At 38.5% G+C, this 60,948-nt stretch overlaps 4 protein-coding genes across 5 annotated transcripts in view; 1 reads left to right on the plus strand and 3 right to left on the minus strand.

Moving 5' to 3' along the window:
- Nucleotides 1-15,298, minus strand: part of LOC128734798 (protein transport protein Sec24A) — a 20,268-nt gene extending 4,970 nt beyond the window's left edge. The window contains exons 1-6 of one of the 2 annotated variants that reach the window (XM_053829150.1): nt 15,048-15,298; nt 826-2,186; nt 660-762; nt 471-597; nt 300-409; nt 1-228 (exon numbers count right to left, since the gene is read on the minus strand). The exon at nt 1-228 is cut by the window's left edge and continues 4 nt beyond it. In XM_053829150.1, coding sequence (XP_053685125.1) covers nt 1-228; nt 300-409; nt 471-597; nt 660-762; nt 826-2,174 — 1,917 coding nt within the window. In that variant the 5' untranslated portion in view covers nt 2,175-2,186; nt 15,048-15,298. Of the gene's footprint in view, nt 229-299; nt 410-470; nt 598-659; nt 763-825; nt 2,191-15,047 lie in introns of both variants that reach the window. The other variant, XM_053829149.1, reaches the window with a different exon arrangement.
- An 8,899-nt stretch (nt 15,299-24,197) lies between these two features.
- Nucleotides 24,198-31,741, plus strand: LOC128736343 (SET and MYND domain-containing protein 4-like). Its single transcript, XM_053830820.1, has 4 exons — nt 24,198-24,520; nt 24,710-24,897; nt 30,240-31,267; nt 31,592-31,741. The coding sequence occupies exons 1-4, from the start codon at nt 24,198-24,200 to the stop codon at nt 31,739-31,741; spliced, it is 1,689 nt and encodes a 562-aa protein (XP_053686795.1).
- A 1,418-nt stretch (nt 31,742-33,159) lies between these two features.
- Nucleotides 33,160-42,291, minus strand: LOC128733632 (GTPase-GDP dissociation stimulator vimar). The gene is made up of 5 exons (XM_053827358.1): nt 42,015-42,291; nt 39,704-40,612; nt 36,394-36,567; nt 36,111-36,323; nt 33,160-36,040 (listed from the first exon to the last, which is right to left on the minus strand). The coding sequence occupies exons 1-5, from the start codon at nt 42,019-42,021 to the stop codon at nt 35,508-35,510; spliced, it is 1,836 nt and encodes a 611-aa protein (XP_053683333.1). The 5' UTR covers nt 42,022-42,291; the 3' UTR covers nt 33,160-35,507.
- Nucleotides 42,292-56,708: 14,417 nt separating this feature from the next.
- LOC128736962 (G protein pathway suppressor 2) lies at nt 56,709-60,699 on the minus strand. Its single transcript, XM_053831483.1, has 7 exons — nt 60,503-60,699; nt 60,224-60,437; nt 60,070-60,169; nt 59,904-60,009; nt 59,543-59,599; nt 57,507-58,018; nt 56,709-57,123 (listed from the first exon to the last, which is right to left on the minus strand). The coding sequence occupies exons 1-7, from the start codon at nt 60,636-60,638 to the stop codon at nt 57,010-57,012; spliced, it is 1,239 nt and encodes a 412-aa protein (XP_053687458.1). The 5' UTR covers nt 60,639-60,699; the 3' UTR covers nt 56,709-57,009.
- Nucleotides 60,700-60,948: the final 249 nt, after the last annotated feature.

The following is a 60,948-nucleotide window of genomic DNA, read 5'->3' on the forward strand; positions in this document are numbered from 1 at the left end:
AACTTCCAGCACTGTAACCTCATGAGGTTGATTGTATCCCTCGGCGATGTTGTAAAAGTGAATCGCACTGTTGTATGCTATAAAGCCGACTTGGGTCCGCGCATCACCAGGTAAATTTTCAAGCTGCTCCGTGAGGACGCTACAAACAGTGTGCAAATAACCAGTCTGTTGCGCCAAAGAAGATACGTCCAACAGGAATAGATAGATCGCAGGTTGTGGCGGTCGAAGCTGAATATAAAAAGCATAGCATTGTTAGCATGTTAGCAATAGTGGCAGTTCTCAACTGCAAACAACCATACCATATACTCCGAGGGAGCGATGAATTCTATTGTGCTGGATTTAATCTCAGGTCGTCTGGTTGGATCGCCGCATGTTTTCGTTACTGGATCGTACTGAAACTCTTCGGGCACTGGAGAAGATAGAGGATTACGTAAATGTGTTTGTTTACTTGCAAACCTCAAAATACCTACATTCATTAACTCGATAACACAAGTTACACTTCCACTTTTTACTATCGACAAAGAAAACGAACGGGTTGATGTACGTTCGGCAGGCACGACAGCGCACGATTGTGTTGCACGAAATAACGGGCAGGTTCTTGGAATTACAAACAAAACATTAATTAGTTTAGTACGGATCAGCATAAAATGGACACTTACATTCAGGTCCCGAAATGGATGAATAAGCACACCCAGTGGTAGACGTGACTTTTGCAGCAGTTGATTAGACTCCGGTATTTTTGTTAACGTGCATCTAAATATACTGAAATTTGAAAGAAGGTTTATTCGTCGTTCAATACTAACAAACAAAAAACTTTATACTCACTCTGAATGGCAATTGACTGCTTCCTGGAAAGGATGATTCAGGTGAATGGGGGGTGGTCGAACTTTCTCCGTTGGCAAAATGTGCCGATTCTGCAGCAGATCTACCGTATTGTTACCCCATAGACGATTGAAACCGGACTTCACAACATTATTATATTGTGGATCTTGGTATGGTTGCTGCTGCTGTTGCTGTTGTTGAAAGTTGGCACCGTAGGGTTGTTGCTGCTGGTGCTGATGATAATGCTGGTGTTGATGTGGAAGATGGCTGTGCTGATGCGGTTGCTGTTGTTGGTAATGCTGAGCGGGGTGAGCATTGGGTGGCTGATATTGTTGCGGTTGGTTTTGGTAGTAGGTTGGAGTCTGTGTTGCAGGCATAGTGGGTATGGTCTGTGATGGGTACATGGGCCTTTTAGCAGGTGCTGACGTTACCGATGGCGTAGCAGCAGCTGATGACATTGGAGGCATTACCTGGTATGGTTGTCCCACGGGAGGCCCGTTAGGATGTTGTGGCTGAGGGGGCATCTGTGTTGCGGGTACATAATTACCGTTATAATTTTTTTGCGGTTGATTTGAATGCTGCCCAGCGAGTGGCGGCAATTGTTGGTTCGGGTATTTGTTAACAGAAATCGGCGGTTGTGGGGTACCCGTGCCGTTTGAATGACCCATCTGTTGCTGTGCCGATGGTGGCCGATTGATATTTAAGTTTTGCATACTACCAACTAAGTTGTTTGCTGGGCCATTCACTGGCACCTGACCTAGATTGGGTGTAGATGCATTTAGTGGAGTTGAAAGGCCAGATGCAGTTCTGGGTGGGGTGTTTATCGACGCAGTATTCATCCCACTAGTCCAGTTACTATTGGAGTTGAAATTGTAATTGCCAGGTACCGGTGCATTGACCGGTTGATTTTGACTAGAGGGTGGCTGGGTAGTATCCGGTCGAGTTCCAGCTACCGGAGGCAACTGTGACGCAGGTATGGTTCTACCGGCAAACGCAGGGGACGACGTCCTTGACGAATTAGCGCTATTTCCATTAGAGATTAGATTCGCCATTCGATTGCTTTGCGGCGGCAATTGGTTGTGGGCTAGCGGCGTTTGATAGGACGGTGGTCCATTCTGCACAGGAGCCACTGCAGAAGAAATTGGTAATCCATGTTGTTGCATTCCACCCGCCATAGGCGGTGGTTGCGACGGACCATTCATCGCAACATTCTTTACGAGATTTTGTTGTTCCACATGTGACGCCGGATGGGGCTGCGAAGAAGGCGGATAATGTTGTTGCTGTTGCTGCGGTCCATTGGTCGTCGTGGGGTATCCGTTCATCATTCCATAATATTGTGATGTACTGGACATTATATGTCCGTCCTTGCTGAAAAATTCAACATAAAACATATAATTATTGCATTCTATTTTCTTAAGACGGCCGTTGTGCTCTCAAAAGTACAAGTTCTTACAATGTTGGAAAAGTAGCATTGATATTTGTTCGAGTTTTCGAGCTCAGTTAAGCGACCAAGTCGTACCTCTAACCTGCTAGAAAAAGAAGTTGCCTATGCCATTATTCCCGTTTGTAATAATAACACCACGGTGTAGGGATTATTGCTTATCTTATCTTATCTTATTAATACCATCACAGCCACAATTAAGGATTCCTGGAAATAATTTCAATTATTTCTAATCATAGAAATATTTCAAATTATTTTCTTGTCTGTATTAGCATTTGCATGATTTGATATCAGAAATATAATGCAAATGTTTAATCGTCCAGGCCAACTGTGAAGTATTACCGCGAATACGATGACTCGAAATAAATCTTATGTGAATAAGTTATTCATACATAGATACATTTCAAAATCAACAAGGGAAGAAGAAACGGGGACGTCTTGTACCAACCGTTTCTGATTAACTGTAACTTTGTTTCGTTGGGAGTATCTTTGCTAATAAAGGTTAATGATACTCCGGGCCCACGGGAATGAACTTATGGTGTAGGGACTATTGCCGCTTGAAACACTTATTATCCAGATCCTGCAGCAGCAGCAGCAGCAGCAGCAGCAAATGACAAATAAACCAGCTTCTTCAAAAGCAGTAGCAGCAGCACACATTCATCAGTCAGCACCAAATGCCATCCGAAACATTCAAGTCCAAATACCAAGAAACCTCGAAGCGAACCTAAATTGTTTCACCAGTAAAGTCAAAGTTTCCGCGCTACTCCCGAAGATGCTTCCCGTCTGGATAATCCGGCCAAAGTGCGATTGCTAATGCGCAATCTCGGCATGGCGTAAGCCGAGTTTTATTTTGCCGAAAGGATAGCCAAACTTAAAGGTTAAACTTAAGCCGACGGATGATTTTAATTAGGTTAATTTGGTTACAATAACAACATATTCAGTAGGTTGAACATGTAACATTATGTACTGAACCAAAAAAATACGACTCCAAACTCTAAATAGTTATATAGCTTAAACTGGCATTATAGAACAAGATGCAAACGATGTTTCTGGGAGTGACGAAAACTGGAGTCTGAGGGTGGCGAAAATAAATCTTGGGGGTCGAAAACTGGTGACTGAACATGCATTACAACCTTGTCACGTGGCTTAACAATGAAACTTTTCGTTTGACTATATGTTTCAAGATTTCATAATCATAATCATTCAATCATTTCATAATCATTTCATAACGTTGATGCTCGTTGAAAACCAAGGTCGAATCTTTTGTTTTATCCAATACTAGCCAACCCGACAAACTTTGTATTGCCACAAATTAACCTGTGTTGTACATAAATCATGAATCTCGGATGATCTTTGTCACAATCTCGAGTTTTGCAAGTTTCTGAGGAGTTCAACCTTAGATGATTCATTTTGGCAGCTACGTATACGTAACTATGAAAGCATCCCAGGTAACCAATAAGCATCACCAATGCTGTTCAAATGTAGGCCAATAAGCATTTAAGTCGCCTTAAATGCTACTTAAATTCTTTTTTTACAAAATATACAGCTACTTTACTGATAACCTTCTGACAATGCTAATTTACAGCTAATTACCGACACGAAGAATTTGAATACAATTTTGGATGCCAATTTACAGCACCTTGACAGCAAAAGCTAATATACAACAACCTGCAGTATAAAATGCCAGATACGCTGATTTGCAGCTTATGTTAATGCTTATTAGTTACCAGCTTATTAGTCTCGAATTTCTCGAGCTCGATTAGTTTTTGAGTTTCGCAAAAATTTCTGTTTTGTTTGTATGAGAGTCCATATCCCCCTACTACAGGGGTGAGAGGTCTCTAACTATCATAAAATAAATTCATGACTCCAAAATCTCCCAAATGCCAAATTTGGTTCCATTTGCTTGATTAGTTCTCAAGTAATAAAGAAATTTGAATTTCATTTGTATGGGAGCCCCCCTCTTAAAAGGGGAAGGGGTCGCAATTCACCATAGAAAAAATTTCTGCCATCTAAAACTCCCACATGCCAAATTTGGTTCCATTTTCTTGATTACTTCTCGAGATAAGAGGAAATTTGCATTTCATTTGTATGGAAGCCCACCCTCTTAAAGGGGAGATGGGTCATAACTCGCTTTCTAAAGAGGAGAGGGGTCTCATTGTCTCAATTCACCATAGAAAAAAAATCTTGCCTCCAAAACAACTTACATGTCAAATTTGGTTCCATTTGCTTGATTAGTTCTCGAGTTATGAGGAAATTTGTTTTTCATTTGTATAGGAGCCCCCCTCCTAAAGTGGGGAGCGGTCCTAATTCACCATAGAAAATATTCTTGCCTACAAAAACACCCACATGCTATATTTGGTTCCATTTGCTTGATCAGTTCTAGAGTTATGGGGAAATTTGGATTTCGTTTGTATGGGAGCCCCCTCCTAAAAAGGTAAGGGGTCCTAATTCATCACAGAAAAAATTGTTGCCTCCAAAAATACCCACATGCCAAATATGGTTCCATTTGCTTGATTAGTTCTCGAATTATGAGGAAATTTGTATTTCATTTGTGTAGAAGCCCCTTCTCTTAAAGTGGGGAGGGGTCCTAATTCACCATAGAAAATATTTTTGCCCTCAAAAACTTTCATATGCCAAATTTTGTTCCATTTGCTTGATTTGTTCTCGAGTTATGAAGAAATTTGTATTTCATTTGTATAGGAGCCCCCCTCCTAAAGTGGGAAGGGGTCCTAATGCATCATAGAAAAAAATTTTGTCTCCAAAAACACCCACATGCCAAATTTGGTTCCATTTGCTTGATTAGTTCTCGAGTTATGAGGAAATTTGTATTTCGTTTGTACAGGAGCCCCCCCTCTTAAAGTGGGAAGGGGTCCTAATTCACCACAGAAAATATTCTTGCCCTCGAAAACCTTCACATGCCAAATTTGGTTCCATTTGCTTGATTAGTTCTCGAGTTATGAGGAAATTTGTATTTCATTTGTATGGAAGCCCCCCTCTTAAAGGGGAGAGGAGTCATAATTCCCCTTCTAAAGAGGGGAGGGGTCCCAATTTACCATAGAATAAATTCTTGTCACCAAAAACACCGACATGCTAAATTTTGTTCTATTTGCTTGATTAGTTCTCGAGTTATGCAGAATTTTGTGTTTCATTTGTATGGGAGCCCCTCCTCTTAGTGGGGGGAGGGGTCTCTAACCATCACTAAAACCTTTCCTGGCCTCAAAAACCTCTACATGCAAATTTTCACGCCGATTGGTTCAGTAGTTTTTGATTCTATAAGGAACATCCCGACAGACAGACAGACAGAAATCCATTTTTTTTTTTTTTTTTTTTTTGAGTGGTTTTAACCCAAAGGGTCATTCACCACAAATCCATTTTTATATATAAGAAGTCGCAACTGGTAATTCCATTTCTGGGTCTAAAACTGACTGTCCCAGATTTTTTTTATATTACTAGTCTTCGAAATTTCGTACAGACAGTTCTTAGTAATTACTTATTCTAAGTTTGAAAGTAGTCCGAGTAACATTAAAATCATAATCGTCAGAAACAGTATTGAATACACGACAACATACGTCAAATGGATTGTTTTGAACGAACTGAGTACGGTGCAATGGAAGCCTAAAGAAATCAGCTCGTGGAGTATGCCGGATTCGACTTAGGAGCTCCGGGCTGTTGATATTACCTCCTAGCAGATCAAAGATGAATAGTCGTTGCAGCAAAGCCCTCCTATTCGCTAACGTTGGCAGGCGTATTAAAACGCATCGATGTTCTTAAGGAGGCAGTCGAATTGGATCAATCCCAGGGCAGCAACCGCAGAGCGTACCGAACGAAGTGACGCTGGATTCGTTCGATCCGGTTGATATGGACAGCGTGGTAGGGCGCCCATACAAGCGCCTCGTACTCAAGGATACTGCGTACAACCGCACAGTAGAGAGACTTCAAGCAATAAGAGTCGGTAAACTGCTGCGTATTCCTTTTTATGAGGCCCAGAATAACGTACGCTTTAGCAGTAGTAGCTGTAATGTGCTGAGTGAAACACAATTTGTTGTCTAGAAGAATGTCCAGATCTTACCCAGAATCGACTCGGGTGATTTTCCTAGTTCATAAGGCCCTTCATTTCCAGTTATGTCAGAATTGTCCGTTCAGTTAGCTCCGAGGTATGATGCTGGCCTAACAAGCCAGTCGTCGTATGTTCGAAACTCCACTGAACGATGCCGCTACAGAGTTAATAGGATCTTTGCACTAGTCCCGTAATTTTCCTGTACTCTAATAACCGGCTGCGAAGTCTGTCGATAAAGAAGGGTTAAGTCAAGATCTTTATACCGATGGCTTTGCTTTGCTTTCGGATGGCCAAGAACCCAAACCAGATAGACGGTCAGAATGCTTAATTCTTCTAGTTGAGTGTGGCAGGTGATGACTGTTTTAGATTTTGTCACAATTAGCCACATAATTGCAAAGATTTCAGCTTTAAAAACGGTGCAGTAACTAACCAATTAATAGGATTCCTCCAATTCCAGCTCACGGCAGTAAACACCAGCACCAGCGCGACTTTCGTACAAGGAACTGTGGGTATAACAGACCACATAGACGGAAATTTTCCTTTCCATGTAGGCTTACAACCACTCCCCTATCCAGGTCGAAAAAGTTACACGCTTTGGAGCGCCAGAAAACATCATTTCGATCTAGACGCCTCGATAGCCGCGCATGCCCCAAAAATCGTGCGACAAAAGAATAAACGGCTTGTTGAGAAGCAGCTCGTTGGAGGATTCCAAGAAAAGTACCTCTGCTTACATCTCAGCATCTCTCTCAGCAGCTCCAACCTCGACTGAAACTCGCTAAGGAACATCCAAGACTGGATTGGACCCGAAAATGGTAAGAAATGGCGGAAAATTCTATGGTCTGATGAAACAAAAGTGAATTTGACTGGATCCTATGGAAACTCCTGGGTTCGTCGTCCAATTAACTCTGCTTTTAAGCGTCAATACACACAAATAAAATAATTTAAACATGGAAAAGGAAATATCATGATCTGGGGATGTTTCTCTTGGTGCGGAGCTGGTCCAATTTTTGTGATAAAATCAATAATGGCTTGGACGTGTAGGCTGAGATCTTAGAAACTGCAATGCAGCGCAATGCGGAATAAGCAATACCGTTAAAATGGAAGCTTATGCAAGATAATGACCCTAAATATACTGCTCGATCGATCAAGAAATGGTTTGAAGATAACAAAATTAATCTTCTGCAAAGGCCGGTACAATCACCTGATCTGAATCCAATAGGGAACCTATGGCAGATCGTTAAAAATCCAGTAAGTCAAAGAACAATTGTTGAGTCCAGGCCGCGAAGAGTAGGTGAAGTTATTCAAAACAACGGTTATACTACCAAATATTCTTGATTGGGGCTAAGAGAAACAGTTTGCCAAAGAAAGTAATTTTTGGTCTTATTTTTTTTTGCTTATTTTTTGACAGCTTTATTTGTTTAAAAGGTAAATTCTTTTTTACAACGGTCAGATCACTTCTAAGATGTGCTTATTCTTTTATAGCGATAATAAACGAGTTTCCTATAGGAAATCCAATTCAATCCACTGGTTTTATTAAATCTTTTGTTACCAGGCTTGGGATAATTTGATAAGCGTTGATCTTATTGTTTTGTCCGTCTACTGTTTAATTATTATTCTAACACATACACATTTCTCCTCCGATTTGCCGGTTCCATGAGTTTCTGTTTCTATCCACTTATTAGAAATACCAGTTTTTCCTACCTCACTATTATAAAAACTGTGTAATTAATTGCTATGGGTTGCTTTAAGCCGAAACAGACACTGTTGAAACCTGCGGTTCAAAGTTGACATACGTCTCTTTCAGAATAATAAATAAAAGACGGAATTTATCCTTTTTCTAAATTCTTTATGGCAATCCATAATAACGAATTGATCTCGCTTGCGCTTGCGCTAATCAAATCGAATAGAGCATGGTTTGTTTCAGAGCATGCGCTCATAAAGCAGCAAAATGCTTAAACAGCGATTCGCTCGCGTTCCTTAGTATACGATGTAGTAGTTTCTAAGCGTAAAAGTTGACGACAGTTGGCGTCCTGACCTTTAAAATCAACGGTTTTGCTTACTCATATGAAGATAAGATAAAAGTCTACGAACAGTAGGTATACACAACGGCTGGCGAAACCGAGAAAAGATTTTAAAATGCTTGAAATCGACAATGTTTGCAATCGATAATGCAATAGCAGCTAGCACTCTAATACCACAGAGAACAGACTACCAGGTAATCGACAAAAAGTGTGTAAAAGGTTTTTATGTAATCTACGAGTAATCCTTCAATAGAGCACCCCTCGAACAGTAAGTGGCAAACTAAATCTTGATGTCGCTGCCATCGCTGCTATGTAACTCCAGCACAAAGAAATATAGATAAAGGTACATGGATATATTTTTATGTGTTTGGCAAACTATTTCTGGAGGGCGCTACCGACAGATTTTACACACAAAAAATCGATTACTTCCTTCGAGTCTGTTAATCTGTTCTCTGTGCTAATACTAGCTTGCGTGGTCTAAAACATTGAATAGGAAACAAGTTGCTAAACTATCGGAGGCACACCACCTTCGCGGTGAAGTTTCAATTCACTATAAATTACGGAATGTGTGGAGAGCATCATACTGTTTGATTGAGTTAGTATAGCGTAAATACTATAAACCTAGCTGAAGAGTCAAGTGATGACGACAAACTCTAATCATTCGCTATTGAATGAATGAAGCAACTTAGCGCAAAGCACTGCGGAAAGAGATTGGCCAAAGCATGTTCAGGCTGTATGGTGTAAAGGATTGTGAATCAGTTATAGACATAAACCATTTACAGAATTACTGAAATTCTTTATTAGGTATATTTTGGGACTGTAATCTTGAATAGATCAGTGTTCAAATCAGGGTCCCTAATTTTAGCTACTAGTACCATTGTTTAAGAATGACGAAGTAAGCTTCAACGGCTTTTAGTATAGGTTTATTTCCCACATACACAAATGGCATCGTAAAAACGTATACAGCCATCTATTCCGCATTCACGTGCTTGCTACAGCAATTTCGTTCCTACCGTCCCACGAACTTGACCGTGCGTTGAGGCCGGCAATGCGTTCAAATGCTGTGCCTGGCTGGCATGCAACTAGACACTTTATTGTGAGTGAGCGCATTCTAGGCTTTTTTACTCGTGCTCCACACAACACATCGAGCCACCAGCGATGACGCAAATTAAGTTTTTTTACGCTGCAAAATGACCAGCAGCAATTCACAAAATTTCAACGCGAAAGGCCTCCATTTTTGCAGTAGAATGTGGACAACGACAAGCGACGTGGCAATCGCTGTTGAAAGTGCGAGTGATAATGATTTGTACTTTATTCGCGGAACGCGCCTGAACTAAGTAAGACGCATATTAAAAAGCAATGCACCGTGTCGTATCAAACGAGAAGCAGTGAAGAACAAATAATCAAGCACTACAAGTGGCTTAAACCACCAACAGTTGAATAGCCACTCTCCGCGATGATTTAACGAAAAATATATCATTAGGAATCACCTCGAAACCACCTGTGGATTTTCGAATACGTCATCATGACGAACATTGCGTATGAATAGACTCTGTACACTGAATGTGCCAAGCAATTTGACGAAACGCTTCGAAAAAAAACTGTATCTGCCAGTGAACTTAACCCCATTTTCACAGTATGCGTAGACTTTTATTTATACAATAAAACGTAACATGCGTAAACAGAACACTAACAGGATACCGACGAGAAGGTGAAATGCTAACGAACGCTCTTGAAAAGTAACAACCAACACAATTACAAATACCTACAGAATACCAAATGGGTTCTTAAATCTAAAATTAATTTTAGGTATTTAGAAATTTTTCTCGAAATATTACGTGTGAATGAACTGTGAAGAAACAGGCGGCTCCACTTAAACCCACAACTGAACCAGGATTCAAGGTCAATAATCATGAAATAAAGGCCACAGTTTAGTCTGAATGTTATGTTTCAAAAATAACTGCAGACGTGTCAGCAACCTTTCCTATAAATATGGCATGTGAGTCCCTTCAGCCAATCGGCAGGAAAATCTTCATCGGCTCGTACCCTTGGGATAATCCTATGGATTGAGCAGTCCAACTGTTCGCTTCAGACTTTCGAAATTCGGGCGTAGTCAGCTGTTTGATCGCTTTTTCTTTAAAACCCATCCAAAGTTGGTCGCACCACAATTGGTCATTCCTTTTGACGTATGCTGTGCTGATATTTCTGGCGGCGACGAAGCCTCTTTACGGGGAGCTTCAACATTTCAATGACTCTAGCTGCTCCAATGAGTCATCTTTACAGTTTATCCGTCAATGCAGGTGTGTTATTTTCAGCATGGAAATGAATATACATTTTTTCTGTATAAGAAAAACGTAAATAACTATTGAGGGATCTTTGCTTTAAGTTCGATATCGAAACTGTTTGAGCTTCTCTTGTTTGAACCAGTATTTGCATTTTTCAAGCAATACATCACTGATAATCAACATGGCTTTATACCTAAGGGCCCTAAGACTACCAATCTCTTGAATCTAACATCTTACATGATAAACCCCTTCTTCGATACCCGGTTGCAGACAGATGTTATTTACACTGATCTTTCCGCAGCTTTCGACAAATTGAATCATCGAATTGCCATTGTCAAACTGGAAAAGCTTAACATAGGTAGCCCGTTGTTGGAATGGTTCTGCTCATACCATCCGATCGCCACCTAAAGATCGTACTGCTCATTCAGGAATCCCACTAGGCAGCCATCTCTATTCTTTAATTTTCCTTATCTACTTCAATGACCTCAACTTCCTGCTTAAAGATTCGCGTTTTCAATTTACAGACGACCTTAAGTTGTACTAAAAAATTAAGAATCTTTCCGATGCCGCCGTTCTTAGAGTAGAGTACCAACGGGAGAATTAGCGTCTTTAAAAGCACGACGGAGTTGCAGGCTATAGGACCTCAGCTGGCTATGTAATCCGTATAAGACCCTGTTGGCAACCGCTATCCACCTTTTAACATCACGCCTCACATCGTTGTCACATGCCACTAACGTCGACTAAACAAATTCGTCGACCACTTCAAAAGTATCTCCACCTATCATCACCACAGCTCCAATACCCGAACGACTACCACGTTCTCTGCCAGCCACCATGTACTTTGTTTTGCGTGTACGCTTCTTCCACAGCTCTACGGTTAACACCGATGATATCGATGTCGTCCACGAATTCTAGGAGAATATGAGATTTCGTGATGATGGTACCGCTTCTCTGCACGCCTGCCTTTCGAATAGCATCTTCCAATGCAATGTTGAACAGCAAATTCGATAGTCCGTCACTTTGCTTCAAACCATCTAACGTCACAAACGATCCTCGCCCGCTATCCTGACGCTTGATTTTGAACCACCAAGGGTAGCACGTATCAGCCTAATCAGTTTTGCTGGAAAACTATGTCCAAGCACAGTTGTCTGCCATAAAGGCGCGCCACCTGGAAGTCTATAAACAAATAGTGAGTTTGCAAGTTGAATTCCCGGAATTTATCGAGGATTTGTCGCAAGGTAAACATTTGGTACGTCGTGAAGCGTCGCTCTCGAAAACCGCACTCATATTCGCCGAAAAAGGTTTCCTGTAACGGCCTCAGTCCGAGAAACAGGATGCGGAAGAGAATTTTGTATGCAGCATTGTGGAGAGTAATGCCTCGATAATTGCTGCATTCGAGTCGATAGCCGGTTTTGTAAACCCCAATATTGTCTAACTATACAGAGAAATGCTTGAAAACGTGACAGTAATTATGGATCTTGGTGTATTACGTGACTCACAACATTCCTTTAAACTTCATTATTCTCATATCATAGCGCGCGCTAATAGAAACCTTGGTTTTATTATGAGAATTGCCAGAGGGTTTACCGACCCGTATTGCTTGCGGTCATTGTACTCCTTACTTGTTCGCTCCATTCTGAAGACATCGGCCGTAATATAAAGTCCCTGAACCGAAATTTAAAGCAACCGGACTAAAGCAGTACAGGCCAGATTCCTACATTTCGCTTTTAGGTTTTTACCGTGGTAAAATCCAAACCATTTGCCACCTTTTGCTGACCGCCAACGATTGCTCGAAATCGACACACTGGCAGGCAAGGAGGCGTAATATTTTCCAAGCAGTTTTCGTGGGAAAGGTATTAACTGGAGAAATAGAAGCTCCAAACATACTATGTACCCGAAATCGATTTAAATGTACCCTCCAGAAACCTAAGATCTTGTGATTCACTGCGCATTGCATTCCACTACACTGCACAGGCTAAAACGAACCGCTTAGGTGAGTCCACAGCTTGTCCATTAACCTCAATCGTTATCGTATTTCTGTTAACCGCTTCATCTTCGGTAATCAGGTTCTCCTCCTTATCGTTGCACATAACAGTAGTTGACACGGCCCGGTTTCTGATTCCGTTGATTGTATTAAAGAAGCTTCTCGTATCGTGCCTCTCGGAGCAATTCTCTGCCTTCGCAAGAACGCAATCCCAGTGCTGGCGTTTCTTACGACGGCAAAGTCTCTTTTCGGCAGCTCTAGAATCTCGGTATCGCTCTCTACTCTAGCGTGTCACAATTGCAGCTAATATGTGAAATGTGACTTCTGGCTCGATTCTTCTCATCAGTCACTCGTTGGCACTCTGCGTCAAACCACTCACTGGAAGTGGCTGCAGCAGTTGTACCCAACACTTCTCGCGCTGCCTTGACTGTTCGTTCAGGTTCTCTCCAAGGTGTTCACCGATCCGCTCATCAGTCTTTCGAGAGTACTCTGCAGCAACTCCTTCTGCCGATAACCGCCGAATGTTTAGACGTATCTTTCTCGTTGGTTTCGATTTGAATACGTTGAACAACCGGGTGCGGATCTTGCTTACTGCGAGATAGTAGCCCGAGTCGACGTTTGGTCCCCGGAAGGCTCGCAAGTCTTCGACATCACAAAGGTACCGGCCATCACCCAGAACGTGGTCAATCTAAAAGCAGGCCTCACCATTAGAGTCTTTCCAGGTGTGCTTCCGAATGTGCCATTGTGCAAAATACGTACTACAGATTTAGTAAAGCGTAGGTAGTCTCCAATGATCATTGGGTAGCCTCCGCCATCCAAAACGCGTGTGAGCATTTGATTATGCTTTTCCTGAGGGAGTCTGCCCACCTCATCAAAAGGAGGATCCGACCGCTGATCGGTGATAGTCTTTTCTGGGAAGCAAACGGCTTTGATATATAAACTTGCTGTTGCAAGTGTGCCTTTCTTGAAGTTTTCCGGGCTTGATGAGAAGAGTCCGGAAGCCGTTATGATGACCTGATTGCAAATGGTTGCTAACTTACCGATGACGGAGTCTTAATGCCTTACAGGAGACAACCGTCTATGACTGCTTCAGCTATATATAGCAAGATACGAAGTGGAAAAATCAACCAACCAAGAAATGGACCAACCACCCAAGTGACGAGAGCAGATATCGTTGCCTGGAGCTTTGATGACTTAAGATATTGTTGGTTCTCCTAACCCCAACCAAAACGTACATACACGCAAAAATATCGTTTACCGTTATCGTAAATCAAGTTACCGATTTTCATAAACATCGATGAGGCACAGGTGATCTATGAATTACGATAATAAAGTCAGCAGATCAAATTTCTATTTCTAAACATAGTAGAAGCATTGTTCTAAACTTATTCAACTGTGCGTACCGAATTGTGCATGTTAATATCATTTTTACTTCCCTGAGACAGAGATGGTTAATTATTGTCTGGTGTGCAGATTTCCGGAAATGTCACAAATTGCATTACGCTTTACTTCCGTTCCAGTTAACTCTCTTCTGATTTAAAAAAAACGCAAGCTAATGCATGTATCTCATAGTCAATGGTGACCGAAGCGAAAGTAGCATCAATGATTACAGTATGATTAAAAAACAAGTTTGAGATTTTTTTCAATACGAACCTTCGTTCCTCTGGTTTAGTTGATTCCATAAAATAAAAATTTTCAGTTGAATTTTGGCAATTAGTATGTGAAAACATAAAAAAAGATTCAAAATATGAATATTGAATTTTACTGTGACGGAGCGGTAATCTCCGCGACTTTTAAACTATGACCGCAGCAGATTTTTTCACTTTTTTCTCAATTTTATAGCACAATGAACTCTGATACAACTCTTGATACATTAAATGCATTAGTAAGTAACATAGCCTGAAAGTTACGCCGTAAAATTTACAGTATTTTAGTAAATTTTGCATATTTTTCACCCCGATTCAAACTGTTACTACCCTCGCACGTGCCAATCAAATGGGCATTGGATGCTCGGCCTTGCACCTTCACGATACATGATGATGATACGATATTGACCTACTTCTAGAATCCGTGCCACTGCCGAACTCGAGGACGCGTCTATTAGAAGGCCAACAAGAAGCAGTCCAAATCAGAATATCGACAATCGTTGCGGTCACTTCACCACTTCACCGAGAATGTCAGACTGCAATCATTTCAAACGAATAGCCTCCGTCAAGGTAATATATTGCCCCCATCCAGCACAGGGCACGAACTCATGGAGTGGTTTGCGGAAGCAAAGAGAGATCCTATGCTCAATGACGTTTGCTTCGATAATTATTCACTTTACATTTTAGAGCTACATTTGCACAACCAAATAGTGATTTTCAAGCTACTTTTCCGACACTTTTCACTAATATATGCAATTTTCATCGCTTTTAAAGTAATCTATTCTGCTCACCTTTCTTTCTGACCAAAAGTAAAAAAAAACTACAAGAACTGAAAATTCACACTCCGAGGTAAAGATTGTACGAGCTGTTGAGCTGAGTTTCGACAGTTCGATTTCTTTAATCAACTGCAAAACATTTTCCTCTGAAACAGTCACAATTTAAACAGAATTTTCTTCGCTTTTTAGCCTATTTTCTAGGAGCGATGGAACAAAAATTACTCGCGAAAACGACAACGGATTAAGATGACGACCAAAACGCGACCAGGAAAACTCAAAACTGACAGCGAACATTACGTGGCCGCAGCTAGCACCGTTCTATCGCACTGACAGCTGGTTGATGCTGCCGGGCATAGTTTGCTTAAGAAAAGAGGAGTGTGGGCCATAGCGGGCCACTGACTAACTGAAATAATGGCACTGCTGATGGTACTTCAATTCTCGATAAAATTAAAAGAACGTGCAGAAAGAAAACGTGCGATGTATTACAGAAATGTCAAAAATGCTGTTCAAATATTACGAATACGGGTTATACCGCCCGCCATTATGACTCGTAAAAAGCTGGATAGATGAAAATCCTTCTAAAACCATTGTCATTTACTAACTTACTTACTAACCGAACTTTCAAGCTGTCTTGGGTTGACTGCATAGAACGCTAAGCTGCTTCGTAATAAACCTTCAAAAACTAAGAAAAAACAAATTTAGCAGCACTTCTATGTTCTATTTTTATACTTCTACCTAACTTCTATATTCGTTGCATTTGCCTGTTGTTGGGCTTGAACCCGGGTGTTCCGCGTTGTAAACCTATACCGATCCACTGCGTCACCTTTGTCGTATACAAGCGATGTGAATTTTGCCAATGAGTTGTTTTTAAGTAAAAGTTCATTTTAGAACTTGCAGCAGCTTTATGCAGCGCGAGTTAATTATAGAACATAAAGTTTGGAGTTAGGCAATTAACTATAGTAGTGAGAGACCGACAGCATATGCTACACAACACAACACAATAATGAAGAGCATTACATTCTAATTTATATTTGTAATTAGAAATGTGCGAGGATTAAATTTATTCAAGTGAAATAAAAATAATCAATCTCCAATAGTTTCAGGTTCTGCTGGTTTGATCACCAGAAATATAAACAAAAAAGCAGCACGCAGAACTTGTTAGAAACTAAAGTTACTTCAGAACTTCATGTAGCATCCTAATAGCTTTGAAGTATCTATGAAGTACTCGCAGCACTTCTTAAAGCATTAAGTTCCACGTATACTTGATATACACTACCAAGCAGCAAGAAAGTTCCACGGTACTGAATCTGAACTAATTATGAACTTTCGAGTTCGCGTGTCAAGTAATATTTGAACTTTTGGTTGCTTGGGCAGAGAACAGACTACCAGGTAATTGACAAAAAGTGTGGAAAAGGTTTTTATGTAATCTACGGGTATTCCTTCAATAGAGCACCCCTCGAGCAGTAAGTGGCAAACTAAATCTTGATGTCGCTGCCATCGCTGCTATGTAACTCCAGCACAAAGAAATATTGATAAAGGTACATGGATATTTTTTATGCGTTTAGCAAACTATTTCTGGAGGGCGCTACCGACAAATTTTACACACAAAAAATCGATTACTTCCTTCGAGTCTGTTAATCTGTTCTCTGTGTGTGAGGTACGATAATTTTTGTTGATTTTTCTTCCAAGAGTTATGTCTGTTTGTCTGTGATGAGATGTTAGCTACACGAAAAATGTATCCAGCTTTTTTACGCGCTACAATGGCGGACGCTATCCAGCTTTTTACGCGCTGTAATGGTGGATGCTACACTGAGAAAACTTGTCGTATAGTTTCTATGTGTCCCATGCATAGATTTTTGCAATGTGCCCATTAAATGAACGTTATGTGCCAAACAGTTATGATTTATGTGTGCGCGAAAAATTTGCACATATTGTTCATATGCGTATAATTTTAATGTGTTTTTCTGGGCGAATTGGGTTGTTTAACGGTATATGGGTTTTAATGGCATATGATGCAGATTGGCATAAAAAATAAGAAAACATAAACCACTTGGTTTTTTTTATTGTATAAACGTCAAAAAAAATTTTTTTTAATGTTTAATATGTTAGGTCACTATTTAAGACTACATGCCATCGAAAAACCATTCGCGACATTCACTGCTTGATTGCCTGATAGTTTGTGACAACCTTACATTCAACATCAACTATAGTCCGCCGCGTTTGCGAAAGCTTTTGACATTTCTTGATGTCACAGTGATGAAATATTGTCCCTGTTGAAATCATCTTACGTGTCTTATGCATGTTTTTCAACGTAACTCACGAACGTCATTATATAAACGCAAGTGTCTTTTAATAAAAATTTAAAATAATGTTTTTTATAATATCGAAGCTGTAGACAATTTAAATGCAAAAATAATTTTTGTTACATGTTCCTGGGAGTGTTCTTCGTGCATAAATGTGTCTAAATGAGACATTTCTCATGCACTAAACAACCCAATTGTGTTTATATGTGGCACATGATAATCATATAGATTTCCATATGGAAATTTACTATTAGTTATGTGCAGAAAATTTTGAGTGTATAAATTGTGTTCGTCATATGCGAACAATCTTTTTGACAACTCTGCATCCATCAAAACTGGGCACTCTTTTCCTGCACGGCAGCGGAGCAACACAAAACACAAAAGAAGGAAAGCAATAGTTTTGTTTACATTTCGCACATTTTTGCTCTCCTTCTTTGGCGTAAACGAAAGAAAGAGCACGGGTGTTACAAGAGAAGAGTGCCAGATTTGATGTATGCAGAGTTGTCAAAAAGATTGCTCGCATATTACGAACACAATTTATAACGCCCGCCATTATAGCGCGTAAAAAGCTGGATAGCGTCCGCCATTATAGCGCGTTAAAAGCTGGACAGCTACATTTAAAGAAACTGACTAAAGAAATGACATTGGAGCTCATTTTTGGTTCGTCGAAACCAAGTGCGCATGAATCTCGATGAAACCTTCTGAATCTTTTGCTCGAAAACTTGCGGAGTAGGTATCAGTCGATCAACGCGGGAGAAAATATTGACTGCAAGCAAACAGCAACAAATATTATCGTATCATCACGAAATCGATCTGTGCTGCCTAACGAAGACACTAGGCAATTAAGTTTGTAGCGTACGCCCAGGTAACCAGTAAGCATTTCCAATGCAATTTAAATGCAAGCCAATAAGCGTTTAAGTTGCCTTAAATGCTACTTAAATGCTATTTTGGCAAAATATGCGGCTACTTTACTGCTAGCCCTCTTATAATGCTGACAATGCTTACTTGCAGCTAGTTACCGACAAGAATTTAAATAGAATTATGGATGCCAATTTACAACAGTTCTGCAGTCAAAAGGCTGATAAACAGCTAGCAGCAACCTGCAGTATAAAACGCCAGGGATGCTAATAAACGATTGATTTACTGCTTACCCAGGTAACCAATAAGCATTTCCAATGCAATTTAAAAGCAAGCCAATAAGCATTTAAGTTGCCTTAAATGCTACTTAAATGCTATTTTGGCAAAATATGCGGCTACTTTACTGCTAGGCCTCTTATAGTGCTGACAATGCTTATTTGCAGCTAGTTACCAACAAGAAGAATTTAAATAGAATTGTGGATGCCAATTTACAACAGTTATGCAGTCATAAAGCTGATAAACAACAACCTGCAGTATAAAACGCCAAGGATGCTAATAAACGACTGATTTACTGCTTATTTTGATACTTATTGGTTACCTGGGTATACTATTGGTTACCTGGGCAGTTCATAAAATCACCTAAATGTTGAGCTCGAAAAAAATATTGTTAGAACTTTTTCGAGCAACATTGAACAGAGTCACGCACAACAATCATCGTTGAGCAAATCAGATTTGATGATGACAGGAGGCCGCGAGTGACTGAGCTCCAGTGTCATTTCTAGATAGAATTAACAAAAGGGCGAATGTCGCAAATGTAAACAAAACGAGTGAGAGTTATTTTTTGCTGGACCAGCATAGGAAAATCAACCCTCACTCGGTTTGTTTACGCTTGTGACATTCGCCCTTTTGTTAATTCTATCTTCATTTCTTTAGTCAGTTTCTTTAGCTACATTCATAAACCTTTGCACGATGCATAACCTCAACCCTGGTTTGACGTTTTTGTGTGCTTTGTTTTGATTCCCTTTGTAACCTAATTTTATTGCTACTGTGTTACCTGACTCACTGCGAAATGCGTTGTATTCGCGGGATCGTGTTGGTTCGAAAGGTTTCGAAAAATATCGCCCTTGTATCGAAAATATCGTTAATTTTGATCACTAAAAATAACGTACTTAAACGTTATATTTCATGTGCCAGTAGTACGCATTAATTGTATTGTGAAACTGAATTGTTATTTATGCAACTTTTTACAAATTAAATGCAATAACAAAAGCACAACCACTGACGAACTGACATGACACTTAGAAGAAAATGGTTTATCGTCCTGCACATTTTGCTTGCACACTAGCACTCTCTGTTATGCATATTGCGGAGTAGCTTGCATTTGCAGGGTTTTATACTGTAGGGTTTTGTACATTTGAATGGTTTTATACTGAAAACTCAAAGCAACACTTGTGCGCCGCGGTGTGGCTATGTTGCGAAACATCCTTTTTAGAAAAATGAGTGGTTTTTGATTGGACGATGGAATTATCGCGAGTGTCTCGTCTGTTTGTCTGTGGCACAACTTACAAAAAATCGTTTGTTATCGATATTAACTACATATGCGTTATAAACGAATAAAGTGTATGGTTACGTTTTATTTCAATAATACGCATATTCGCAGTGAGTCAGGTAAAACAGTAGTGGGTTTATTACTTGTAATTCGTACCACTTGTTTGCGGAAACCGGAAATACAGTAGAATCAATATATATAGAATCCAGTGTCGCTGTTTTACTACGGGACTCATTGTGGTAAACATGATGCTAACAATCTGTATCAAGTCTGTGAATCGGGAACTTCATTGTCAAAGTTGCTCATTGTTATTTATCTGTTCTTTATCTGTGCGCTCGTTGGTGCTGTCATCAGTGCGCTCATCGCTGTGTTTTCATGCCAGTGAAATGTTTTTAAACGTTCTTTTTCTTTTCGTCCGGATGAATTGAATCCCACAACTGCGCCCTTTTGCACCGATTTTTTCAGAAATTTGCAGCAAGCGAAGTTTCCAATCACATTACTTGGCAGCCATATTTGAAATTTTAAGCTGGTTGTCAAAGTTTGACAATGAGATTCCTTTTTGATGAATCTCAGGCACACACACATATGCATATATACTGTAAATACATTATCTGAACAAGTGTGATGTTTACCACGCGCACTGCAGCGACACTGGCATTCTATATATATTGATTATACTGGAAATACCCGACTTTTCCGAGGTAGGAAAATGGTAACAGTTCTGTATAACATATATATTTGTCCTTTTTGCAGTTTTTTGCTTCTGGGTCTTGCGAATAAGTAATCAAAACAAACCCCACAACACTGTCAAACCTGGGGCGAAAAAAACGCACTGACATCTGCGTGCAATGCTTTATTGATCCATCGAGCTTGCTGACGTTTGCCGCACGCACACATCGACGCGCGATTTGTTGTTGCTGATGTTAGATTTTACATTGATTTTACCACGTTTGTTTTTGTTTTCCCCCAGTTATACCCCGGTAAAAAACATACGTTTGAGTGAAAAACGATAAGTTTTTGTATCCTCTTGCACTAGGCTTATAGCATGCTCTATTGTATCTTTTTTTAAAGGTGCGTTGTAATCATAGCTGTTGGAAACCCCTTGCATGCTATCTGACTGACGTTACGTTTCGTTTCCGCTGATGTTCGCTGACGGTAAGTATTGCACCTGGCAGGAATTTAACGAGTCCTACGCAAATACTTTTTTTAATAATAATTATCATGTACATACTAAATACATTGAAAATATGATGGTCAAGCAAGGAGGGGTGCAGTGGGGAGGCAATAACGAAAAACTGATAGTTCAAATTGCTAAATTGCAAACGTGCGTGGTAAACGCAGAAAATAACCACGCTAATAATTTTCGCGTGGGACTCTAAATAGGTGGAAACTCCGTAATATTACGGAGTTTCCACCTATTTAGAGTCCCACGCGAAAATTATTAGCGTGGTTATTTTCTGCGTTTACCACGCACGTTTGCAATTTAGCAATTTGAACTATCAGTTTTTCGTTATTGCCTCCCCACTGCACCCCTCCTTGCTTGACCATCATATTTTCAATGTATTTAGTATGTACATGATAATTATTACACGGTAAAAAAATAACACGTTGAAGCGAAGTGATTTACCGTTGGATTCGCACTACTTGCCTATCATTACGATTCGAAATGAAAATCCTTTGAAAATGAATCAACACAAAACAAAACGAAATCAACAGAAAATCACTTTAATTTCCAATGCGTATGTTTTAAACTTTTGAGCTGTCAAATGAAATGAATGTATTCGAATTAATTTTTTTTAATTAATTTATTTTTTTATTGTTTAATTAAAAACAAAATACAAATAAAAAAAATAAACCTCAGTTGATGATAAATAAAGTGGATTATTGTTTGTAATGCTGGCACGTCCAAATATGGTTCATTGTTGTCATAACCGTGGTGGTGTGATGAATCCCATCATAACTTGAAAACAGATAGCAATTTATTAATTTTAACAACTTTCATACTCTAGCTGTACTCACACTCTAGAATAGCAATAATTTCATGCGAAAACGTATTTTTACCATCTGGATTTATGATTTTTTTTCGATCACTGAAGGATACTTTTCTACTTCACGAGTTTTTGACAGTTGTGAAATGCGAAAAATAATTAGTTGCAAATTCAATAGATATGCATTATGATTCGATGGTAATTTCCATTGAATAATATTCAACGAAAGATCTCTTCTTCGAAAAATGGAAATCTCTCAAAAATCAACACTAAATCACTTCAATATGCAATGCTGCGTAACAGATTGATTCAAATGCAAAAGCACCTGAATTGAACGTGACGATTTTTTACCGTGTATTAAAAAAAGTATTTGCGTACACTCAAAAAAATAATCACTTACGTTTCAGGTGCAAAACCATATAAATATTTTCCATAATACTTTTCACCTAAATACCATATGTTTTTCACGTAAATAATTACATTAATATGATCTATGGGTGCACATACAAGTTACGTGAAATGCAGATACCTTGTGTCAGAACTTCATTTAACTTTTAGTTGAACGTCACATACATCTTATCTGCTTCATGCGAAACGGACAATTCCATAAATAATGATATTAAAGTTGTTTTTTGCGCATATTAAAAAAACGAATTTTTTATGACGATATAAAGTTTATTTAAAATTGTATATATAAGCACTATATACCTACATTCCATGTTTACATTGTGATTATTTTATTCCTAATTTTTGCCTCAGCATTAGTCTGAAACCACTTGTTCTACAGATGAATAGTTTGTATCTGGATTCGATCTGGATGCTGCAAGCGTTGGTGGTAATACGGTGCTTAGGAGAAGCAGGAGAAGTAACGCGATACAAAGTTTCGTATCTGGAAAATACAAAATAATATGTAACATAATATCTTTAAATTGTTGATGAATTTATACCTTGGCTTGTATTCCTTGTGTTCAAACTTTTCAACAAATCAGCAGCTCCAATCGCTTTTTAGCTGCAAACGTCGCAACTTAGAAATTCATTATCAGGGCCAAGAAAGCAGAAATGGATATCCTTTTACGGAGCGGATTTCCGCCTTGTAATAATATATTGTTTTTTCCTAAAAAGATAACTATTTTATAAATTGATTACTGAAATATGAGAACAGTTACCTTTTTCCTAAAGCCTAAAGAGTGTCGGGACTGTGATCGCAAGGACCTGCAGAAATTCGCAGTCTACCTTCTTTCCTGGCTCCAAATAATATTGTGCGACAACTCCAATAAGAAAAACGAAATCCTGAAATCATTGATATAAATGTATTTTATTGCTTATTTAAATAATAATTTATATTTACCTTTGAAAAAGTGCAGTAAGTTGCCTGCGAAACACCAATTTAAAGACAATTTGCCTCACTGTCACTTGACGCGATCTTGAATGTTTTTTTCGTCGCTGTTTATTTTGCATACATGACAATCACGTGATAACTATGTGAACGGCACATGGAAAATACGTTAATCATCTATTTATTTTGCATACCTGACAGTCATGTGACAGTTATATGAATGGCACATGAAAATCAAGTTACATAATCTGTATTGCATACCTGACTATCACATGACATCAATGTGCACGGCATATGAAAAATATGTTACATCATCTATTTATTTTGCATACCTGAAGGTCACGTGACAACTATGTGAACGGCACATGAAAATTACTTTATATCAACTATTTATTTTGCACACCTGACAATCACGTGACAGTTATGTGAAAGGCATATGACAATGAAGTATATGTATATAAAATGTATATGTTGTCTACTTGAATATTAATATTTTACTATTTGAATATTAGATGGTCGTGATAAAACTCATATGAATGCTGATATTTTAAAAGTATGTGCATTTACACGTAAAATGTATGTGGTCTTTTGGTTGAGTGTAGGACTCGTTAAATTCCTGCCAGGTGCAATATGATTACAGCTTTTAATACTTGCGTCCAATCCACGCAGGGGTACCAGACTTGCAGATTTGTCTGCAAATTCCAGATTTTTGGAACGGTCTTGCAGATCATTATAAATTTGCAGATATTTGCAGTTTTTCTGGCTTTTATTGTTTTGGTGCAGATTTTTGTTCGAAGCTCTTTAAACTTTCACAGACTTCCTAAAAAAGTGTGCAGATTTTCGCAGATTATTTTTAAACCAGAAAATTCGAGTAGCCGGAAAACTGCTCGATTCTTTCGGTTTTCGAGCAGTTGCAGACATTTTTTTACAAAATATGGCATCTCTGAATCCAAGCTTCCGTCTCATTTTTCCTGTTGGTCTTTTGGCGTTACGCATTACGCTGAGCTGAGCATTTCTCTATTTTCTAGTGCGATCTACGACTGCAGTTCGTTTCCGTTTCCGTTTCTTCAGTAAACCTTTGAATTTTAGAATTATTTCGTAGTCGTATAATTCCACAATAGAACTACAAATATGTTACCTAGTGTCCTGCCAACGTTGACACAACAAAAAAATGATCTCGAACGACCATTAAACGTTTATACTGCTCAATTCTTGCTAACGGCAGATATCCAGCACGACAACGTTATTGCTTGTCGCGACTATGTGCTGAAAAATGGAAGTTATATCAATGTTCCGGAACTTCACAAAAGCAACGAAAGAGCTATTGAGGTTCGTCAAAAAGGCAACGAACTATATTTGGCTAGAAAGTATCAAGCGGCTTTGGAGAAATATAACGAAAGTATCTGTTGGTCCGAAACAGGCTCAATACATTTGGGCATCGGTTATGCCAACAGGTGTGTAATCATATATAGCGAGGTACGGCACTGGGCTAGTAAACCAGTTGTCGCATGTTTGAACTCGATTTGGGACAACTGTTAATAGGATTGTATCACTACCCCTGTGAAAATCCTTTGGTCTACTCTACAGTTGGCTACTAAATTTGTCAAACAAAAATTTATTATTTAATAAAATTCTCTTTTTAGGTCAGCTGTCCAGTTTGAACAAGAAAATTACGATATAGCTCTGAGAGATATAAAACTGGCAAAACTTCACAATTACCCTGAAAACCTTATGCCAAAGCTTTTAAGACGTGAAGTTGATTGTAAAGACAAATGCCGTAATCTTAACCTAAATAATCAACAATTTCGACGTATAGCAGTAAAATTACCAGGTAATAAGACTTTCGATCACGATGTGCCACTTTCTGTAACAATACTTGGAATGTTTCAAACTTTCTTTTGCTTCTAAAGCCTATATAAAATCGAGTTAGTAACGTAAAGTTACAGAGTTTGCATTTGCTACGTAAGCACAACTGAATCTATTAACTCACTCATAGATATGCCCAAATGGAATGTCTGTGAAAATTTATGCAAGTTATTCTCTGTCTCTCGCACTCTAACAAATTCCTATTTTCCTTCACAAATATGTAGTACAAACAGATGGCAGCCCATTTCGCGCACATAGTGAAGTGACGAACGAATGGTCTTGGTTCGAATTTCAGTAGAATGAAGGCCACTTGAAGTCACATGATTTAAGCATGGGTTAATTCCCATTACCCTTCGCCCTTCCTTCAAGCTGAATTCTAGACTTTTCTTGATAGGAGCGTTTTGACAATACAAAAAGGTCACTCTTGTAGTTAGTGACGTGTCAGAGGCGAAATTTAAACCTCAGCTATTGCTAGAGATAGTATACTAGTTAGAGAAACGAGTGGAAGCTTGAAAAGAAAGGGAAATCAAAGAAATTGTAATTGTTCGACTAAACCTCGTGTTTTTAGTCTTGACCTTGAAATGCGGTAAAACATATATCGACCTTTTCGCGTGCGTAATGGTGGCTAGTGGGTACACATTTCGGAGAACATTAGCATACCTTTGGCAACTTTATTCACGTCAAGTTGATATTTCCAGCCTTAATTGTTGTAGAACTTTCAAGCATACGTAAGCGGAGTTCCCAAAAGCAAATAAACATTGTCGAAAACTGTACCCTCTAGCCGCCATTAAGCGCGCGAAAAGGTGGATTTGTATTGAAAAGGTGGTAGGGGAAAGTAATGAAAAGTTTTTGAAATGGAGGGGAAAGAGTGGAAAGGTGAGGGGGGGGGGGGGAGTTTGATAGCTACGCTTAACAAGTTGTGACTCCTACCTTTTGTCCAATACTGGAAGGTGCATGGGTCGAACCAAGCTATAATCTGAGATTATAGCCAGATTCGAACCCACAACACCCGTCGGGGCATGTGGCTCGCTAGTACTTGTACCTTTGAACCGTTACTTTCCCCTACCGTCCCTTCATCAATTGTAGAACCACCGTTTCAAAAAATATCTATATGTTTGACCGCATTTCAAGGTCAAGACTAAAAACACGAGGTTTAGTCTATTTCATAGGAACAGAGCCTTCTCCCAAAAACCCGCGCTAAGAATCGCGGCTAACACGCTGGCAGACGAACAGCGTCACGCGCAGTACCTTGAAGCGATTCCAATTCATTGACATCACTACTTGAAGCGTCAAATACTTTGTTGCGTACAGATCTGTACTGTTGTCTGTACAGATTATCACAAACCTCATATCAAATTATCAAATCATGTGCATTGCGCATTGTGCATTGATTGCGTTGAGAAATCTAACAGATACAGACGATCGGTTATGTACAGTGCGTGCATCTCAATACACACAAAAAGAGTAACCTTTTTTCCTACAGCTCTGCTACGAGTTGTTGAGAAAACAACATTTTGCAATTAAACCTAAAGATTCACTGTTCGTCATGGTCTGAACGGATCGTGATCTGTGCGTGTGGCGCCAGCTCACAGATTTGTTCAAATCGCTGATTTTTTATCCCTGCTAGAATCTATTTTTGTCCGAAATTTTAGTCACCTTCCTCTTTTTCTACGTCCAAAGTTTGAATTACTTTTCTCTTTTTTACGACCGAAATTCGAACTAACGTACTCTCGTGTTACGTCCCAAATTTAAATTAAAGTCCTCTTTTTTTACATTCAAAATTTGAATTAGTCTTCGTCAAATACCATTAGTTAATTTCAAAAACTTCGAATTAACTTCTTTTCATTTTACGTCCAAAATTTGAATTGACGCAATTGACGTCTTTTTTTATGACCTATGTTTTTTACGTGTCCCTAAAACGAGACTTGAGTGCATTTCCTTTGTTATTCGATTTGTTAAATTAATTGAGCGATTAGCGGACACTAGTGACATCTCTGGGTCACAGCACATAAAACCAACTCTAAAGTCTAAACACTACATCTTCTATACCTATAAAAATGGATTTCTCTCTGTCTGTCTGTCTGTCGGGATGTTCCTTATAGAATCGAAAACTATTGAACCAATCGGCGTGAAAATTTGTATGTAGAGGTTTTTGGGGCCAGGGAAGGTTCTTATGATGGTTAGAGACCCCTTCCCCCACTAAGAGGGGGGGGGGAGGGCTTCCATACAAATGAAGCACAAATTTCTGCATAACTCGAGAACTAATCATGCAAATGGAACAAAGTTTGGCATGTGGGTGTTTTTGGAGACAAGAATTTTTTCTATGGTCTCAAACCCCTCCCCTCTTTAGAAGGGGAATTATGACTTCTCTCCCCTTTAAGAGGGGGGGCTTCTATCTAAATGGAAATATTTCCTCATAACTCGAGAACTAATCAAGCAAATGGAACCAAATTTGCCATGTGAAGGTTTTTGGAGGCACGAATTTTTTTTCTTTTTTCTCCCTCCCATGGGTAGGTGGTTTGTCGTGCTCTTTGGCATTATCCTATAGCTTAGTTCCGCATGTAGAATGTAATATAGTTTAAGTTAGATATATGTGTAGTATGTAGTATTGCATAATTTACCTTTACGTGTAGTATGTGTCTCGTAATGCGTAATGAAATGCTGGTATGCACAGAAATTTCTCTAGAAAACTGAAACCAAATCATACCCACCATTCATGAGATTTTGACTTACTCATGAAAATTGAAATTTATCGCTAGTTAGAGTGTTCAATAATTATGTGATGTCTTTATTTGCGTAATCGAGACATCTTCCATGGGATTGCCATAGAATTTGTGGCTGTTATGCGATTATGGACAGCACAGCACTGAAAAATATACACACACGTACTTGTATACATGTGTATATATACGCATGTATGAGTGTGCATGGGTGTATAGGTATGAATGAATACATGTTTGAGTGTTCTATGATGGGTCGGAATTTTTTCTTATACCTATGCTGCCAAACTACAATTATTAATTGGCAGGAAGTTATAGTCAGTAGCTGTGTTTCCTGTGTCAGTTTCCTATATTATTACTATTATTACTAATATTGCTATCATTGTTACTGTCACCTCTATTGTATTAATTTTGTTTTGGATGTAATTAATTATAATTATTATTTTCTTATTTCCCTCCTTTATTATTCTATTTCCCTCCTTGTGATTAACCGCGTTAACGGTATTCAACTAACAATATAAAATTATCACGAATGACGCTGTTTGTCTCCCAAAGACCCTCCTAATGCTGATGAGTTACTGTCGGAGAGTCCATCAAGTCGGACGATGGCAACTCACCGGCGGCCTGCTCCTCTCCATTCTTGCTGCTGTCGTCGCGGTCGGACTCAGTAAAGTGGATCTCTCGAAAAGCTTTATAGCCTCGATATATATTTGTTCTGTCCATTGCCCAATCCTAAATAAATCATTGAATCGCACTTTTACCCCTCCTTACTCTATATATAGTTTTAGTTACTACTTTTAGATATAGTTATCGAATTAATAAATTTACGGTTTAACCCGGTTTCACTTTGCGCACTGCACGTGTTTTACACCAGTCGCTTTCAATAGATTTTAGTAATGGTCGCCTACGTATCTGCTCGCACTCAGGATCGTTGACACCGCTCATGACAGTTGAAAGGTCAATGTCACTCAGGGCTGTGGCAGTGCTCGTCGTTGCAGTATTACACTGTTATTCCGAACAGTTTGAGACCCCTCACCCCTGTGGTAGGGTGATAAGGACTCTCTTACAAATTAAACAGAATTTTTTGCGTAACTCAAAAACTAATCGAACTCGAGAAATTTTAGATTTTTTCATAAAACACTAGTCAATAACAAGACCACCAGAAACTATCAATAGTAACATTAGATGATTCAGGGCGAGACGACCACAGGTCGCGAGTGTTGCCGGCGACCTGCCATCGGATTCGCCGGCCACTGCGGGGAGGCAGCCCCCCGTTGAGATCACCTCTATCTAGGTTTATTTATTTTCCTATAGATCTACTGACCTCTATTACTTACCTTCAGTTGGGTCACCCCTGCGAAATGGTGCTTTCTACGAGATTTTCCGTGAAATGGTATATCCCGCATAAGGTTCTTCGCGAAGTGGTATTCTGCGAAACTATATTCCGCATTATGGTCAACCGAGAATTGGTGTTCCGCAAAATGGTATTCGGCGAAATGATTTGTAATGATGGCGAATATTTAAATGCTATCCGCTTTATTTTATTAGGCTAAGCAATGGGGGGGAATTGTTTTCTATTTTACTGTGAGGAAAATTTGTATATTAAAACACCCATGAACTCTTCAGAAATTTGCAAAACTCGAAATTGTGATAAAGGTCATCCGAGATTCAGGATTTATGTACAACACAGTTTAATTTGTGGCAATACGAAGTTTGTCGGGACAGCTAGTATCTAATATTTTTTGAAACGGTAGTTCTTTTACAATTGACGAAGGAATGGTAGAAGAAAGTAATGAAATTGTACAGTGAAGGAGAAAGCGTAAGTACGCTTAACAAGTAGTCGTGGCTCTTACCTTTTGTCCAATGCTGGAAGCTGCATGTGTCGAGCCAAGCTATAATCTGAGATTATAACCGGATTCGCACCCCCAACACCCGTCAGGGCATGTGGCTCGCTGGAACTAATGTACCTTTGAACCATAGGTGCTGGACAAAAGTGACTGTACAACCCAGGTAACCAATAAGCATTTCCAATGCAATTTAAATGCAAGCCAATAAGCATTTAAGCAAGGGCATGGTGTGTTGCTATCTCTTTCCCATGTAGGAGTGAAGAGAGCAACTTTCAAATGGTCCTCGGTAAAGGGGAATTCCCAGCAAATTTTTTGGTTCTTGTCAAAATTAACATTTTGGTACCTATGCATGGGACATCGAAAATGTATGAATTTGACAGCCACTTCACCCCGTAGCATTTAAGTTGCCTTAAATGCTATTTTGGCAAAAGGCTGATAAATAGCAACCAGCAGTATAAAACGCCAGGGATGCTAATAAACGATTGATTTAGGGCCCTATTCTCACAGTCGCCTCACCTCACTTCTTTCACGTACCCTATTCTCACAGTCACCCTCACCTCACCTTATGGGCCCCATCTGATTTGTACAGTCACCCAAGTGACTCAGAATCGCAAATTGTCACCTTTCCTACAAAATTTAGGTAAGATGACTGTGAGAATAGGACCCTTAGTCTTTACGTTGAAAAGGACTACATATCTAAATTTTTAATTTTATAGGAAATCCGCGAATCCCTTTCTTAGCGGCCGGAATACGAATGGAACAACTGCCAGGATATGGCCGCAGTATGGTCGCTGATCGAAATTTCAGCCCAGGTGACGTTATTTTGGAGGAAAAACCGCTGTTGTCTATCGTCAACGATGAGGCGAAATATTGGAACTGCGATTATTGTTCGGCTAATAATTGGCATAGTTTGATTCCATGCCCAAACTGCCCGTCGGTGATGTACTGCAATCAAGAGTGCCTAGAGAAAGGTTGGCGATTTGCACATCGCTTCGAGTGTGGAATCTCTACGAAACTTCATAATTTATCACTAGTAGCAGTCCGGTTGGGTCCACGAATGTTTTTTTATGCCCTCACACTTTTCGAAGATAATGCAGAGCGCATGATGGACTTCTGTAAGACGAATGCTAGGGACGGAAGTAATCCGTTGAATTTCAATTATGCTAGCTATGATCCGATTGAGGAACTAAAACTTTTCCAAAAAATGCACATTCCTAGTGACAAAAGACTATCTGATGGAACACTTGACACAGGCATTTTTCAAATGCTCCATGCGGCTGTTTTCTTTTCAGTATATATGCAGCACCCACTTGTTAAATCAATCTTCACTACAGAAGAGAAACAGATATTCATGATCCATTGCATTCAAGATTACCAAAAATGCATTAATCATCTCATCATGGTGCCTGAGAGCTTTATTAATTACATCTACCCGGTGGCATCCATATGTAACCATTCGTGCGATCCCAACACATTCTTTATAAAATGTTCCGGTCAATTAAAGTACATTGTCAATCGTCCCATAGCCAAAGGTGAACAGATTACCATCTCCTATGGACCAAGATTTCGAGTCTCTTCTAAGTTTGACAATATGAAGCTAATGGAAATACTGCACTTGCATTGCATCTGTGATGTTTGCAATAAACACAAGCTTAAGAAGCGATTGCTCAAAGAGGAACTACAACCACCTGTTCCCCTGCAGCATTTGGGAACAATAATAGGAGTGGTAGAAAATCCTAATTGCAACATGGCGGCCAAATTAACCGCTGTAAAACAATTTATCGAAAGATTCCATAAGAAATACACACAAGAACTTTTCTACCACATACTGACTTTATATGAAAGTTTGTTGAATGTTGCTGTCACCACAGAAATAAGTAACAAACGACGAGTGTTAAATTCGTAATGTAATTTCTGATTGATTTATCCGTGCTTTTCTAAAACGAGTGTTAATTTAATTTTTTTTAATTTCCGTTTTATAAACTAGAGTAAAAGAACCTAAATGTTCCTTTTGTCAAAAATTTCATGCTTTGCGGATTACCGCAATTAGAAGAAACAATAAAAACAAGAAAAACCGCCTACGCCTTTTCAGCTTACTTTACTCATGTATCCATATCAGCCGGTTCGGCAGAACAACGAGATGAAGTTAGGGTTTTCCACTGTCGACGATCGCCTGATATCGCTTTCACTTGACTTACCACCAGGAACGGTTCGCATCGACGGTCTGAATATCGCTGATTAGGCTATACCACTATGAGCGTCTGGCTCTACATTTTCTGCGCTCTAGCTTCGGATTCCAGACGAGTGCCTCCTTAGATTTCATTTGTTGGTTCCCTCAAGTTATGTTCGATTGACCTGCACCTAAACTCCCAAATCGCTGGTGATATCGACGATTAGAGTTCCGAATTTGGTTTATTGAACCTTATTCACATAGTCAACTCACTTCAGTTCGTCGTCGTTGTTAGCAGCGTCGGGGTGGGTACCAACAGCATAACCAGCAGTCTCCATTCATCTTGAAGTTGGGCCTCGCCACCAATTTCCCAGGCAGGCATCTCAAAAGTCGCATGTTGCTTTCGAACTGTTCGAGGCCTCTCTGTTTATGGTGTCGGTTGTAGAGAAACGTTTTAGTCGCTCTGTGATCACAAAACGCAAATGACCGAATTTCAACAACTGTTACAGAAGGCCGAAATTATATTTGGCTAAAACATGATTTTGTTACGTCGTCCCCAATAGCACAAAATTCGTAGGGCGTATTCGTTCGTATACCAGGCGGGCATTATGGGAGCACACGCAACAACGGATTAAATATAACGTGCAATCGCATCATATTTTCGCGGGTTTCAGGGTAATATACGATACAGCTGAACGCGAGCATCTATGGCAAATAATGCATAAGAACGTTTTTCCGGACAAACTGACGCGGCTGATCAAAGCTATCCTGGAGCGAGTGTTGTGTTACGTGCGTGTTTCAGGGACGCTCTCGAGTACTTTCGAATCGCGTAGAGGGTTGCGGCAAAGCGATGGGCTGTCCAGTATATGTTATTCAATAGCGATTATTGAAGGTGTGATCCGACAAGCGGGTATCGAAAAGCGAGTAACGATCTTCAGGAAGTGTAACTAACTCCTAGCCTTCGCAGACGACTTCGACATCACCACTCGAAACCTTGGCACGGCGGAGGCAATCTGCACCAGAATAAAAACGAGAACTAAGAGGATTGGGTTACGAATCAATGGCTCGAAGACCAAATATATGGTAGCAACAGGCCCCAGGGAAAACAATGTTTGCCACCCACGGACAGTGAAGACATACCTGCACTTGCCGTGTTTGAACGAAAGGTGTTACGGACATTTTTATTCATGCTGGCTGCAGCATGAATAAACATTTCTGCAAGATCAGATATAGTCAAAATTTAGTCCATAGTGGCGCTAGCTTCCATAAAACCAAGCCAACGAAGACGGTTGACTTTGTAGGCGACGTTTATCAGCCCTATGCAACGGGCCCTATTCTCACAGTCACCGCACCTCACCTTACTGTCACCATTTAGAGCCCCGGGCGCATTTTCTCTCCAGTGTAACGGACGATTTTTTCACTAAAACAAATTTACCACTGAATGTAATATTTATAGAGCTTTTTATTTTCCAAATTATTCTATAGCATGAATAATCGGCTAACCCACGGCTTGCGAATGTCTGTAATTTTTCAGTTGAATCGTGTTTTCCACACAACAGCATTCTCAATGTACCTACCATTATATTCCAATATTATTCGATGTGTCCTTTGCGTTTAATTAATTGGTACTGGTTTTTATCGTGTAACTGTTCATTCCAATAAAATGGACGTGTGCAGTCCAGTAAGCATTTTCTCGACTTATCCGATAACCTTGTCTTCTATTTGAAATCAATACACTCAACTCGACAACTTTGTGCTTTCCCTACATTTTAGTCAAAAATTATAAGTTATTTTATTATATGCTTGTAAATAACAATCTTGTGTTTTTTTTGCGCATGAACGACATGAATTGTTTAATAAATTTGATTGTGTAACATTTCGTCATCCGACTAATATGAAAAAACATTGCTTATTATTCGGTTTAAGATGCATTTTAACATGTTTTCGTTCGAAATGTAGTATTTTTGTAAAACATTAAAACAGTGTAGTCTATACTACGTACAAGGGGAAAAAATTGTACTCGAATCCTACTGAAGGGTTGTATTTGTGTGACAGCGTAGAAAGATATCAGGAAAAAGTTAGTCTTGATCTTTGTATTATTTCATTGTTAAAATTTAAAATAGTATCTTTAGAAAAGAAGCCTATTGTTTCAACTATGTTTTGCTTCACTCGTTCTATTACTATTTAGCACGTATTCAATAAATGCAATGATTGTTTTCAGTTTATTCATATATTTATTGATTTAACTAAACTTCTACTTTAAAAAATGTGTTCAAAGTTTGAAATTCGAACCTACGCAAACCTACTGGGTACTTTCGACACATTTAATGACTAAAGAAAATCAGTTCGATTCTACTTTTTGATCAGATCCGTTCTGCTTCTGATAAGGATTCCTATTTTGAAGCCAAAGTTGTTTTAAACCTTAACATTTGACCCAAATCCACCAAAGAGACGTGTTGTAGCCAAAGAATGTTCGATCAAGATGTAGAATCAAGATGAGTAATTGCATATTTAATTGATTGTTTAGAAACAAAAAAATACTTAGATTTGTAAATTTCTTTTGCCCACCTATTATCACATCGGAAAAAAATTGCAAACCATGTGAATTGTACAAACAATGCATTGCTATGAAATGTATAGAAATAGTGAACAATGGGACAGTAAAGACTTTCACTTTGCGTTACTACAAGTATTGACTGAAACGATCGAAATGGTAAATAGTTTGAAATTCTGGGTCCACCCTTTTTCTAATAGATTAATAACAGGACCGTATTACGAAACATCGAAAATTTTTAAAACATTGGTGACCGTCGCCAATGACAAACACTATTGACGTAGGACTACGTTTTACGGGAAGGTAAATCCGCAAAATCTAAAAAACATGCCACGTTTTATAATCATTCATGCAATGGAACAACACGGAACCAACAGAGTGGCAGTGAGAGTTCGAATTTGGCATTTCCCGATTTTGTTGATAGCAACAGTATTTGTTTCAGATAATACTATCTTATATTGCCTACTGAACATAACATATTATGGTTAATGGTTATCTACAGGTTATTTATTATAAGTTGTGTTGGCTGTATGAGTCAAGCTTGTTAAAAAGTTTTCTTATGCAATGTTTCATAGAAAGAACTTGTCAAATGTAGTCCTACGTCAACCACACTATTGTGTCTATAACACAATCCTTACGATGTTTATTTCAAATTTTGTTGTAAAACAAGATTATAAAAAAAATCATAAGATTACAGATCATCTCGCTCTACGAATAAAGTCTGTTTTGATCTCGTACCTTCTTATACAAATCGAACGACGAGAGCTTTTAGAGATAAATAGCATGTTGACAGAAGAACCTATTTAATAGTACTGTGGACTCAATTTACAGAAAGTTTGAAATCCGTATTCTAATAAGCACCTGAGCCATAAAGAACTATAATTATAATGCTTACTAATATCAAGGGATTAGCAATTTCAATTGTCAGATACCATTTAATACGCCATATCACATGAGAAGCAATTCAAAATGCTTAAAATAAATTTGCCAGTAGCCTAGCAAGCCTGCATATAACCATAAGCTATGAATGTTATCCTGCAACTTTTCTTGGCTGATAAATTCAAAAAACTTTAAAAGCACCCAGCGCCTTGTTCTTGAGAATAATCTGTATCACACAAATGAATTATAAAAAGTCTTAAGGATGCATCTTAACTTCTTGCAATTTGTCCCGTTCGCAGTGCACAAAATTTATAGAAGTTGATGCAACAGAACATTTGCATGTGGAAAACAATACTGATCAGCATTGTGACTAAAAAAACAGACAAAAATATAAAAATCAAGCACTTAGAGTGTGCAATACTCGACCAGACTAGGTATAGACTTTAGCAATTCGTCTATATTGTGTTTTTTGAGATGCTCAACACATTCGGGCGATGTTTTCAAAAGCTTAACGAATGTCTGTAAGTTTTCCACTATTTCTTTCGTCATAGTTTCCCCATTCAGCGTGATTTGCTCGGCCAGCTTGGCACCCACATCGGCCTCTATCAACAGATGGTCCAGCTGTACGTCGGCAGTTTTGTTGTGGAAAACCGTCGACAAAATGCTAAGCGCTATCAATGCCTCGTTCTGCATTACCAAATGCGTAGAAGTCAGCATGCTTACCATACTCTCGACCGATCCGTCGACTGCAACGAACTTTCGCAAGCCGACGTCATCCGCCGCCGATAGGTTCTGGTTTGCATGGTAGGCATGCTTAATCAGCCACGCCATCAATCGTAGCGATTCTCCCAGAACTCCCGTAAACTCGGAGGTTTTACTCCAATGAACTAACTGTTTGATAAGTTTTTCGTTCTGCAAAAGCTCTCGCGCTATACTTTCTGAAAATGAATTTAATTTTTTCTCGTCAGTTTGAGTATATTATTGCTTCTTTTACTGTTGGTATATTACCTTGTCCGTCCACTGTCATCCGGAGCGTTCCGAGAAGCTTAAACACAACCGGTGGTTGGTGAATTTCCAACATCGGTAGAATGATGTCTACCAAACCGGCTTCAATTACGGCAGCCTTATTCGGTTTCGGTATTACTAGATTCTTCAGAGTGCTCAACAGAGCATGCTGCAGTGTCATCTGGTGGTCGATGCCATTGTTCTTTGCTAGAATAGCTACGAGAAAAAAGCAAAATTATGGTAACAATTGTAAAACCAAGGTGTTTGAGATCGATGAGGAACTTACAGAGCAATTTATGCATGATTTTGTTCTCCACCATGTAGATACAGTGCCGATCAGTACGTGCGAAATTTCCCAAAGCCAGAACGCCGGTAGTCAACAACTCAACGTCGTACGAATCGAGCCAATCTTCCATATATTTCAGCAACGGAGTTGTATACAAATAGTGCATCGACTTATCTGAAATCGATAAATATGGTTACATTCACCTGCAAAACTGGTTTTTATCAATAAAAACTTTTATCAAGAGCTAACTCAAAAATTGTTGATTAATCGTGTAACCCGAGGACCCACTGTACCCATCCACTGAAGTTATAGCAACTGCTATCCCTGCCTCTGCCGAGTGTCTGCTGAGATACGTTCAACCAAAGTTGTGATCGGTTAACTAATCCCTTGGAAACTTATGCTGACGGGCAATGGGGCCCTCATGTGAATGCTGAGTGTTGTGGTGAGCAATAGCCTTGCCAGCCTCACATTTGTTCCTATGTCGAGACGTTCTCGGTGATCGTACTATCAATGTGTAATATTGCTTCCTCAGTGTTCTTAGCCTCATAGTGAGCATCTGAATTCCATGTTAAGAGCGGCTCGCGACAGCGTCTGACTCAGAGCGGCAATTTGTTTTCACCCATCACGAGATTTAGTGGTAGGGTTGTAAGTTTTGGTCAACGCAAACGCAACATTTTGTCTAAAACTAGAAGTGATGACGTTTTGCAAGGTGAACAATGCAAATTTAGCAAAATTTGACACCTTTCCAAAAATAAAAACTTTGTCTATTTGTCTGGTTAATCAAAAACTTGACAAAAACCAGATGTATCTGGCTACCGGTGGCGTGGCCTTAGTAAGGCTACCTACCTAAGCTAAATTATTACTAACAATCGAGAAAATACGGCTGGGAAGTCGAACCATTCGGCATGAAAAAAGGCGACGAAATAAAAACATGGAATGAACGCTGGTATGTGAAAGCTGATCGCTGATCGGCTCGTGGAACCTGAATTCTGAAAATTTGACATTATGGCACTTTGGGAGATTATTCGGGAAGGTGTGAGAGGTCCATGAAGGCAAGCCCAATTTTACCAGAGCGGTGAAGCCTTCAAGAAACTCGAAACGGGCTTTGTGGTGTTAAACAAGATGCAGAATCGCGTGATAAACTGGAACGCAATCAACGAAAGGATATGATTGTTGAGAGTTAAAGACCTGAGGGTATTTATAAGTCTTTTAACCCTTTAACTGGTTAGCCACAAACAAAATTTGTTTTAAACTGACACCATAAAAAATGTATTCAGTAGGGGAGTGTCGTCGTGGTTTCGCCACGTTTTGGAATTCGCTCATAACTTTCGTTTCAAAAGGAATTTTGGAAATCTAAATACATCGTTGCAAAGGTCTACGAGTAAAGTATATTTCCGGAAAGTTTTGAACTGATTGCTTGAAATTATTTTTATTGAAAAGTTATAAGCATTTTCGTGTAGACAAAAAATGTTGTCATAGACGGGCCATGTTGTACAGGTTGGGCCACCGCAGAAAATCTAAGACATACGAATTAAAATTCTATATAGAGTCATAAAAAGAATGAATTCCGTGAACAACGGCTCATATAGGTACAAATAGCCTATTTTTAATTGCATTTTTACGAAATTTTGGCGATCTTGTAAAATCAATATTGCTACAATCGCCTTTTCCGAAATGTACAACTATTATGAAAACAACAACAAAAATCTAGGTTTTTATTGTATTAATTGTGCTTTATTTCATCACATTTTACGTGACTGACATTCTCTAGCGATTATTGCGCTTCTGCGCTTAAATTTATGGTGGCCCAACCATGACTACTCAAGTGGCCCGACCTTTACAAATAGTATTTTTCTAGTATTTCATCTTAGCCTTCTCAAACACCTTACTGGAGGGGATTTTTCTATAGTCCTCGTGTGCAGCACAACACATTTTATACATTTTCAAAATTTATCTCGATAATTGCATTTCATGAATCATTTCTTGAAGAAAAGTTCATTGCGCCTGGAAAACTTTTTTTGTGAGATTTAATCACTGTATTCAGTACGGGTGTTTTGAATACACGACTGAAACTCACAATATTATGAAAAGTTAGCTATCACAGTAAGAAGTTTTACAATGGTTGTATCATAGATATCATGAGTTACTAAAACTGTAAAATCGTGATGGCCCGACCATAACAGTGGCCCGACGATAACGACAATACCCTACAGATTTCGTGGCCGTTGGACGGTTAAAAAGGTTTATTGTAATGTATGAGCTGGAGCTCGGTTAACCAAACGATTATACAAAACTGCTAGCGTGGATTTACAACGGTGCGACTGTATTAATTTTTGCAATAAACGAGGCACGAAAGCAAGCGATGCTGAAAACCCATACAAAAAAATACTCACTATCTGCAGATAAGGCAAGCTTCATCATTGAAAACCCTTTTGAGCCAGGATCAATATCAAAAACTGAATATGATGTTGAAATGATTGATTGGATGAACAGGCAAATTTTGATATATAGACCTAAAATATATTGCGCTCTATGGCAAGTGGGACTTGAACGCAGAAATTTCAAGTTTTGTTGCGCTCTTCCAATTTTACTATTCTCTACACACTTTTTCAGCGGCAATATTATTTTTCGTTTGGCTGCTCTTTTGTCTGCCACACAGAAGATAGTTGCTTACATCCATCTTGTAAATCTAATTATTGTGTTATGGAAATCATGGTGATCTAGAGTGTCTATTCATCATGATGGAAATATTTTCTCTCTTTCCCCATCAATGTTGTATACTAAAAGAACCGAACACAAGCAAAATGATATATTTACAGCTGTTATTAGCAGCAGATCGCTCACCGACAAGAACGTCTCAACTCTACAATCTGATTAAGCCCAATCTGATCAAAATTCCAATTCAGAATTCTAATCAAATGTGTTAAATCACTTAGTTTAATCAAAATTCAGAATAAAAATTATATGCAAAATGAAAAACCAAGGTTTGAAGGTTCTGCTAGTGCTACGATACGTTTAGTTTTCTCGGTCTCTGTACTCGAGTGTACAACAGGCTGGTAAATCCTGCATCTAAAAACAAGCCTACTCAGTATCCAATTATGATGGAATAGCATTATCCAAGCAAATGTACCGATGATGCATGAAATGATACTTTCATTTTATTCAAACGATCATATTATTGGATACAATTTGCTCATGTACTACAATTGCTGAACTAAACGATTTCTACTACACAATAAGCCCATTCCTATTCAACAGAATAATATTCCAAACCTTCACCATATATCTTCTAACAAATCCTCATAGTTACCTCCAGTCAGAATAAGTACAATAAGATCACAAGCCAGCTTCATCAGCACCCGTGCCTCGTCCGTATTGGCGAAGGTTTTGTACTTTTCCAGCAGTTTATATATTGTTTCGCACAGACCTTCCTCGGCCAGTAGTAGCTTAACTTCGTCGTTTTGCGCCTCATAATGCAGCAACGCTAGACATGATTCGGCCAAATCTGGATTGGTACATTTTGCCAAAATTTGTGCGATCAATTTGTTCAGCGATGGCTCAAAGTATAAATCACTTATCTGCTCCGTTAAAATACTTAATGGTGGCAGTATGTTTAGCAGCAGATCTTCGTACTTATCGACATCAGCAACGCATCGATTCAGGATTTTCTCAATCTTTCCGATAATTTGGAGTTCCACCGCTCTTTCTGCTATGTCATCGCTCCCGAGCAAGTAATTCGAAATCAAACCACATCTTACTCGTACAAACTGATCTTTGTCTTCCTCGTCGGTGTCCAGATCCAAATCTAGGAGCGAAAAAATTTGCTCGTCGCCCTTAGTGGCTTTAATTATGTTACGCGCATCGTCATTAGCATAGCAAATGTTACCCAAAGCTCGGCACACCTGAGTAGTCAGTTCAAGCTTGCTCTTTTCATTTTCCGACGACAAAAATGAAACAAGCTTCCGAATGATATCCTCTTTGGTGAACTTATCTCGTTGCGCTTCCGACTTCGCTATCTCTGCAATGCACCGAGCTACCTGTATGCAGACCGTTTGATCATCCAGCGACAGCAGTTCAAGCAAATCGGTTCTAATGTCGTATTTATCGCTGAGATTATTTTCCGCATCAGTTATTCGCTTCAGCAGCGGTACAGCCTGTTCAGGATTCTTTTCTATTGTTGCATTTTTCAACCCGGCGATTATCTCATCCATGTCGGCAGCTGCAAGATAAAAGAAAAATAAAACTAGGACATTAATCAAATTGCGACTGTAAAATGAAATCGATTTCTAGCATGGGACAGACGAATGGATTCATGTAATATAACCGACGAGAACAATGTTTAACTGAACTGGCTGATTGCCAAATATTTCAAATAAAATCTAATTGGATTTCGCCAAAACACAAGGGTGGTTCGCAGTTGAATAAAACTTAGAAAATACTATTTCTTCTTCACTGGAAACAACGTGCGGGGTATCATATTACACTCAAATTTTGTATAATAATACTAAGTACCAACCATGTGATGCATGGTATACTTTTTTCATGATTATTATCACTAGTTACTGATTCAGAACGCACAAACAATCTCATTTTATTTTATTCAAAACATATATTTATATATTTTATTTAAAACATGTATTCAAACGCAACAAACCAAGATGTAGGAAGGAGAAAAAGGGTTTAGAAAAAGATAATAAGTTACAATATTAGATATGTAGTTGAGATTCTATTTATTCTAAATTTCTATTTTGGAAAACTAATGAACTGTGATAAACTGTAGCTCGTTTTGATGCCCTTTATACATTTTGGGCTAATCTCGATCAACTGCATGCAGCATACGATCGGTCAATCTTAGACTGGCAGACGTAAACTAGAATTGCGGTGATAACAAATTCTGTCTCATTTTAACAATTCAATTCAATCTCTTCCATCTAGGAGTATCGGATAATTCTTCATTTTTCATTTTATAACTGTTATTTATTTCTAAAAAATGCATCAAAAACAGATGTGTTCTTAATAAAAACTCAACTTCTTTTTCGTCGTTTATGGGTATATCGTTGATATGCAAGACCTAGATAGCAAGTTTAATAAACAAGACATACCCATGTAATAGAACTCAACCAAACTCGCGCTAGAAAGTAATATATGTTTAGGATTCTACAACACCCGCATACAAAACGAAAGCAGCAACTCTCTCATCGTGAACATGGTCTGTTTGTTAATTTTAGAACTCCCACAGTGGTTTATTTAAAATAGCACCACAAATTTACTTAAAAGGTAAACAGTCACATTAATTCGAAGACACGACGAGTATGCACCTACATATACTACATGAAGGGGAAACTACATAGAGGAGTTATGCACTCTGCTCTGCTGTCCTCTCGGACGTTCAGTATCGATCCGTCTGGTGATGGTGCTACCTACTTATGTGCTTTCATAAAAAATGTGAATGATCTTTCAACAGAGAGCCTTTGTATCACGACTGAGGTTTTTCCACTATTTTGAAAACTCTATTATTCGCTTCCTAAATAGAAACCCGGTATTTTGAACAAAAGGAACGACTTCTTTTCTCTGTAGGCAAACAATCATATTCTAAATGGGGAGGAGAGAAGGCGCCTTACCTTCCATTATTACGATACTTTCCCACCTTCACGAGATGACTGATTCATTCATAGACAGAGCTCAGTCTGCAGAAGTCTGGTCCGATATCCGAAACTCTGTTGCCGAACAGCACACACTACTTGAACCGTGGGGCAGTATTGTTTGATCTGATGATACTAGCGAATCGCGGTAATAGTTACCAAGATTTTAAACACTGTCTGATATTTCGATTTGTACACTTCCGTCACATTCTCACCTCACTGAAACACAGCCACAGACAAAGTAGAAAGGACACTAAAAATCCATGCACGATCGATGCCGCGCTGCCATATTTATTTTGGTTTATTTATGTCATTGCGCACCCCACGCGACTGCACATAAAGACAGTGCCGGTAGAAAGCACTGATGAAAGTGGGCTGAATTTTGTGAAGAAACATTTTACGGTCAATGTATAAATATACACGGGTGAGAAAATTTAGAAAATATAAATATATATATTGATTCACAATACTGCACAATTACACCTGGAATGTAAATACATGCCGATATGTAACATATGTAAAACCTTAGATTATTAAGGGGACATGAACGACATAAAAATTTTGAAAAAATCATTTGTTTATTTCAGTTTTTGATTCTGCACATTTTAGCTGTATAAATTCAAAAAATAATACCGTTCTGATTCAAACTTCGAACACTTGCTTGAAGCTATGCTGAAACTTTCTTCAATGAAAAATGTTCGAAAACATCTTTATTCTACTCCCATAAATGGTTTAATAGCATGACAATTTAATTATTTTCGCATTAAAATTTTGAAAATGAGGATAAAATGTTAATTTACATTGAAAAACACTAAAAAACTGCTTTTCGGTTTTGATTCAAACTTCGAACACTTTTATGGTCGACATTCAAAGCTCGAATATTTCAGTCTCAGACATCTAACACTAATACTTTGAAAAGTATTAATGTTTTTAGTGTCATTCAACTTAAATAAGTGAAATTTCATCCTTTTTCTAAACACTGTCCTTTTAAATCCACCTAACAGTATGATTTAAATTTTTCACACAATAATTAGTTTCAATCCGTACTTCTGTAGTCAATTGCTAATATTTTCAAACTCTATGTACCACATCTAAAGCAAGTTAACTTTGTACAGCTTTACAATGCAGATAATTCATTTTCCCAAAGGAAAATCCAGAAAAAACGGATATTATTCGTGGGTGTTCGAAGTTTGAATCACACCTCAAAACCTGATTCAAACTTCGAACACTTTTTATTTATCTAATATCTTTGAAATAATGCATGAAATATTGTATTTTAACTATGCTTTCATACGTATATATCTTGCACTTACCTAATAATCACGAAGTAGGAAGGTAAATGTTCTAAAATTGGTAAAATAATGCAAACGAAAAAACAGCCATTTTTGCACGAAACGCTAAGAGTATGCGGACGTAGCTTAAATATGAGTTCTCACTTTTCCAGCGCCTGCTGAGTCCTTACAAGAAGTCCTACAGTTCAATGTCATACCTCACCGGATAGAGGACATTCTAACGAACACGGTGATGTACAAAAAGCATAATATTTTATAATATTAGCGATGCCACGAACAATTTATTCTGAAGTGTTCGAAGTTTGAGACTGTTCTAAGTTTGAATCAGAACGGTATTGTAGACTCACGGCTTACATGCAATTTTCTTTGATCCAAAAAATTAGACAATTCATTTCAACAATTAGTTTTTTTGTTTCAAAAAATGCCTCAAAATAGCCAGCTTTCAAAAACAAAATGCAAATATTATTGAAACAAAAATAAGATTTCTAGTATCAATACAAATACTCTATTGCATTAACTAAAGCGTTCATTTTGAATTTAAACAACCATGTATTTATTTCAACGGCATTATATATTAATTTCAATAAATTCGAATCATCGTGATTAAAAGCGATTTTTTTTAATTTTTGGTTCTTTCTTTGAAAGTAATGATAAAATGAAATAAAATAAAATAATAAAATGAAATCTTATGCGATATTTATTATTTTCAATAGACTACAGCACCCTCTTCTAGTTTATGCAAATTGATTGTACATATTTCTAGGTTTTATACATTCAAAATTATAGCCCTTTTTCTTGTCTTGTAAACTTCATAAGATTGAAAATGCTCATTAAACCTATGAGAGTGAATATGGTAACAGACCGTTACTAGATTTTCGTCACTGTCAATTATTGTCTTCCCATTCATAAATACTTGCCACATCATGCTGTCGTATGTAAAATATAGTACCTTTCGTAAATTATGAACCATCTTTAGAAAATTTATCAATGTATTTCACTTCGTTGATATCTAATTTATAGTTGTTAGTTAGAAGCTTTTCATATTCACTCTTAAGTTGCATGATCGACAGTTTAGACTTGGACAAATTAATTGCTTTTGGAATAAAAGTATTGTTGAACACATTAAAAGCAAACTTTAGACCAGCTTTGATTCCAAGAGATTTACATAAATTGATCTTATTATTATTCACTCTACTACAGTGGACCCCCGTTCGTTTGAACGATTCCTCATGCAAACTAACGGGGTACTTTTTAATTTGAACAACTGACGAGATTATTATCCATCATCTGTTTGTTATGCACGATACCAGGACGAAGCTCGTCGCTTATTACAAATTCCTTGGGATCGACGTAAAGATCAAGCTCCTTCATTCTTGCGAGGCACTTATACTCTGTTTCTAATTCCGTTAACATTGAGAGCATTTTACCGAAAATGAGTTTACCTTCTTCAGTTACCATGCCTAGTGATCCCATTATGCTAATTGCTTCAGAAAAAGGTTCTTTAATTTTAGATTTTAACTCTTTTTGGATATCAAATACAAATTTACGTGGAATTGTATTCGAATTTAAGTATTTGAGGCTGAAGTCTGTTGAAACATATTGCATTTTTTGCATGAGAATATTCAACTTAGTCATGTATAATAAATCTTGTTCAGGTTGCTGTTCTTGTGCATTAATTGTTTTTGGTAGACCAGATTTAAGCGTTGCCTGCCCAACGTCTGTGACTTGATCATAATTTTCGGCATAAGTTGTAGCGAAACTGTTTGCATGTTTGCGAAACTACATTGTATTCGTAAAGCTGAAGATTACCATGGTATTTGTTTAAGTGATCATATAACCTTTGAAATGAGTAATTTTTCCAAGTGCAGCGCGGGACTATACAATGAATCATTGTTCTGCCAGATTTAAATGAATGGAGGAGCAAAGAGCAGAAATAGGAACATGATCTTGTGGAGGTTTAAAATCGTAAAAGAATGTAGCAAGCAAGTTCCAAATCAACGATGACTGTCGGGGAAATTTGATGTCGTAGGTTTTGTACAGCTTTATACAAACGTCGAGCGCTTTTGGTAGATTTGGTAGCTTGTATGAAACAATATTATTCCAAACTGAAAATCCTTCAGGACATTTAGGATCGTTTCCATAAGCCACGATGAAGGGCGTCGGTTCTATATCTCTTGCACGACACGAATTAAAGTATTTCGTCAAAGTTGTCTGCAGCTCGGTTAAGTCTTTAATAAAGATTATCACGCTTTCACGGGACTCCACAATTGACGGCTTCCAGCGTCGCTTTTGTGAGATTTTTAAAATAGGACTTGGCAATATATGAGCCAGCAGCAGTAGTGTTGTAAGGTCTTGAGCATCTAAAATGATAGGAAGATAACAGTTACCAATTATTTGAGCAATAGTTTGTAGTATACCACAAGTCATTTCTTGACTCTTTAATTGATTAAGAAGCGCTTTTCCTTCCACATCGTTAACCTCAACCTCCAGAATTGGACGAAGACCCGAGACAAACTGCTCCCAGCGATCAAAAAGCAAATTTTCCTTTTCTGGATAGCGCTGCTGAAAATCAATCTGAACAAGTTGATAAGCTTAATGGTTGCGAAATACAGCATACTCGGAGAGAATCGAACTTGTTGTCTTGCTGTGGTTTGTTGATAGTTCATATATTCTACAACGAGATGTTTGTTTCCATTTTATTTTCAATTCTTCCCATTCACCTTGATTATGGCTCATCCACTTTTTGATTTGTTGGTACTCTGCAACTAGAAAAAAATAAAGATTTAGAAAAAGATTGCTTTCACATCAATATGGTGCATACTTTGTTCGTCATTTAATTCAGCTGCTGAGGAAAACGCTTCACATTCAGATGCTGCTTGCTAAATTGGTTCATCGCCAGTGTTGATCGGTTTGTAATAGAGATTACGATCATAGAGTTTACCTTTCGGTTGTTTCCTCAGTTTAATCCTTCGTCCAGTGCTATCAAAAATCCACGGCGATTGATACCAAACTTCCTTATAAACGTAGAAGCGTTTCGTAAATTTTAATAGAATTGATTATATTTAAACTGTTTACCAGCGGTTCGCTCGGAAATAGTTTGTTCAATTCAGCTGCTCTCTGCTCCAATTCCGAAGAGGACAACTTTGAGAACCTGTCTTTAAATCCATCGATTACAATCCGCGTAATAGTTTTTTTATCGGCTCTGGATAGAAACGGATTGTTTGCGTATTTTTGCAGAATTTCTTTCCCTTTTACGGACGAATTTAGCAAATATGTTGCAGTGCAGTTCTCCTTCGATACATTAAATTTATCTGATGGAAGTGTCGTCGTTGTTACTGTATCGGATTCAAATAACAGGGGAATATTCTGAAGCCAACAGGAATATTTAGATTATATCTAAAACTTATCAATTCTTTACAAATTACCTGCCGTTTTCGCCAGTTGTTAAGCCCATGTAAAAATTTGGTTCTTTCTGCTAAAAATGGATGAGGGATTAGTTCCTCCACCTCTTTCCGCTCGATGACTTCAAGAGTTTGAATCGTGTATTGGTTTGCTGAAATAATGGTAATCTAAATATTAAATCTAAATTCAATTTACAAAAACTTGGAACTCACCTAGAAATGAATTAATAATAGTGTCAGTCAACCCAAAATTTTCTAGTAAGCTAATGAATTCAGCAGTATCTTCATCGAGCCTTTCAACTTCAAACACTTCAAGTTTTTCTTCCGCGTTGGACATTTTCGTCTGCAAAGAAAATTCAAAATGGTGATTTTCGTCTACATTCGGATTAGTGACGCAAGACACTCTGATGAGCATTGAATCACACACTGAAGTTTTTTTAAATTAGGGTAAAGAACTAGTTTTAAGCAGTCTAAGCGGGTCACTGATTGTTTTACCTTATTACAAGCGATGGGTTGACTAAGTGGGGAATATCAGCATACCAATCTTCTTGCTATCTTTAGTTCTTCAAGCTATTGCCATTGGAAGACACTATTGTTGAGCTAAACTTTTGATTTTTCGCTTTAAAAGTTGGAGCGGCGGAACTAACTTTGAACACACCGAACCTATTTTCACCCGCAAGGTGCTATTTTAAGCAATCCTGAAATCTGAATTTTTTTACGTCCCGTTAAAAAATCCCTCGAACTTTTCCCCCTATTCAGTAAGTTCGCGTTCCTATCCGCGACCTACTAATCGGCATCTGATGCGTAATCGGCATAGCGTATCGGCATAGATGTGTAAAATGCCATCTGTCTAAATTGTTTATCGGGGCATACACTCACCGCACCGTTCGGCAAACGGTATTCGCCGTCTCTTTTATTCTCTGGTGTTCTTATGGGAAACTGCGAGTTTGACGTCTCACTCGCTGTTCATAAGGATGGTGGGAGAACAAAAGAGGTAAACATATAGCAGTACAAACGATCCGAGTACAAACGATCAGAACAGTGTTGTCAAAGCAAATAACATTGAAACACATCGTTGCTTTATTAAATCACTGAGAAAATCTTCGAAAATTATTGAAAAAGCTGTCTTTTGTGTTGTTTTTAATAAAGAAAAATTAGTTATGAACATACATTTCTCTTGAAAGTATTGAACCACGTTTTCACCATAGGAGGTTTCAGGTAATTTCAAACTTAAAATTCTTATTTCCAGAACCGAAATAGTGTCTTGGCAACACGATAGTTCATCAGTTGTGCTGCAGCTGCTGCTAGTGGTGAACAGGTTCCGTCAATTCAGAATTTGTTTTCAGTTTTGTTAGAAAATAATAAAACTTTTGGCTAGTGACAAAGCCTTAGATAATAGAAAAAAGAGACTGAATAATATGGTATGTGACAATTGAGTGCTTGACTTTCAGAGTGGTTGTAATCAGTGCTGAAAATTTGATGAATTCGTTAGTAGCGAGGTGGCGATTGCTGAAGAGCAGCTGAAAAATGTACGTTTTTGGACAACAATTTTTATTCAATACAATATACAATATACAATTTCATCATATTTCTTGTCGGAAACCCAGTAAATTGTGTTTGTGTGAATCAAATGTATGGTTAAGTGATTTGTGAAGATGATCCTATCAAAAGATTTTGAAAATATGAATAAAAAAGTGCATTTTCGGATCATTTATGTTCAACTGATTAAAATAGGTAACACTGCTTAACTCGTTCCTTACCCTAAATTGAATACTGCTGAGTCAAACAAAATTATTTTTGATTTTACTAAACTGTATTATTAAAACAATATTTTCAACAATAAAAATGATAACACAGGTCTGCATCAAAAAAACTGCATAGGATTTTTCAACTGATTCTTATAGATTTTTTTCCAATGAATTCAGAAAAAATAATAAAAATTGTCCATCACGTCACGTTTTTATGCAATACTTGTTGAATAATCTTGAAAGTTGGTTTTAGACATAAAGCAGCAGAAATATCCCGGATGTAATTTACATTAAAAAATTCATTTTTACATCAGAATTGTTTTTATTAATGCAAACCCTTCCATGTTTTGGAAGAAAACCAGATATGATGGAGAAACTGTGGAGAATATTATTTTAAAGCAGATTTGGTGCGCTCAAATACGCCCACTTGTGGTCAGTCAACTGTATTGCCTTATAGAAGCAAATTCGGTAAAAGTCATCTATGAAACATTTGTAGAGCTGAATGTAATCTACAATCTTTCTGAACTGAGTACTCCATTATCTGTTGTATTTACGCAGTAATAGTGTTGCAACTTTATCCTTAACGCGAACAAACATTCTATTTATATAATAAGGTTTAAAGGGCGTTTCTATTTTAAATCAGAACAATAATGTACTACTCCATTCAGCAAAATTGTAGATTACATTTAGCTATACAAATGCTTCATACATGTTTTTCACAGATTTTTCTTCTATGAGGCACTGCAGTTGAATGTGCGTAAGTTAGCGCACCTGAATAAAGCAACCCTGTTTTGAAGAGAGAAAAAAAAATAGTAAAAGGTAAAATATTTCAGTCCAGTAGTATTTTTCCTGTATTTATTAAGTAAAAATTTACAAATATAATAAAAAAAAGACCTTATTTAGGGTCTTTATTACGAATCTGTGATAATAATTTTTCCACCCAATTTATGACTTTTCCATATAAGAAGCATAATTTGCAAAAAATCTGTACGTGATGGAGAGAAACGGAAATCAGTTTTGGATTCAGCACCTCAAGAAACATATAATTCACCTAAAGTATCTCATGCATCTGGAAAAAAATTATTTTTTGCAGACCTGTGTAATTAGAGATTTCAATCGAAACAGTTTGTGGAATCTAAAATAGGGTTTTTCGATGATAATAAAAACGACCGCTGGTTTTGTTAAAGATGTGGTATTGGCTTTTGGTCACGGGTTTCGTGCGAAAATATTATATTTCGTTTATTGTCGACGTTTCGAATACGTTCTGTCCTGAGGATGAAGGGATACCCTTCGAAACGTCGACAATAAACGAAATATAATATTTTCGCACGAAACCCGTGACCAAAAGCCAATACCACATCTTTATCTAAAATAGGGAAAATGAGCTTTATTAAATCTGTCAGTAATGCTGTAAAAACAAAAATCATGTGTGTTTGATTCGACAAAATATTTTTTTGAGTCAAAAATGAAACATATTGTGTAAAACTAAGTGGTCCTTAGCCTCTTATCCAGCAACCCCTTTACTTACCCCCGCGTGGTACCAGCCGGAATACGAGCAACCTTAGCGGAGATCGAGTAACCAACCCCGGTGGAAACTACACGGAGCGAAAAAGCTCCGGTTTGTTTCAAACAAAATGATTGTTGTTTTAAGCCTCAATAAAATATTTTTATAACAACCTGAAAATATTGTTGTTTCCAAACGAGATTCTGTTTGAATCAAGTAAATAACAGTTTTGAATTAAAAGTAAAGTATTTTCAAATTTGAAGTTGACATTGATGTAACAATAAATATTTTCATTTCAATCATACATTTCAGTTTGAAACAAAACGAAATTTTTGTTTGTGCGTAAAACAACCATAAATATGGTTGAAACTACATTTTTATTCTCCGTGTAGGTCGTATACAGCAGTGTTATCTCTACACTGTAAGATGGCAGCCGCATCACGAGACTCGGTAGCGTAAGCCCTACTTAGTACGGCCACCTATCTAAACTCACTAAACTACAACTAAAAAGAGTCAAGAAAATTCTACTCGGAACATTCGACATGAACAAAGGCGACATGTCCTTATTTCGTCGCCCGAATGGAGACTTGGTACCTGTAACTGCAGATCGCTAAATTTTGTTGATAGCGACAGGGTGCTGCTTGATCAGTTATAATTAGAAATACTCAGAGGTGAGAGATACGCGGAAGCAGCCATCTTGGGAGCCAATCGAGCAGCGAGAATTGTCAAAAGGGAGCCAATCGAACACGCATACTGTTTGCTTAAAAAATTGATTAGAAGTATTGAAATCATTCGCGTAACTAGGGGAGGGCTAGGGGGGGCTAAGCCCCCCCTAGGAAACATTTAGCCCCCCCTAGAAAAATGAAACTGGATTTTTAAATTTAAGAAAAAACTATAGTTAGATAACTTCCCAGGTAACCAATAAGCAGTAAATCAATCGTTTATTAACATCCCTGGCGTTTTATACTGCAAGTTGCTGTTTATCAGCCTTTTGACTGCATAGTTGTTGTAAATTGGCATCCACAATTCTATTTAAATTCTTCTTGTCGGTAACTAGCTGCAAATAAGCATTGTCAGCACTATAAGAGGGCTAGCAGTAAAGTAGCCGCATATTTTGCCAAAATAGCATTTATGTAGCATTTAAGGCAACTTAAATGCTTATTGGCTTGCATTTAAATTGCATTGGAAATGCTTATTGGTTACCTGGGTTTACATATTAAAATCTTGAGAGTAATTTTTATATGCATCACAACTTAAAGTTCCCATGCATCAATGTACATTTAATTTTAATATGCCAAGGAAATAAAATGGTCAAAAAAATGCCGGGGGCTATAGCCCCCCTAGAAATGAGCGCTAGTTCCGCCAATGATTGAGATAGTTATGAAATCTACTTGAGCTATTGTCACGTACCTTGAATATTATACTCGGATACAGTGTGTATAAAGCTTTGCAATGCATTTTACACTGATTAAGTTGAAAGATATATCGCTTTATTGTGCAAAATTGATGTGAATAAAACTAAAGCGGATCATGTTGAAAACAATCAAGTCACACTGAGTGCTACATCATTTTGCTCCGCAGCAAGTGCTGGCAGTTTTTGTACACTGATGCCAAATCGTTGGCTTTAGTTTCCGCGTATCTCTTACTGTGAGTTTTTCTCTAGTTATAACCCCGAAAGTTTGGCAAAGATATCTGTTGATTCTAGGCCAATGAAACTACTTTTTTATAGCAGCAGACGTGTATTGCAGCTTAAAACTACATATAATGAATTAGAACCATATTACATTAGAGTGTCCCAAAATAGCACTATGACAGAAAACCCGGAGGCTCACCCCTCAAATGATAGCTTAGGGTGTCACAACAAAACTTTTATATGGCGTCAACCACCCCATCGACATCTCTATATCGAGCTGCAGTGAACGTCAGCGATAGCATGTCCTGGGCTCAAAATTTGACAGCGGGCCCAAATCAGACTGAGGGCAGTTGAGTGAAACGTAATGCTGACATGCTATCTCATTTTCGCAGACACGAGATGTTGGCGGCGAAAAAATGGTTGCCTGTCGGTGGGGTGGCGTCAACATTGGTTGACGCGATTTAGGGGTCGCACGTTTGAGTTATATGAAAAAATGGCATTTTTCAGGAGTAAATTCAAAAAAATATTTATAGAAATGTTAAAATAGATGAAACAAGATAGGGTAATCAACCTATTTTGGACCCCATCAGCAGCTGTACATAATTTGGACACTTGCATTTGATTTTGCTGTAAGTGTCCAAATTAGGTACAGCTGCTGAGGGGGTCCAAAATACGTTGGTTACCCTACTTAACTATTTTTTCACAATCATTAAGATCTGATACAGCAAAGTTTCGTTAATTGGGCGGTTCGTTAATTGGGTGTTGGCTAATTGGGCTATATGACAACTTGAATGTCAAAATTGTATGGAATTTTCGAGTTTAGAAATTTCTAACAACTGTCAGTCGGCCCAATTAGCGAATCAGCTGGAGTGCAATCGATGGTCCAATTAACGAATTCAGGCTGTACATTCATAAAAAAGTTATGGTGGCATGTCTGCACTCAAAATAATTTTCACGTCGAAATTACGTGAAAAGTTATGTGATTATTTTCCATCTAACTTTTCCCGTACTATTTACGTGAATTTAACGTAGTTTGCATTAGTATGCGTGCATTTACGTGGAAATTAGACAGATGTTATTGTATTTTCCAATAATGTTCAACTGAAAGTCACGTAACTCCCTGTAGAGAAATTTACGTGATTTTTCACGTGGAAAGAACGTGTGGTTTATTTTGCGTGTGGAGTCATATTTGGTTACAGTAATTTATTGAATTTAGCAAAATTTTGAAATTTTCGAAATTTCATTAAAATAAACGCCAAAAAAAGAGTTTCAAACAGTATCTCAAAGCAACGTAGCTATACTGTATAGATGGGAAATTTTATGACGAACAACTTTGCCGAAGAAAGTATGGACATATGTACAAATCTTGCTGAGATATTTACGATTTTATGAAAGCGGAACAAAACACATTTCTGTAATTTTCAAATTTTAGTAGTGTTATGTGAAAGAGGTAAATAACAAAACTTGAACTATTTATTCTAAACGTCATCTACGTTTTTGATAAGAGGAAATATGCACCTTCCATAGAATTTGACACCATTTAGGCTCAAGAATCGCTTTTAAAAAGGGCGTATTTAATTTATTAGGTACTATGTTTGAAAAATCGTATCTTGCAAACTAGGTTTGCCCAAAAATGATGTCTAAGTGTGAGTTGTAGGAAATTGATTTTTAAACAATATATGAAAAAATAAACACTGAATTTTTTTTACCAGTTTTGTACAATCAGTAGATGATAGAATTAGCCAGATGTATTTGGATAAATTGCAAGTTTGCAGACAGCTAGTTGATGACAATTGCGATCGATGCCAATTATACTTATGTCAGATCTAGGCAATGGGCCCAGCGGTGCTTACATTATCCACAAAGCCACTTGGCAATCACGTGACCAACGAACTTCAAACCGCCGAGGGCCGGGTTTTCTCGAACATCACCAACGTATGCTCCCTACGAGGTGCGTGCGGCCATCGACTCATTACCTAGTAGCAGTACACGAGCGCTCAAAACTATCGACGGTTTATACCTCGCGACAAAGCCGCTCTCCTCGGTTAAATATTCGACCAGTTGCCGAAAACTGCGCGCGCATACTGGATGAAGCTCTGCCTTCTTCTGTGGAGCTAGATACTTCGACCCTCGAAAACGAATGGAACGAAAACGAGGCCGCAACCGCGGTGCTAGGAGTGGAAACCTCGAGTGCACGAAATGGTTGGTTTGCCAACGGGGAATGCCAACAAGCGATAGAGAAGAAAAAAGAGCTTGGAAAAGCTATTTAAGCATATCCACGAGAGAATTTGGCCAAGTATCGACGAGCGCGGTATGAGTTGACCACGATCCTGACGAGGAAAAGCGCCAGAAAGAGCACAGAGATCGTGAGGAGCTGGAACAACTATTCCGGGCTAATAACACGCGCAAGTTTTACGAGAAGGTGAACCAAACTCGTATGGGCTACACACTTAAACCTGACATGTGTAGGGAAGAGGGAGGGTATTTAATCACAAACGAGTGCGAGGTGGTCGACAGGTGGAAGCAGTATTTCGATGAGCACCTCAACGGCGATATAGCAGCAGGAGACGCAACGGAAGTTAACCTCGGAGTGCCTACAAACGACAACAGGCTCCCGATCTCGAAGAGATCCGACGAGAAATTCGTCAAATCTCGGGTAAATTTTCAAATAGACCTAAGTGACAATGAAAGATTCTCTTCGCGTCTCCTCTCTTCCGCTTTTTACGGCGATCCTAATGCATTTTAACACATCAACTTTGCATAAAACGGTTGCCGGAGTCACTAGTTAGCTAAATGTTTTGAAAATTTCCTTTTCTATGCATTTATGTAGCCGTGAAAGACAGAAGAGTGGAGACGCGAAGAGAATCTCTCATTGTTACTTAGGTCTTTTTGAAAATTTACCCGAGAAATGAAGAATAATAGAACCGACGAAGACTCCCAACAGAGCTCTCTAGGAGAAACTACCGGAGGAGTGGTGGAAGATGTAGTCTATCCCATCTACAAAAAGGACGACCGGCTAGATTGCTGTAATTACCGCAGCATCACTTTGGTCAACGCCGCCTACAAGGTGCTCTCCCAGATGTTGTTGCGTCGTCTATCCCTAATAGGAGGAGAATTCGTAGACCAGTATCAGGCGGGCTTTATGGGAGCCCGTGCTACTAAGGATCAAATTTTTACTCTCCGACAAATCTCGGGTACTTTTTCCTTTCGACGTATCTGCAAATGAGAGATTCTTTTCGTCTCCTCTCTGCCGATGTTTACGATGATACTAATGCATTTTGACACATCAGCTTTGTATGAATCGATTGCCGGAGTCACTAGCTAGCCAACTGTTTTGAAAATTTTCTTTTCAGTGCATTAGTATCGCCGTAAAAAGCGGAAGAGAGGAGACACGAAGAGAATCTTTCATTTGCAGATACGTTGGAATAAAAAAGTACCCGAGAAATCCTCTAAAAATATTGAGAGTACAACGTACCCACACATCATATTTTCGTAGATTTCAGAGCTGCATACGATACTGTTGAGCGAGAACAGCTATGGTAGATAATGCAAGAGTACGGTTTCCCGGACAAACTAACGCGGCTGATCAAAGCTACTCTGGAGTGAGTGATGTGCTACGTGCGGGTTTCGGGGACATTCTCGAGTCCTTCTGAATCGCGCAGAGGGTTGCGACAAGGGGATGGATTATCCTGTATGTTATTCAATATCGCTATTGAAGGTGTGACCCGACGAGCGGGCATCGAAATGAGAGGAACAATCTTCAGCAAGAGTAGCCAACTCCTAGCCTTCGCAGACGTCCTCGACATCATTACTAGAAACCTAAAAACGGAGGCTAGGAGGATAGGGTTACAAATCAATGCGTTGAAAACCAAATAGATGGTAAGAAGGGGCTCCAGAGAAAGCAACGTTTGCCTCCCACGAACAGTGACTATTCACAGGGATGAACTGGAAGCGATTGAAAGTTCGTATATATGGGATCTCTGGTCACCGCCGACAACATTACGAGTAAGAAGATTCAAAGACGCATTCAAGCTGGAAATCGAGCCTACTTTCTCCTTCAATCAGACCGGTAGTCCTCTACGAATTTGAGACAGTAACTTTGCTTACGGAAGACATACGTGCACTAGTCGTATTTGAACGAAAGGTATTACGGACAATTTTTGGTAGAGTACAAACAGCTAGCGTATGAAGCACGAGCTACAGGTACTGCTTGGAGAGATTTCCATCGTACACCTGGCGAAAGTTGTGAGACTACAGTGGGCCGGCCACGTCGCAAGGATGCTGGACGACTGTACAGTGGAATCTTCAAGAATCCCACCGGCACCAGGAATAGAGGGGCCAACGTGCTAGATGGCTCGACCAGGTTGAAACCAACTTGCGTGTGTCGAGACGCGCAACGAATTGGCGACGAGTGAGTATCCCATACGGCAAGAGCCACCCCAGCTCTCGGCTGCTGAAGTAATTATTTTATTACAAAATTGCTTCCATATCCAAATTGATTGGAGACATGTTCGTATCGGATGGAACAAATTCAGGGAAATTGCTAGTGGTTGCCCAATCGTAGACACTTTTGAAGAATTGAGCAAACAAGTCGACGGTATCTTGAACATTTTCACTTTTGTTGTTCAGAACGACGTTTAAAGCAGTAGTGCTCAGGCATAAGCATGGTCCGGACCAAATCAGATCGCCCCATGAATACCGCGGGCCGCACTGGCCTCTGGCCATTTCTGCGCAGAAAATATGCGGCAGCAAAAACCATCTTCTAGGAATCATCACAAGATTTAAAGCGGAAAGCATTCAGATCCACATGCACGAGGCATTGCGACTAAACTGAATGACCCCTGCGACATCGAAAAATTTATTCAAAAATCCACCATCAGCCCGCGGGCCGCACGAATCATCTTGAAGGGCCACATGCCGCAGTTTGGCAATCACTGATTTAAAGGAACACCTTTATCTTCACGTTTGTGTTTATAAAATTCTTGAAACATGTTGGATTAGTTTTATTATGAGAATGTCACCTTTGACCATAAAGGAAATAATTCACGGTTGAAGATCATACAAGATTACATACACTAAGGTTTTTTAAGCTGCATTTTTCTAAAATTAACGTATAGTTTTTATATTCGATTTTTTAAATTTCGTGCGAATGTCCAGCGCAAAAAGAACCTTAGCGTACTTTTGAGAATCTATTTCAATCAAACACAATCTTATGCACTTAAGTATCTCGACATGTCTGTAGAACAAAATATCTATATTGACCAGGGTTCATCGAAATGTAAATGCGCTTATTTTTCTGAAATGAAACTTGATGATTAGAAGAAAAAAAATGCAGTGAAATATCCTTTTCTCTGCTCGTCAAACCCACTGAAAACTCAAAAAATTGACATTACAACCTAATAACGATGTCTCTGATAATGCATCTGCGTCGGTTGCTGTTGGGAGGGATTTGCAATCGGCGGCGGTCGCACTGGCGGGTAGCCCTGCGTGATGCTGCCCCCTTTCGGCATCTGAAGGTGCGACAATGCCACGTATGGGGGAGCCAATGTAAAAGAGGTAGAAACAATACGAAACGAATATTTTTCTTTTTGCTATTGTTAGCGCGTGGTAGACATTCAGACAATAATAATGCGAATAACTATGTTAATACAGAGTGAATGCAAGTGGGAGCAAGTACGGTGCGGTGCCGAGAAGATTTTAAGCAGTGCCAAACATAAATGATGTAATGAAACGGGATCCAAAACTAAAACATGTGGAGATAGGTTGTTTAGTGATATGTTCAGTTGATGGTTAAATACAGTAAGCATAAAGATTATGAAAGTGATTGATTGTGTTGCCGATGAAGCAAAAAAGCGATTATTTAACAATATTTTGTTAGATCAATGGCGCTTACTTGCTGGTTGGATGCAATTGCGTGCATCGGAATTGCTCCTGGGCGCATGGCCGATGTGTACACAATTCCCTCCGGCAGATGGGTTGTTTGTTGGGGCGGTTGTGGTGGAGGGGGCTGTGCCTGACGCATGTCTTTGCGATCATCGTGCTTCAACTCAATATGATACGGCACACCTCGGTCTTGGGGTATTTTCTCAATCGTTATTGCCTTCAATTGCGGAGGAGGACCAGGATTTGGCGCAGGTTGCGGATTTCCATGTTGATCCAGCGTGATGTGGTAGACGTTCCCTGGAGCTGATGCTGGGACGGGTTTCACCAATTCAGGTGCCTTCTGAAGGGCCTGTGGATGCCCTTGTTGTGGTGGTATCTCGATAAGACAAGGTTGACGAATCGGAATCGACTGATAAGGGTAGATTATCTGTGTTTGCTGCGGCTGTCGATTGTCCTGCGGGTTTGGTGGCGGAGGTGCACCAGTCGGATAGAACAATGTTCCAGGTGGGCAGTACTGTGATTCTGAAAATGCATAAGCATAGATAGTCATTTCGATGGAGATCCTTTGCAATAGGGACTAAAGCATTTTGGGTGATTAGAGGATCCGTTTTAGTTAGGAATGCCGTTCTGTCCTGTTAGATATTTGCGGCTTGGTTAGTGATGTTCGCTAGGATGACGGGGAAACACAAACTTCTGGCATAAGTAGATAGAGACTATTTACAATTAACATGTTCCCTTCGAATAAGTACCACAAATTCTCATTATCATTTATTTATTTGAGATATTATTAACAAACAACCTAATTTGTACGTACACACGAGTCTTGATTGCATTTAACTTGTAAAGATAATCTGTTACCTGTTACAATTATTCCGTAGAATTATTAATTCGTAGTTCGACACAAAATGCTGCTCTGCCGAGATTCCTCAGCCGTGATGTTGGCGCTGGTATATTCTATTATATTGATAAAGCTTGTACCAAAAAGGATTTTTCCATAGATAAAGCTAAAGTAGGTACATTGCTTTGGTTCAACGTTGAAGCTGCAGTTTTACACCACTCTCAATATATGCATATTATACACATATTTATATATAATTGTATCGAAGGCTTATGATTCTATTGTTTAGTTAATTATAAAAGCAGAAGACCATTTTCGTTTGCTTGTTTGTACCAAAAAAGGTGTACTAACTTGCCAGATTGGTCGCAAAAAACTAATAGTTGTATACGTATTTCGTATTTACGCCAATCTAACTGTCAAAAGAGCTCAAAAAGACAACAAATCTTACGAAACTAAAAGTTGTAAAATGTATGAAAGTTGGTCGTTTTATTACCCAATTCAAATAAAGGGAACCAATGTTGGATACACACGCTACTTTGTCAATATAAATAGGAATAAAACTGTGCACAACATAGCATTAAACACTTGGAACTATAAATTAACAACATATCTAAAGACACAACTAAATAAACATTAAAAATAATAATGTGAAGCTAAAACAAAAATGGCAAATACGGCGAATTTGTAATGTTACAACCAATTTAGACGCAGCAGCAAATGTAAATTCATCGAACCAATCAAAGTCTTATCGCTAAGAACCTCACGTAGAAAAGAGTCGATTTTAAAATTTGGCGATTCTAGTATGCCCTTTTTTGTCCGTGTTGGAATGAAGACAGCACTATACTGAAAACTCGATTTTTATTAAACACACGGATAGACCATAGACAGATCCCTTTTGATAGATATGTCGCAGTTGTCAATGATTTTGCGCTGCTTTCTAAAAAGGCCCAACAATTATCCAGTGAAAATGGAAGTCATCATCACCACCACCTGCACCGCCACCACTTAAAGTCAAAAGGATTGCCTCGAACTCTGAATTGCTGTACAAAAAAAACCGACGCTTTGAAAATTATTTGAAATGATGAAATATAAGCCAAACCAATCTAATGGATATAACATAGATGAGGAGACAAAAGAAATTGCAGGATAGATGTAGGAAAAAGAGCAAACCTGAGGATATAAAAAAGATAGCAAAAAGGTCAACTCACTGTTCCACAGAACGGCACGGGCCACTTCACCCGGGCCTCGTCTGCCCTCCTCGATTTCTGTTATTTGGTTTATCAAATTTTGTTTATTTCGATAGTTTATTTTTGTTTTCGAGAAAAGAAGGAAAAACAATTGGCAGTAAATACATAATAAACTTGAAATCATTTACACTAGTAGAAAAAAGATTTCAAAATTTAGACAAAAACGGGTTAAGAGCTATCATAAAGGGAGCCAAAACGAAACTAACGCTGTGAGATAAAATATTTTCGATTTTCTAGAGCAAGAAAACTATGTTCTTTTAAAAATCAGTCTCAAGACCGTATTGTTCAAAGAATAAGAGGATAGAACAAAATGTGTACTTACTTTGCGATTGCGGGGGTGCATACTGCTGAGATGGATTAGGCTGCTTGTAATAGCCTTGCGGAGAGGGACTGTGCGTTCGCTTAACCACATTAACTGGCGGGTTAGCCTATGGAAACCAAATTGTTTTTAAATTACGATTACCAAAGACCAAGTATAAATAATAAACCTTATGGATAAGATGCTGTTGGTGTGGAGGAACGTTGGTTGTGGTGCGCTGTGGAAGGAAAATCTGTTGCTGTGGAATGTTATGAATAGCAAACATTTCCCTGAAAATAAAAACATTAAAATTAACAAAAACAATCTTTTTCAAAAGTACATACACCGATTCTTTCATCTGTCGTTTGCGGTTGTCATCTTCGTTTAATACTTTTTTAAGCTGGAGGAACAGTTGTTGTTTTTCGTTTCGTAATTCTTGGAGAGTTTTTTCTAGCATCTGGATTTGTTCTTTAGTTTCTCCTAGAGTCATTACGTCTTGCTTTTCACGAGCTTCTCGTTCTTTGCGAAGTCGTTCCTCTTCAACTTCAGCTTCTAATTCTGAATATCGGAAAAATATCCTGCTTTATTGATTCCATTTTATTGTTATATTAAAATGTAGGTACCTTGTTTCTTCCGTTCCCGTTCTCTCATGATATGACGCTTTAATGCATTCCACAATTGCTCTTCCTTTTCCGTTTTTGCTACTGGTTGCGTTGGTTGTTGAGCAGGCACTGTTTTTAAATACTTTTTCGCACTCATGACTTCAGAATATTACAAATCAATAATAAAAACGTTTAAAACGTATATCTACTTCAGAAAAATCCAGTTCCTATTCACTGACAAAAAGCAATAATGATTGACATTTCCAGAAAAAAATGCTATGGCTTATTTGGGCAGGGTTGCCAAAAGCATTTCATTGAAATCTGGTACAAGTACAAGGTGGAAATCTTCAGAGGTGAGAGATACGCGGAAGCAGCCATCTTGGGAGCCAATCACCCCGTAGGCAGGCAACCATGTTTTCGCTGCCAACATCTCGTGTGTGCGAAAATGAGATACCATGTCAGCACTG

Source organism: Sabethes cyaneus, chromosome 2, assembly GCF_943734655.1.
Source record: "Sabethes cyaneus chromosome 2, idSabCyanKW18_F2, whole genome shotgun sequence".
Classification (NCBI taxonomy): domain Eukaryota; kingdom Metazoa; phylum Arthropoda; class Insecta; order Diptera; family Culicidae; genus Sabethes; species Sabethes cyaneus.

Coding starts and splice junctions, on each gene's coding strand:
- LOC128736962 (XM_053831483.1), bottom strand. CDS start 60,638: ATGAGTGCGAAAAAGTATTTAAAAACAGTGCCTGCTCAACAACCAACG. Junction 60,438..60,502: donor ACGGGAACGGAAGAAACAAG/GTACCTACATTT, acceptor TCCGATATTCAG/AATTAGAAGCTGAAGTTGAA. Junction 60,010..60,069: donor AACAGCATCTTATCCATAAG/GTTTATTATTTA, acceptor TGGTTTCCATAG/GCTAACCCGCCAGTTAATGT.
- LOC128733632 (XM_053827358.1), bottom strand. Junction 36,568..39,703: donor TGTACTTATTCTGACTGGAG/GTAACTATGAGG, acceptor TATCGATTTCAG/ATAAGTCGATGCACTATTTG. Junction 36,041..36,110: donor GATGACAGTGGACGGACAAG/GTAATATACCAA, acceptor ATTCATTTTCAG/AAAGTATAGCGCGAGAGCTT.
- LOC128736343 (XM_053830820.1), top strand. CDS start 24,198: ATGTTACCTAGTGTCCTGCCAACGTTGACACAACAAAAAAATGATCTC. Junction 24,521..24,709: donor GGCATCGGTTATGCCAACAG/GTGTGTAATCAT, acceptor TTCTCTTTTTAG/GTCAGCTGTCCAGTTTGAAC. Junction 31,268..31,591: donor TGGCGGCCAAATTAACCGCT/GTAAAACAATTT, acceptor ACGCCTTTTCAG/CTTACTTTACTCATGTATCC.